Source organism: Trifolium pratense, linkage group LG4 (assembly GCF_020283565.1).
Source record: "Trifolium pratense cultivar HEN17-A07 linkage group LG4, ARS_RC_1.1, whole genome shotgun sequence".
NCBI classification, from domain to species: Eukaryota; Viridiplantae; Streptophyta; class Magnoliopsida; order Fabales; family Fabaceae; genus Trifolium; species Trifolium pratense.
This window is the reverse complement of record NC_060062.1, coordinates 50,827,917-50,899,802: the sequence shown is the minus strand read 5'-3', so window position 1 is coordinate 50,899,802 and position 71,886 is coordinate 50,827,917. Positions and strand designations below refer to the sequence as shown.

Sequence of the window (71,886 nt, the reverse complement as noted above, 5' to 3'; positions counted from 1 at the left end):
AAGTTATGATAATCAGGAAATCAGGACAAGTTAGTTACCTAGGGAGGGAAATTATGGGCAGGATAACAATCAAGATAATTAAGTTAAGTTAAGAAAGTCAATCAATCATGGTAGTTACGTATGTACCCAGGGGCGTCTCCGGCTTTTAGGAGGCCCTGTGCAAAATATAAAAGTGGCCCCTTAATATAAAAAATTTAATTTTTTTTTTAAAAAAAACCTGTCATTTAAATTGCGTATAATATAAAAAAAATCATTTTTATTCTTGTAAACATATAGATTATCAATATTAAACCAATTGCATCAAATCAAACGGGATAAGAAATACAAAATAATTATCTTTGTATATAACGTCAAAAAGAAACCTCATAATCTAAATTTAAATTTTATGGAAAGATTAAAATGGACTAAAACTATATTTACGAGTATAGATAATTAATCTATTGATACTCATATGATATTATATGAACATTAACAATATATAACTATTAGTTTAAGGCCTAAAAATTAATCTATTAATAAATATCTGATATTTTATAGGTATAAATAATATATAAGTAATATTATAGAACCTCAAAATTTTGAGCTGAGGCCCGATGCCGTCGCACACCTTGCACATGTGTGCAAGCCGCCCCTGATGTACCACGTTATGGGATTTGAGGAATCCAATCATGTTACGATTGTGAGCTTCATGCCGTGTCGATGCGTATAATCATCGACGACGGATATGTCAGGCCTCTGAGACTGGCTCACCTCAGAGTGTCTTAGTTATGTTAAAATGAACAAGATAAATAATCTGTGTTACACTTTTATATTATTATGTTTATGAAATCATGTTATGAAATTATGCTAGAGACTGACAATCAGGATCAAAGAACTTTTAGTTCATCAGTTGCCCCCGATGTAGACACCAATACAACTGGGTAGTAGGAATCCACTGAGACGAAGTGACTGTTCTCATCCCCTACTTATTTGTTTTCAGATAAACAGGTTGATCGAGATATCATGGTCTGCAAGCATGGAGTTCAGATACTTGGATTATGCTAGTTGAGCTGACGTCATGTTATCTTATATTTTGTATAAGATTTAGTTTCTTTATGCTAGTTGAGCTGACGTCATGTTATTAATCTCTTGGATTTTGTAATCCTATTTATGTATTCGGACGATACCAAATGAAATCTTAATGATTCCCGATTCAGTTATGTACACTCTTGTTGATATTCTAGATAAATTGACATGAGGTGTTATAAATACTCTTCTCAAAAGATAACTAGCGAGTGTTAAAGGGAGCAAAATTTTGAAAAAATTACAGTTTGCTACTTAACTAGTGAATTTGGAGGGCGCAAAATCTAAGAAAAACACAGTTTGTTATTTAAGTAGTGAACTGTATTTTCACTAGTGAACCTAATTATAAAATTTAATATTTTTGTCCTCGTCCCCCTTCCTTTACCCCTTATGAAAATATTTTTATAAGGTTCGTTAGTTAAAGTGCGAATTCAGCTCATTATTTAAGTAGCGAACTTATTTTTCCATATTTTAATACCTTCAACACTCGCTAACTATACTACGAGAGAGAATGGGACACGGAAAGAAACATGTAGTCCATTGAATTGAATTGGGTGAAATTGGCCCACTTGGAAACTCTAAGCCCATCGTAGGCCACTATAAAAGCGGGTCCATTGTCGAATTTTCCGATTTTGTTTGTTATTATGATTCAAGTTTTTTCATTTTCTGCATAGTTTCTTCTTCTACTTCAGTAGGTTTGTTTCTCCGCTCTCTACCTCATTTCAGGTTTAATTCCGCTTCGATTTTTCCCTCATTATCCATCCTCTAACGTTCACGGCACATTCACTGATCCTTCAGGTTAATTTGTTGCTTCTTTTCAATTTCATTGTACATTATAGGATAATCGATTTTTTATTTTATTTTATCAGTATAGGATAATCGATTAAAACTATGTAGTAAATATCATTTTCATTTATTTTTGTTGTGTTAAATAATAATGTGGATTCAATAAGTTTTTAATCCAAAAAATATAACAGATGTTGATTTTTATTCCCTAATATTAAAAATGGTAGAAATTTTATTTTTATCTCTAATGACCAATTTTATGTGACAAAAAATAAAACAGAAAATTTTAAACTAATTTTAAAATTCATAAAGAAGAACTTATTATTATTTTTTTATAATAGTGAAGAACTTATTTAACCCTAATAATTTCACATTTTGAAATATTGCGCTGAAGATATGAAGTTAGACTAGACTAGACTAATAATGAGGTTTATATTAGCGTTTTAATTGCAACTTGTTTTAAGGAATTTTCTACTTCACATTTCTTGGACGAATGTAAAAGGCAAAGCTAGTATGACCGGTTTTTAAATAGCGGTAACCACACTGACCCACACACGAACACACCACACCGACATTGGATATGACTGGAGAAAACCGAAAAATTGAATAGTGCTTCTTATGCAAATTTCGGACCATAAATAGTCACAATATATGTTTTATTCAATGAACAATGAAACTATAAAGTTTTTTTCTACTTGTATTCAAAACCGGAAGGAGTAGTTTTTAAAGTTTTACTCATATCAAGTTTAACTCCTACAAGTGCAATTGTCACAGAAACAATTGCGCCCTGCATAGGTAGCTTGGTTGGTGAACTAATGGATACTATATAAAATAATTGAATAATATAAAATATTCCAACAATAAAAGCATAAGATGGGTTGGAAAAATGAGAAGGGAGAGCACTTGGAGTGGGCATTTCAGACAACAGAGACATTTATTGAATTAATTTATAATCGTGTCGAAAAGAAGCAAATGGAAAAGTCAAGCTTTAAGATAGAAATTTGGGAAGATATAAACAATGAATTGAAAAATATCACAGGATTTAATTTTGGCGTCGATAAGCGGAAGCAAAAGTGTAATCGTCTACGTGATGAATTTTCAGGATATTGTTGTGAACCAAAATACAATTCGGTAAGTTTAATTGATATTAATATATTATAGTCATTGTAATGTTATTTTAGTGATTATTATTTACTTACTATTGAATTTTTTCACTTACCATTACCAGAAAGGAAAGCTTCCCACGAAATTTATTGAATATGGATTGAAGCATGACTATGATATGGATATGCTTGGTGAAATATTCAATAAATTAGGCCAGCTGTTGATGTGCTGCAGAAAGCAATAGAGGAAGACCATGTTTTAAAAGTTGTTCATATTGATCCTGATCCTATTGAAGTTCATGGAGACTTGCAAGAATTTGACAAAAAGAGGAAAACTGTTGTGTCTTCAAGTGATTACCAATACCAACATAAGGAAGCAAAAAGATCGAAGAAATTCGAAGCAAGTTTAAGCAACTCGACTGAATCAATTAATGGAAAGACAGAGGCTCGGCGAATTCTTTACTTTATATGTTGGACAAGATCAAGACTTTTTCATTTAGGTGGTTGAAAGCAACGAGTAGTACTTTAGCTTTAAACTGCCATAGTTGGTGGTCTAGTCCTATGCTTTGTTTGGGCCTTGTATAATTTCTTTTGGTTTTCTTTTGATTTTGGTTGTAACTTACTTTAGTCTTTCTTGGTACGTCTTGTGCTGAGAAGACTTTTTGGTATATATATATCTCATTTTGGTCTTTTCAAAAAAAAATTAATGGAAAGACAGAAGCATCAAAGTTTAAGGCTGACAGATATAAAGCACAACAAGCTGATAGTCCAGTAACAGATCCTTATTCTATAGAAGCATGCATGGAATTGCTTGATTCCATGGATGACATTCCAAGTAAATTTTATAATAATGCTTTGGTGAAGTTTAAAGATAAGGATTGGCGACTTATGTTTATTAAGATGCCTTTCTTTAGGAGAAAAGATTGGCTTTCATCTCTTTGAGTAGCATTAGTGGATAGTTCAAATGCTTTTGCAACTTAATTGGGAGTTGAAAACAATTTACTCTTGTGTTTACTTGTTTAGTGTTTTCTACTAATTGTCTTATTTTGTGCATATAGTTAGATATTACTCCCTCCATCTCATAAAAAGTATTTTATTAGGATTGTGTGCAGTTCTTAATGAAATGATTAATTGTGTCGATTAATTGTAGTTAGGTGAGTTGAAATACAATTGTTGGATATGCCTTGAAATCTCGGTAACAAGAAGTCAGAAAATCATATTTTTAGGGAGATTCTGCCTGCTCACGCCCAGGCGTGGGAGCTGGCGCCCAGGCGTGCAGAATTGGGATCAAATCTGCCTTCTCACGCCCAGGCGTGGGAGCTCACGCCCAGGCGCAGCGCGTTTTGACAGCATGTGTTGTTTTGCTGTTTTTTTGGGAAAAAATCTTTTCTTGGAGGGTACTCTGACTTGGATTTGTTTTATTTTTAAAACAGATTTGTTACTAGTTTTTTGGCATATATTTTTCTATAAATAGGGATCACTTTATTCATAGAAAAATAAGAGAGTGAAAGGAACAATAAGGATTTGCCACCATCAAAGGCTAGGGTTTTAGAGAGAGAACAAAAGGGTTTTCTTTTGGTATAATTCTAGGGCAAAGGTTTATTGTTTGCTTTGTTCACCTTGGGTAGACTAGGTCAAATTGAGTTTCTTCATCACGGGAAGGAATTCGGGATTTGGGTAGAGTTAGGGTTTGCTAATTCTTGTAACCCAAATTTGGGAATTGCTTGTAAGTGACTTATTTGATTCTAGTGGAACGGAGGGCTGCTCTCTCCCCCAGACTAGGTTATTTTAACCGAACTGGGTAAACAAAGATTTGTGTCTCTTCTCTCTTTTATTTGTTTACTTGCTTTTGGATTATTATTATCATCATCTCTATCTACTCTTTGATATTGGTTGCTTGACTCAATTGCTCCACACATCAAGTTTCGTATTGGTGTGATTTTTATTAACGAATTCACAACAATTGGCGCCCACCGTGGGGCAAGGATCATTCGATAATCAAGTACCATGGGTTCGAAGTTTGATATTGAGAAGTTCACCGGTAGTAACGACTTCGGGTTGTGGAAGGTGAAGATGAGGGCTGTTTTAGTCCATAACAAGTGTGTTGAGGCCTTGAAGGGGGAAGCACGGATGCCGGCGAGTCTCTCCGCCGCGGAGAAGACTGAGTTGAATGATAAAGCAGTTAGTGCTATCATCTTGTGCCTCGGAGACAATGTGTTGAGAGAAGTTGCAAAGGAGACCAACGCTGCGTCTATGTGGGCTAAGCTTGATTCATTGTATATGACCAAGTCGGCGGCACATAAGCAGTTTCTGAAACAAAAGCTCTTCTTTTACCGAATGGTGGAGACGAAATCCATGACGGAACAACTGGCGGAATTTAATAAGATTATTGATGACTTAGCCAACCTTGAGGTGAACCTAGAAGATGAAGATAAAGCACTACATCTACTATGTACGTTACCTAAATCCTATGAAAGTTTCAAGGATACCATGCTCTACGGCAGGGAAAACCCTGTTACCTTGGAGGAAGTTCAATCGGCCTTGAGGTCGAAAGAGCTAACTAAGTCAAACAACTTGAAGGTGGAGAGCGGTGTGGATGCCTTAAACGTTTCAAGTGGTAGAGGTGGAGGTGGAGGTAGGAAGGCTAAGGGAAAGGGCGGTGACAAGTGGAATTGTTTCCATTGTCGGAAGAAAGGTCACTTCAAGAGGGATTGTCCGGAGTTGAAGGACAATAATTCTGCTCATGTTGTTGAAGGCTCATCGGAGTATGAGGGTTATGAGTATGGAGAGGCACTAGTGGTGTATGGTGATGATGCTCGTGACGGTGGAGAGTTAGGGGATTTCGGGGTGGCTGTTTCAGAGGAGTTGGAGAGGTCTTGCTTGTTACAAGGTGTAGATCATGGTGGGTATACTTTGGTGGAAACTCAGTTTGAGGTGGAGTCTTCCAATAGTGGTAGACAGTCAACATTAACCCTTGGCTATCTAATCGGAGATAGGGAGGAGGGTGGTAGTGTTGAACCAAAGGGGGATGACCATGGAGACCTTGTGGGTTATGTTTCAATTGTATCTGAAGAAGTGCAAGACCTTGAGAGAATCTTCAGGGAGGCAATTGAAAGCAACGGTGATCAAACTAGGGAACTTGTAGGACTGCTGGAGGTAGTTGGATGCAAGGGGAGTTTGATGTTGCAGCTTGTGGAACCGCCTAAAATTCCAGGGTGGGTTCGGAGCCAAGCAATACTTCGAGAGGACGGAAGGCATTCCGGGGGTCGAAGGATGGTGAAGCTTGTTGGACTATCTAAAATGCCGGTGATAGTGGGGAACAAGCGTTTCTTCAGGAGGACGGACTTAGCTACTCTGGGGGCTGAAGAGGGTGCGGTGAATCTTGTGGGTGCTACCAAACATCCTATGGTAGTGGGAGGCAAGATCTTCATGAGGGCGGAAGGCATTCCGAGGGATGAAGGTGAGGTACAGCTTGTGGGAAGCAAGTGGAGGATGGTGCCTAGGTCAAGGTTCAAGTGGGACTTGGACTTGGCCGGTGATCTTGAATAGAGGTTCAAGATGGAGAGAGCAGCATGGTGGTTGATGGGATCACCATCGATTTAAAGGCAAGGTGGAGAATTGTTGGATATGCCTTGAAATCTCGGTAACAAGAAGTCAGAAAATCATATTTTTAGGGAGATTCTGCCTGCTCACGCCCAGGCGTGGGAGCTGGCGCCCAGGCGTGCAGAATTGGGATCAAATCTGCCTTCTCACGCCCAGGCGTGGGAGCTCACGCCCAGGCGCAGCGCGTTTTGACAGCATGTGTTGTTTTGCTGTTTTTTTGGGAAAAAATCTTTTCTTGGAGGGTACTCTGACTTGGATTTGTTTTATTTTTAAAACAGATTTGTTACTAGTTTTTTGGCATATATTTTTCTATAAATAGGGATCACTTTATTCATAGAAAAATAAGAGAGTGAAAGGAACAATAAGGATTTGCCACCATCAAAGGCTAGGGTTTTAGAGAGAGAACAAAAGGGTTTTCTTTTGGTATAATTCTAGGGCAAAGGTTTATTGTTTGCTTTGTTCACCTTGGGTAGACTAGGTCAAATTGAGTTTCTTCATCACGGGAAGGAATTCGGGATTTGGGTAGAGTTAGGGTTTGCTAATTCTTGTAACCCAAATTTGGGAATTGCTTGTAAGTGACTTATTTGATTCTAGTGGAACGGAGGGCTGCTCTCTCCCCCAGACTAGGTTATTTTAACCGAACTGGGTAAACAAAGATTTGTGTCTCTTCTCTCTTTTATTTGTTTACTTGCTTTTGGATTATTATTATCATCATCTCTATCTACTCTTTGATATTGGTTGCTTGACTCAATTGCTCCACACATCAAGTTTCGTATTGGTGTGATTTTTATTAACGAATTCACAACAACAATAAATAAGACTTTTGGGCTTTAGCTAAGTCCAATGTCACATCCATCGGCTCGGATTTGGATTCTCTATATTCAAAAGTCTTAAATTCATCTACATTCAATCAAATTTTAACTAAGAAAGAAAAGATGTGACATATTTAAAATGCATTTATGTTTGTTGTAAAGATTAAAATGCCCTCAAATTTTGCCTAAATGTAGGAAATTGTGACTTTAGAGAATCCAAATCTCATCGGCTCAATGCCACATCTATTGTACTATACAAAATGGTACCATACAATATATATTCAAGGAAAAGGTACGCACTTGTGAATCTATTGAATGAATTTCCATTTAGTTGCTTTCTTTTTCTTTATAGTTTTGATTGAGTAAATGAAGATATATTCATTTCTGACAACTAAAATTTTCTGTGCATTGAGAAAAGCAGTGGAGTGAATGAAATATGATAATCTGATGATAAACTTACATTCAATATATTTACAGAAGTTTTTTGAAGGCATGGACGAGATCAATGTTTCTGAACATCTTGTGCTCCATGAGTGCCAGTATAGTAACCCTTTTCAGCAAAGTAATTGGTTTTACAGTTTGAAAAATTTGAATCATGTGCAATTTCATCCAATATTCTTCCTTGCTTAAAGAGCTTAAAAGAATTGGATGTAAGGGATTGCCACCAGTTAGAGGTAGTTTTTAATTTCAGTGACGCTGAAATAATGGCAACAACGTTACAACTGAAGAAGCTGACTTTAGAAAACCTACCTAGGTTGACACATGTATGGAAAAATAATCTTCAAGTGAGTCACAACTTTGAAAATCTGCAACAAGTCGTTGTTAAAAATTGTGAAAATCTTGAATATCTGTTTCCCATGGTCATGGCTGGAAATCTGTTGAAGCTCGAGGAACTTGAGATAGGATCCTGCTATAAGATGCTAGCAATTGTTGGAAAAGAATCTTCTCAAAAGAAAGTGACACAAAAATTTGTGTACCCTTATTTAACCATCCTGACTCTTACTAGTTTGTCAAATCTCACTTGCTTTTACCCTGGATCATTCACTCTGGAATGCCCCGCCTTAAACTCGTTATCAGTGTTCTATTGTCTGAAGTTAAAGCTATTTCAAAGTGAACATCTGGAGGGTGATACTGAAGGCGGTAGTACTTCAATTTACAAACATCCCGTTATTTATTTCGGATCTGAGAGTAAGAAACATAGAATCTGCATTATCAACATTTTCCTTTTATATTTCATCTTCTAATTTTACTGCTCTTTCTTTACAATTGGTTTGTTCACCTCTTACAGGCCATTCCCAGCCTGAAGGTATTGTCACTTGATTGGAAGGATGCTTCGGCATTATGGTTCAGACTATTTACAGAAAACCTCCCATATTTAGATACACTTTTCCTGAATTTGTATGATTTGAACAGTGATAATAAGCAGCCTGGTTTTCTCTTTGAAATACTTGAGAAGACACTTAATGTGAAGAAATTGTATCTATACTATTGCAGTAGACCTGAGGTACTCCTGAATCAAAATCCCAACATTGGTGAAGAGATGATGCTTGGACACTTGGAAGGAAATGTTGTCATTGAACCATATAACAAATCTCAAATTCGTTGGATCAGAGGGATCATTATTTTTAAACACAATTTGTGAGAGGCTGCATGCAACAACTAATTGTTTCCAATTGTCCTGATTTGACAATATTATTAGTCCATCCTATTTCTGCTGTATCTTTCTCCTGTCTAAAAGAATTGGATATTACAGAATGTCATGGATTGAATTATTTATTCACATCTTCACTAGCAATGAAGTTAATGCACCTTCAGAAGATCAAAGTCAAGAATTGTAATACAATGACAAGGATAGTGGAACGAGACAACACTTTAGAAAGACTCAAACTTGAGCAGCTAAGCAAGCTGTATAGTTCTAAGTTCTTTATCTAGCCTGGAATGCTTTTATTCTGGCAGTGAGACTTTGAAGTTACCGTCTCTGGCACAAGTGAACATGTTGGATTGCCCTCAGTTGAAAATTTTCTCTCAAGGATCAATAGATGCGGAATCTATTAATTCAATTAAATTTGACGGTGATTTGATTTCTTACAATGATCTTAACGTGTCGGTAGAAATGAAGTTTCTACAACGGGTAAGGACTTCATCTGAATCAATTCACATGTCGTTTCATCAATTATGGCATGTTCATAATATATTGGTATTTTTATGATAAGCATAACTTGATATTTTGTGATTAACCTTTATATCATTTTTGTTCTAATACAATTTACAAGTTAATCTTGAAAGAAATGTTAGCCATGTACATTGTGTGTGTGTGTGTGTGTGTGTTTTGCTCAAATAAAATTGGACCATGGTTCTGTCTATGTTCTACTTAGTTGACCCTTCCTAGAGCTAGTTCATTAAATTGGTTTTGGTTCATTGCAACCAAACTACCAAAAGAAACATATATGTTTATCTAACCAATCTAAGCAAGTTGTGTCTTCTTGCTAAAATGAACTTTTGTTGTTGTCATTTGACATCAATGGGCCAATTGGTAGGAACTTTTGTGATATGATGACACCAACAAGTACTATAGTGGAATTTGTGCATTAAATCCAAGTCCAGCTCTTGCATTCCTATATATAGTAAGAGCTTCTTCCATTACCTGAGTTTGATCGAGCAAGCAATTCTGCTCTTTTATTTCCAGATGGATGAGTAGAGAAGATCCTAGAATCACCGGTGATTCTTTGGAACTTCTTATAGAGTTTAGGTGCAGCCCGAGGATATAAGTGTAATATAAGTCCAATGTAATCAGCTTCTATTTCCATCCTGAAAATTTGTGAATAAATTGGAGGTAATGTCACATATCCACATACGGGTATTACCATCATTCACCTCTCCATAATCAACATTGAATCACAAAAGACTTAAAATTACACAATTTTTCACTGCAAAGAAGCCATGTCAGAACATGGTTGGTTAGACAGTCAAACGAGATTTTGAATTCTTCCTATGCTTTTAGTTTACTTTATCGTACTGATCGATGAAACTCAAAATTGTATTTTTTTTAAAAAGGATGAATGGTTGGTATAGTACTCCTTCCGTCCTTAAATATAAATGTATGTTTGACCACTGTACGTACGCTAATGTACAATTTTGATCAATAATATCTTTAATTTTTTATTAGTAAAAATTATAAAAAACTTAAAATATTTTGAAAATATTCATTAAAACAAATTAAACAATATCTTATATGCTAATATTTATATTTATATATTATTAAAAAAATACGGTCAAAACAATACAAATGAATAATACATTTTAGTCAAACACTCTTATAAAAAGGGACGAAGGACGTATATGCTAAATATAGGTATGTGTTGATTTAGCTTTGTATGTATATGTATTGTTATACACTATTGATTTTTATTAAGATTCTTCATGAAACATTAATTGCTCTTTATATGCTAAACGTGGGTGAATAATACATCACTTGGATCAACAATAGCATAGGTTCTCTGAGAACTAATCTTATCTTATCTTATTTTACTATAATAATATAAAGGTAGGATGCGGTAACCCTATTTGCCTACATCATCAGTGGTGATGCAAGCATGTATCCATCCAATTGAAACCTTCCATCTATTGTTAATCACACTACAATAAGTAGAGTAAATTGTGGCGGTTAAAAAACGCCGCTAAATGAATTTTGCGGTAGTTCCGTGTACGCTGCAAATATAGGCGATACGAACTTTTTGCGGCGGTCAAAAGCAACAGCTGGAATGACCGCTAGTATTGCTTATTGCTTATTGCCGCAATAAGCAAATGATGACAATATTAATGTACTGTTTTAGTGACGGTTTATAACCGCCGCCAAAATTACCCACATAAAGAAATTACAGCCGTTAAAAACCGCGGCAAGTAAGGAACTTTTTTTTTAAAAAAATCGTACCCCTTTCTTTAGCAGCAGTGATTTTTTTTTTAACGGAATTTTTTTATTTCTTTATTCATAATTGATGACCATCAATTTGAGTTGTCAAAACAAAAAAAATTACCATCAATTTGTAAAATAATATCGACCAAAATAAAATAACAAGCATTTAAAGTAAAAATAAAACATTTAATCTAAAACTAGACATTTACCCGCGCGATGCACGAGTGTTATATAATGTCAAAAAAATATTTTTATGGATGATAAATCAATAACTGGAACAATATATATTATAAATAAAATAGTAACAATAAAATTTATTTAAATATAATATATATATTAAATATGTTTTTTTTAAATATTTCAAAAACTAATTTATCTTTCTCCTACCTGCAAAATAAAATAAATAAATAATGAAGCCCACTAAACTAAACTAATTCAAAATTTGCTTAAACACTAAGGGAACACACATCTTATAGAGAAAAAAATTGAGAAAAAAGATAAAAAACAAATTGGAAGAAAAGAAAGAAAGAAATAAACCAATGATGTGATTAATGTAGGTATATGAAGAGTACATGGTGATGATGACAATGATGTATATATAAGAAGAAATGATGTGACATTGTTGAGTGATTTAATTGGACATAATAAATAACATGAATTAGGGTTTGGTAGTGGGATCACTTTTCAAAAATTATATATATGATATGATATGATGATGATGATGATGATATATGTTCATACATTAATTTCAAATCAAAATGAACACCAGAGAGTGGAGAACAAAGTCGAGAGCAGTTGCCGAAGATATTTTCCTACTCTATAAATAAAGAAAGAGCTTAGGCTATTCTAGAGGAGCATGGATCCTCTCCATTTCCTAAAAGAAAAGGAAGTTCCAATTACTAAGGTTTTAGTGTATAAATATTTAAATAATGTCAACAATTCTCGAAAAGCGTGCCTTTATATAATTGATTTATTTAAATGTTATAGTAATGGACAACACAATTTCTTTTAGGAAATGGAGAGAATCCGTACTCATTTTAGATAGTTCATTTTCGAGAGAGAAATTAATACACCGCCTAGAACAACAATAGATCTGCACGCTAACACACACAAATAACAACACGAGAATACACTCCTTGACACATGATGTAAATTCTCAATTGATGTATCAATATATAATTCCTGAAATTTACTCTTTCTTGCCTTGCAATTTCCTTTTAGATTCAATTTCATGAGCGCACCATATTTCATATATATGCAATTATGTAATCCTTTTAACTGAGAACCTATGAAGGATCTAATTCAAGTCCTAGGTTTTCTGTTGGATTTATTGTGTTGAAATGCAAAAATAACACTTCGTTGTATTAATGTATAGCACTGCCATCAAATTGGCACGCCTAGTGGGACACCCTCAAGTTAGAAATACTCCATGCGTCTCTAAATATAAGAGTATGTTTGACCACTGCACGTACGCCAATGCACAATTTTGTTCACTAATATATTTAATTGTCTATTAGTAAGAATTAAAAACTTGATATTTTGAAAATACTAATCAAGACAAATCAAAAAATATCTTATATGCTAATATTTATATATTATTAAAAAAATCCAGTCAAAATATTTTTTTTTGTTACATGAGAGAAAAAAAAAGGAAAAACAAAAAGAACAAACACAGGGATTACTCCCTTACAAAGGCTACCCCCTGAGCATCCATGCGAATAGCGCTGGACAAAGGAGAAGGTGGTTCGTCTAATATCACCAGATGTGAGTTATCAGAAGCTCCCATCTTGGCCAGCAAGTCGGCACACGTATTCCCTTCTCGAAGAATGTGGTTAATTATAATAGTAACAATCCAACTCTACTCAACAGTTGGCGAATTTTAATATTCTCATTCGCATAATGATTATATGTCGAGACACCATTATTAATCATAGACACCGCTAACAGGGAGTCAGAGTAGTAAACTATTTTACTGAACCAATTGTTTCAACATATCTCAAGGCCATGAAGAACCGCAATTATCTCCGCATAAAGAACACTAGGCTGCAACGCAATACCATAAAATCCTGACAAATAGGAGCCGCAATTATATTATTTTTAAAATACTCATCAAAACAAATGAAAACAAGATCTTATATAATAACATTTATATATTATTAACAAAATATGGTCAAAGCAAGATAAATAAATAATGTATTTAGTCAAAGTGAGTCTTATAAAATGGGACAGAGGGTGTACATAGCCTATCTAGAACACAAAAAAGACCATTAATTTGGAATAGCTTTCTAGGGCTGGAAATAAGTCGAGCTGAGTCGAACTCGTCTGAGCTCAACTCGACTCGATAGGAATTGGTTAAGCTCAAAACTCAGCTCAAGTTTGACACGAACTATTTTTTCAGCTCGAGTTCGCTCGTTTAAAGTTCACGAATAGTTCGTTTCGGCTCATTAGGTTCAACTCGCTAAGTCAAATCACATAATTTTAAAGTCAATTTTCATGCCAAAAATTTCATAATTGAATCTTTAACCTTTTAAACTATTTTTTTAAAAAAGAAAAAGCAAATATTAAATTAAAATAAAAGTAATCCCAAGTGCATAATGAAAAGTGTTGAGAAAAAACGTTTAAAGGAGTAATTGTTTTTTGGGAAAAAGGAGAGTGGGTAATAGCCGTATACAGGGAACTGAAAAGTTCATTGACGTGTACGATTAAAAAGATTTGGAAAATTATATATCCGAGCTTGTTCATGAGGCAAACAAACCGAACTATATATAGTTTATGTTTAACTCATTTATTTAACGAACTTAATTTTTAATTCAAGTTCAATTCATTTGGTTCATGAACCAAGCTTATAAGTCAATTATCGAATTGAACTTCAAACTATTCACGAGTTGGTTCTAGTCATTGTCAGCCCTAGCTTTCTCATCCGGTTAACAAGACCATTAATTTGGACCGGCTATGTATTTTCCATAATGTTATTTCCTAGAACACAAACCATGATAATCAATGTGTCTTTTAACTATATCAGTCGTTTGGCGGTTGTTGACTTGCACCAACTATGATCACTAGGAATTACGTGCTCTATAACATATTAACATTGTTTAGAAATTTTGTTCCACACACTCAAGAAATTAATGTACGTAATTGATGATCAGCTGCAACTTGGATATTCATGTGTTTGTTTTTACATGAAATGCGTCCACTTGCTTGCTTATACCCATTTACTTCATTGAATGTGCCCAGTTGCCTTACCAAGTTGTGTTTTTTTTTTTTTTTTTGACAAAATACCAAGTTGTTGTTTGGCAAGTTTTACTATTGTTTAAAATTCAACACTCCGGTAGTTTTTTTGTTTATAATAGAATTCAAGACCTCATACATACTATTAAATTCCTCACCATTAAACTAAATCTATTTCATTGGATATCGGAAGTCTGTAGAAAAAAATTAATATTATTTTATATTTTTATATTATTAATTTATTTTAAAATTTAAATAAATTTTAACCACGGGTATCAATATTCAACCAGATTCCAAAGTATCTAAGAATTTACTATTTATTTACTCACACTGGAGGAAAAAATTGTGGGTATTTCAAGTGTGAGTTGAGTCATACTACATAAAGGTCGATCCTGACTTTTTAGAGGTCGTGTTTAAATATTAAAAATGATTTATTTCATATAATATCAGAATAAGCTATACTCTTTTCTAGGAAGCCCAGTAAATTAAAGAACCAAATAAGTCATACGACTATTTTCTAGGAAACCCATATATAAGTCTTGTAATATTCACATACTTTGCATATTAAAACAAACTTGAACACTGATTCATTACAATACAAACACAAAATAATGTTAACAATGGATCATCAACATACATTGCAATTGAATAATTCAACAACACCTTCAATAATATTCACATGTAGTGTTTGCAAGGAGCAAGGAAGTAATGATCGTAGTTTCATCTGCGAAAACAGAAATTGCGATCACATCATCCATATAGAATGTTCAAAACTTGATGAACATGCTATTCATCCATTTTTTAAAAATTCCATTTTTAAGTTGTGTGAGAAAGCATCGGATGGAGGATTCTGTGACGCTTGCGGAAAAGATCTGTTAGGTGTTTTGTATTGGTGTTCCAAAACGAACTATGCTCTGCATCCATGTTGTTTACATCTGCCAGATACTATTTTATCCGACGAGGGAGAAAAGATGTTAAAATTGTGTCATCAAGTTCCATCAGATTGTGTTGTATGTAATAAAAGGCATGTAGCGAGGAACCAATTTGAAGGGTGGTCCTATTTATATGATTACTCTGGTACAATGGCATGTTTTCACGTGTCGTGTTTCAAGGATACCATTAATAATAATAATGAGGAACCTAAGTCCAAAGGAAGAACTCGTTCTGTCATGAAATTTACCGGTAAGTTAGCATTGGGTATAGTTCAAGCTAGCATTGGGGATTTTAGTTCTATTTTCACCATTGGGGAAGCTGTCATCAAAGCAATTTCAAGTGATGAGTTCTAATTATGTATGTAATATATTCTTTCAAACAACTCGTTTCTACTGGTTGATATTTAAATAAATCTCATTATATAATGTGAATTTCACAGCATTTAGTGAGATCTATATGAGTTTCAATCAATCAAACATTATTTTCAAGAAAAAAATAAAGTGTGTTAGAAATTTATTTTTATGCATTTCTCTTTTCCCAATACACACAAATAACTACTGTATAATAATATATGTATTGTTGTATGTGTATCAATTGTAATCATATTTTTTTGGTGTGTTTTTGAAATTTGAATAATGATTGTATTGTATTGTATTTGAGTGTCTCTTGTAATTCCAATTCTTATTCTTATGAATATTACAATAATATAATCTGCTTGAGATATTGTAATTCTATTGATAATCTCTTTGACATTCAATATTAGTCATTGTTTCGGTGAAACTTAATTTGAATTCTAAAAGAAACAATTTTTCTATAAAAATTTATATATCTTAATTTAACTGAACTCCAAATCATCAAAACTATTTTTCTTAAAATCAATAGATTGTTTTGGGATATACCTGTTCAAAAAAGATAGATTGTTTAGAATATAAGCTTTTAACCGAAAAAAATAAAGTCGTGGTTGCGATGCACTACTTTGCTAAAAAAAACTTATAAGTCGCTAATTATCAAGCACAACGCTTTGCACACCTAACCATTTAAGAAAATCACACCTTATGGGACAAATCACATACAAAGAAAAGATGTGATCAGTTTCATAAGAACCACAACTCATAACACAAAGTTGTGCATCAATATTCAGAATACCTTTTTTAAAAAGATTATCATGAGTTGGAATTAGATTCGCCAAGAAACACCACAAAAACACTCACACCTCATTTTATTTCAAACCGAAGCAGTGGAATTCAACTCAAGTTCCACATCCTCTCTCTTCTCCCGCATTAAAGATTGATAAACACCCTTGACCAAAAAACATTTGAAAGTTGGGACCTTGAAAGCCACTTATCAAGCACATCATACCACATTAATTATTTAAAAGACCCCAACAACACCCTTCCAACAACTCCTCCCACACAAACAATGAACGCCTGCAACTCCACCCTCCACCACCACATCCCAACCCCTCTGACACATCTCATACACCGTCACACCCTGCTCCGTAAAAAAGACCAGCTAACCTAGAAAATCGCTCATGCAATGAATCCCCTTCCTCCAATTATAAGGATCATCCCAAAATGTGTAATCTCCATTTTCAATCTGACGAAAAAGGTAATTCTGAAACGAACCGTCAATCCCATGACCATTTTTTAAAAGATAAGATATCCTTCCACCATATTCTGAGGCCTTATCTCCACCCTCACCAACAACACCACTACTTACTCCATACTTATGTTCTAGAACGTGACGCCAAAAATCACCTCATTTGTCCTCAACCAACAACACTATTTATCTAACAATGCTATATTATTAGATAAATAATGTTGGAGAGGTTAAATGGTGTGATTACATATTATTTTATATTTAAACTTGATTAATTGTGAGAATGTGTCCAAATATATTTTATTTGAGTTTGTGTCTATATTAGAATCCCTCAAACTAGAGAGTGAGAGTTAGAGAATGATGAAGATGACAAAGCCGTTGTCACTATACACAACAATAATGTTGTGTGTTGCGACTTGCGAGTCCTCCAGGGGCGGCATTCGCTTGGCAGTTAGCATGTCGTGCATCAATTATGGTTGTGGCACTAAAAATGTGGATGTGAGTTCCCTATGAAACTGTGAACCAAAATTCTTGAGAAAATCTATTTTCTACGCCAAATCGCAGGAAAACAACAAGTTTCCAGTAGTGTATTTAGATCTCTAACAGAAATTAAAATGTACGTAATTGATGAACTGCAAGTTGGATATTGATGTGTGTTTGTTAGTTCATTGAATGCGCCTACCAAGTTGTTGTTTGACAAGTTGTCCGATTGTTTAAAATAATTAGCTTCTTTTTTTTACTAAAAAATAATTTTTTTTGACAAATTTACTAAAAAATAATTAGTTATTATATTTGTCAAAAAAATAATACTGATTTTTTAACTAAAAATAAAGAATATTCATTAATGATTCAAATCGATAGAGTACATCGATACAAGACAAATTCAAAGTCGCTAAAAACAAAAATAAAAAATCTACAAACCATCTCATAACATTAACGTTAATAGCATAAACGGAAAATTATATAAGCCTACAAGTATGACTATATTGAAGTGTTCGGAATATTCATGCCTCCAGATCTGTAGCGTTGATGACATCAAATTCGTCATCTATTGGATCTGCGCTAGATCGAAATTAATCTTTCAACCTAAAACAAATGAACATTGCACAAAGATGAGAGACAACAAAATACACCATACAAGCATAGGAAATCAAAATAAACAAATACGTAAAAATCACACTTATTTATTATAATTAATAAGAAAGAAAAAATAATTTTGATGGTTGATTTCAGGTTAAAATTAATCTTAAATCACCTTTCTTTAATAGACTAAGAATAACAAGAAAGTGGTGACGGCCAAAGTTAATTAAAAGGGAAGAAAAAGAAAGAGAAAGTGGTGACGGCCAACTTTATAGCATATATGTACTTAATTATTTATAAAAAATAATTAGTTATTATTGAATGATTTGAACACTCTCATAGTTGACGTACATAGCCTAGAACACAAACAAGACCATTAATTTGGAATGGCTATGCATTTTCCTTAATGTTATTGCCTAGAACTAGAACACAAGACCATGCACAAACAGTACGTCAGCACATTGTACCCAAAAAAATAATACGTCAGCACTATTACAACATTATCCGAAATGGACGCAGTTACTCACCTAATCATCCGATCTAGATTGATGGACAAAATGATTTTTAATTAATTTGATTATATAGAATTTTACTGGAATGTATTTATGTTACAAAATGAGCTAGAAATTAGGAGTAAATTCCTATATCATAGAGCTCTAAATGAGGAGAAATAATAACAAACATACTGCTGCACAATCCCTTAATCTATGGAGATAAAATCTCAACAATTTTAACCTTCTGATTTATAATCAACGGCTCAAATTAACTATTTCGTGAAAACTGTATTATTTTCTATGGCAGTGAATCTCAATCCCAACATTATCTACCAACCATGCATGCACCTACATGGTGATACACATATAACCAAAAAAATGTCATAGTTGTATAGCATTTCTTAGAAATAATAACCTGAAAAATATGCCATACATAGTTGTATAGCATTTCTTGGAAACCCGTAAGCCATGTCTTATTGACACTACTTTTTACATATAAATAGAAATTATTCATAAAGTATGTTAATACAATAAATAGCTAGCATATATAACATATACACTCTTAGCTAAATCTTGAACACTTGTTACAATATTTGACAAAAAGTTACAAGACACAACAATGGGTCATGAACACACATTACAACTGATTGGTTCATTCACATGCAGTGGTTGCAAAAAGCCTGGTTTGGGAAGTCGTTACATATGTACAAACACATATTGTCATAACGTCTTCCATAAAGAATGTACAAAATGCCTTCATTCAAAAGAAAAAGAAGAGAGAATGAGTTCTTTCATGAAATATACCATGAAAGGGTTGCACGTAACATCGCTAGTGGGGCATATAACATTGGTAGCCTTAGGGGATATTACTTCTCTTGGTGAAGCTGTTAAAGACCTCAAAGAAATATTTTGTGATGATGAGTGACTTAATCTTTCATACACTTTCTTTAATTTTCATAAAACTCGTTTCTACTTATTAATATTTAAAGGTTTAAATGATGTTTTGATCCCTGTAAGTTGGCGTTTTTTTGGTTTTAGTCTCTATATCTTTTTTTAGCAATTCATCCCTGTATGTTAAAATCTTTTGGTTTTAGTCCCTAAAGCTAAAATTCACAGGAAACCTGCAGATTTTTCTTTGAATTTTTCGGTGGATTTAAAATCAACATGTTTCCTGCAGATTTTTCTACGGATTTTAGCTTTATGGACAAAAAACAAAAACACGTCAACTTACAGGGATAAATTGCTAAAAAAAATATACAAGAACTAAAACCAAAAAAACGTCAACTTACGAGGACTAAAAAATTATTTAAGCCATATTTAAATGAATCTCATCATATAATGTGAGAATTTTACATTATTTAGTGAGATGTATATGAATTTCAATCAATAGAATATTATTTTTCTAAAAAACTAATAAAGTGTGTTGAAGGTTCATTTTTATAAATTTCTTTCTCCCCCGGTACACACAAAATAACTATAATATATGTTATTTCCCGTTTGTATTGTTGTATGTGTATCAATTGTAGTTTTTTTTTTTTTTTTTTTAAATTTGAATATTGATTGTATATTGTACTGAATATTATAATTTCAATTCTTATGAATATTATGATAATATATCCTGCTTGAGATATTGTAATTCTATGATAGTCTCTGACATTTAATATTTTGATAATATATCTTAGTGATTCTTTCACCTAAAAACTGTATAAACTAGTTGATTTCAATAGTTATAGCTTAAGAGAATAATAGATAGAAGGCTTAAATGCAGTTTTACCCCCCCTATTTTGAAAAATGCGGAATTTTACCCCCCCTATTTTAAAATGCGGAATTTTACCCCCCCTATTTTATAATTTGTTGGATTTTGCCCCCCCACCAAAATTTTGCACAAAATCTGCTTCTGAGCCTCAAGTTCAAAGCTACGCACAGAACTCAATTTGGATCAATAATTCACCAAACTGGTACCGAAACGACCGCAATCGAGTTAGTTTTCCACAGAATCAAACTCCACTGAATTTGGAGTTACAGAGAGAGATTAATTACTGTTTTAGTGAAGGTCTGTTCAAATTAATTATCGTATGAAACTACTACTGGTATTCTCGTCATTCCTCTCATCCTGTAGCTCATTTTTTAATACTATTTACATGTATGGAAATCTAACGAAATTACCCTTGTTGGCATTTCAATTTCATCGAATTTGGAGTTACGATGTGTTCGGTAGACGATGTTGAATTTGAAGATCACAAGTAGATTTCTGCAGAATTAATAATTGGACAGACCTTCACTAAAACGGTAATTAATCTCTCTCTATAACTCCAAATTTAGTGGGGTTTGATTCTGTGGAAAGCTAACTCAATTACGGTCATTTCGGTAGCCATTTGGTGAATTATGGATCCAAATTGAGTTGTATGCGAAGCTTTGAAGTTGTGACTCGAAAGCAGATTTTTTGCAGAATTTTGGGGACACACCTTCACTAAAACGGTAATTAATCTCTCTTTGTAACTCCAAATTCAGTGGGGTTTGATTATGTGGAAAGATAACTCGATTACGGTCATTTCGGTAGCCGTTTGGTGAATTATGGATCCAAATTGAGTTGTATGCGAAGCTTTGAAGTTGTGACTCGAAAGCAAATTTTTTGCAGAATTTTGGGGGACATACCTTCACTAAAACGGTAATTAATCTCTCTTTGTAACTCCAAATTCAGTGGGGTTTGATTATGTGGAAAGATAACTCGATTACGGTCATTTCGGTATCCTTTTGGTAAATTATTGATCAAAATTAAGTTGTGTACGAAGCTTTAAAGTTGTGACTCGAAAGCAGAATTTTAGGGGGGGCAAAATCCAACAAATTATAAAACAGGGGGGGTAAAAGTCCGCGTTTTAAAACAGGGGGGGTAAAATTCCGATTTAATCAAAACAGGGGGGGCAAAACTGCATTTAAGCCTAGATAGAATATGAGAATAATTGTATGAGGTTTAGTAAAATTGATCAAGCTACATATATACATGACAAATTTTATTAAATTAATTATTAACTCTATTAAAATTATGGTAAATATTAACATATATTCTGCTCTATGGTCAAGTGAAACATGCATTTTTCACAAAAGTATGTTTTATATTAGAGGTTTGCTAATTTACACCCACCTAAAAACCTTAAGGTGTAAATTAGCAATGCACACATTTTCTATTTGTACTAAAATACCCTTCATCTTTAATATTTAAAAGTTATGAATTGATGGTTAGTTTTGTAACTTTGATTAAACTATGTACACTCACTTGCTAATTTACACTCACTTGTAAAAACTAAGGTAATTCACCCGGTTGTTAATTGTTGTGTTTTTGTGATTTCCTAGGTTGTTTATCTAGGTTGCATATATATATAATTAATTGTGGGTGTAAATTAGCAAATGAGTACACAAAATTTAATAACATTTATCTAACTAACCCTCAATTTTCAAGTGTGAAATAACTAAGTCAAATAATTTTTTTGTCTAAAGTGAAAGTGTGCGCATTGCTAATTTACACCCACATATTTATGTTTTTAAGTGGGTGTAAATTAGCAAACCCCTTTATATTATACAGTATCATCTTAATTTGCTACTAATCGTGGGGCAAAATGGTAGAACAATAGAATAAAGAAAAAGAATAAACCAAAGAAGATCCTTTGTTAATGAATTTATAGTAATGTTTGTTGTTTGAATAATATTAAAATAATCAATCAGTGGGTATCCTTTGTTTAAGACATTCAACAAAACACCATGTCCTATTAAATAAAGGCAAATGCTAAATAGTGCTCCCGGGGCACTCTTTAAACCCTTAAATAGTAAGTTTTTTATAAAAATTTTATGGAAATGCGTAAAGTCAACGCATTGGAAATTAGAGTGTTTAATTTTTAGAATGCTTAAAGTGTGCCCCGGAGGCACTCGTTAGGAAGACCCTTAAATAAATTCTAACAAATTTTATTCGTTTGGCTATTGAGAAAGTACACTAGAAGGGCATTAGACTTCCAACGCTGACTTCCCCTTTTATTTAATAATAATTTATTTTCATACCAAAATATATAAATAATGCACCCATAATCTCATACGATCATATAATTCGTATATCTGTGGGCTAGTGACAAGGGAACAATTCCAACAATCAGAAACCAACAATTGAGGGAAGCATCCAATTGAGTTGGTTTGACCAAAGCCACTAATTAAACAAAGGACACAAACAACACATGGTTTCTATGCCATGGTTAGTTATTAAAGAATGAATATATGCTTTTGGAACATATTACTAATGGCTGGCTATGTGTATATATACTAGAAGGATCAATAAACTCTTTTCATCAAAGCAATAATAGCATTTGCAAACACAAAAACTCTCATTGTAAACTATCTTCCATTTAACATCAAGTAGAAAAGAAAGATGAGTGTAGAAATTTTAGATGGTGCCACCATTGTCCATTTCCTTGAAGATGAAGAAGCATTTAATAGCTCCATAGGAAATCGGTTTGCTCAACTCGACACAAACAATGATGGTCTTCTCTCCTATGAAGAGTTGTTGAAAGAGCTCCAGGGGCTCAGGGTTTTCGAAACACACTTTGGTATTGATGTGGAGTCAGACCCGGGTGAGCTTGCTCGTGTTTATCAATCCTTGTTTGTTCAATTCGATCACAACTTGAATGGCGCAGTTGATCTAGAAGAGTTCAAGAAGGAAACCAAGCAAATGATGCTTGCAATGGCAGATGGAATGGGTTTCTTGCCAATTCAAATGGTCTTGGAAGAAGACAGCATCTTGAAATTAGCTGTTGAAAGAGAGTACAATAATGTGGCAGCTTAAGTGCTATTCTGAAATGATCATGCTTACAAAGATTTAACTAATTTTGAAGTATTTTAATATTTTGTTTGTTGTTATTACTGTTAACATTAAAACACCTTAAACTGTTTTGTTATGAATACCAAATGTATGCATGAAATGAAATAAACAATTGAGCTTTTACATCTCTGTCAGAAAAGGATCTGTATTGTGTTTTTTAAGTATAAGTATGGTTGAAGAAATTGACCCAACAACTAAAGCTTATAATCATAAAAGTCAGGTGAATCCAAAATTTCATCTCCAGAAGAAAATTATACATTTCATACCAAGTGATATTAATTTGTTCACAAAATCACATATTACCTACAGGTCATCCATGGTTTATCCATAGACAAACTTGCTACGATACGCCCTATGTTACAAGATCATATACATCTCACGAGTTTGAATGAATGAGAGGATGTTTTCACCAAACAGCTCAACCAGTGATGTCAGGATACGTCCTGAATTCAGTTCATCCTTCCAAACCTGGGCTAGGACTGCTGAGATATTAAAACCCTGAGTATCACCCCCACTACTTATAACTTCACCGTCGGTAGTGATCTGATTTTTCATCTGTCCAGAAGATGATGGTGAACCAATTTTTGAATCAACTGAAGCTTGAGTTCCTGTCTCCTCTTTCTTATGAGATGGTGAGGAATTCGCCAGATCCACACTAACCTCTCCATCAGTAGCTGTTTTCTTCAAAGGGGGCTGCTGGTCCAATTCCATAGGGCTTGCCTTTCGTTTGTCTTGATGATCAATCATGAAAAATGAGTCAGTATACGAACTAATAATAATCATTATAAAGGACTTGTAATAATTTCAAGTAGATGATGGCTATGGCACTATCTGCACTTTTATATCATCACAAATTAAATCCGAATATTATGTGCAATGTTTTCAAAGAATCGTATAATTAAATATATATATATTCAAGAGAAACAGTGTCGAGATCGTTGATTTTCGGATAAAATCAATCAGTCCAGGCTATATACAGTAACTATTGAAAGCCTATCAAGAAATTAGACGAAAGTTTTGTCAATCACTAGCTTACAACTATTACATTGACACTTTAAATTTACAAGTCACTGTCCAACAATAAGTTAGGAAACTCACAATTTGAACTGTAATTCGACAAGCCATGATTGTGTGAAACTTGACTCTTGCTTTTGGTTCAAAAGCTTCATTCATTTTAGTGAGATTCCAATATTTTAGCATGTAGGTTCCTTTCTTTTGTAGGTATTATACTCCATTAAATAAATTAACTATGCAAAAAGGGTTCTCCCTCAATGAACTGGTTTAAAAGTTACAATACCTAGACATGTACAATTGACCAGCTTTTTGTCAGGCAATGAGGAAAATACTTACGAGGTGGAGAAGTAAGAACACTTGCACTGGTCTTCCAGACAGAATGAGGGGCAGGAGATGGAAAAGCTGGGAACATCTTTAGTGGAAGGTATATACATTGACCTGCAGCACGCCGAATAAAACATTACATACAATCATCAGACCACTAATTATACTGATATAGTAATGTTTTATTAGTTGTAACAAATATTTAATAACATATCGTACCAGCAAGGCTCCATAGACACGCCAAGCTTCATGCCTTTTCACTTCAATTTTTCTGTGTCTCAAGAAGCATCTCTGGTTCAAGAAGACGTATATATGCTTCAAAATGACTTCAAAACCTTGGATATAAGAATGGATACTGACTTAAATCAAACAACCCATTGGAAGTTAAAATAAATTTGAACTAGCGAGTATATATTGGTCACTCAACATCTTATAGACAAATTGCATTGCAGGGCAATATTCAAACATATAATAAACAAATAAACTGGTTTATTGATTTTTCTCTTTCATAATATTAATCCTACTTTTGGTGTTTCACTAATTCCATAATTGCCAAGAGCATGGAGAGGCACAATACCACATTAGAGCCCAGTGCTCCTAACCCCTGACAAATATGATGATCACCCAATTTTTTCCTGTTCAATCATTATGGTGATATCCAAACTAACTCATAATTTCTCTTTTTTATACAATATTAATTACATTTTTTAATTTGTTTAGTATAATCAAAACGGCTTATATTTTGGTAAGGAGAGAATATATAACATTGAAGAAGGAAGACAAGAGAAATTCATTCATTCTATTAAAATATCAAAACAAGTACAATTCTTAGGAAATTTAATTTTAAAGAAAATAGTATATAAGGACTACACAAATCCATTACAAAAAACATATATATTTTATTGATAATCAAAGAAATTTAATAAACTAAACCAAACTAGAGAAGTGAGAAGATAATAGTAATTATCCAGAACCCACTTGGGTTGGTCGAGTGGTATTGGCTTGGGTTCTTGGAGTATGCTCCTCTCAAGGTCTCGGGTTCGATTCCCAGTTGTGCCAAATTTGGTGGGCTAAGTCCATACAGAGCAAAAAAAAACTCTGGCTTTAAATGGGGCCCCCGCAAGTGGGCGGTGGGATTGGTCCTAAGGCCGGATACCAAGTTTAAAAAAAAAAAAAAATAGTAATTATCCAGAAAATTAGACTATTTATTGCATCAAACTGAGCTTCTTTCTATTTTTGGCAAAGCAAATAAAGTGAAATTGATGTTATTATTTAGCTTTCTTTGGCAAAGCAAATGAAGTGAAAACTGATGCTACGGCAGTGGCTATGAATCCAAATAGAAGAAGACTAGCTGAGGCATTAGCCTTTCCAAAAAATGAGATTAAGGGAAGATCAAATATTTCATCAGAGAGTCTTTGAAGATCTTCTGAAGCACCAAATCCAGCAGCTGAACCGGAAAGTAAAAAGTATGATATTATCTGTCCAAAAAAAAATATAGTTAAAAATGTCAATTCATTGAGATAAAACACACATAGTATTTAATTAGTATCTATCTACACCATAAAAATGTACCTTATCACCATAAAAATCAAACTTATAGCCTCCGTCACCATTTAATACACGATTTCCTGTTGCCACGGTAAAAATCGAAAGTGCCATTTGCAGAAGAGTGTAAACAAACCCAATTACTATTGTGGAGATCATGTATCTACATTTTCAAAATTGTAGACTCTTAATATAGAAGATAGAAGTTAGTTAGTTGTTAGAAATTAGTTATAGTTTGTTAATTAGTTTGTTAATTAGTACGTACTCCCTCCGGTCTTGTTTACAAGCAAAAATCAACAACAAAAGTTGGCCCAAAATATAAGTAAAAGTTAACAATATCAGCTTTAATTAATGCTACTCTTCCAAAAACACCCTTATTAATTATTCTACTTTTTAACATTATTGTAGAGTTTCAATACAAATTTAATATATTATAAGGTTATTTTAGGAATTTCATTAAAAACATCACATAAAATTAAGTAAAAAAAGTCATTCCTTAATAAGTGTACAAAAGACAATTTTTGCTTAAAATAGAGGCCGGAGAGAGTAGTTAGTTTGTTAAGAATTACTAATATTATTTAAATATTAAACTTTGATAATTATATTGTCTATTTATTTTAAGAAATTGAGAGCATCTCTACTCGTTAAAACAAGTAAAAGATAAATATCAATTTAAAATCCGTTTCAAAACAAATGCCACTTTAGTAAAAAATTAATTTTATTTACATTTGCCAATATAAAATTAGTATTATTTTACATCCAATTGTATTCTCTAATTAATTGAAGGTACATAATACCAATTAGAAATAAAATTAGTTTAGTAAAATTTTTAAAAGACATTTATTTATTTATTTATTGAAATGGAGGGAGTATATTGTATAAAATCAGGAATCTCTGATTTAAAAAAAAATTAAAGTCATACCAATTTGATTATGTACCCACGGGCACTCTTTAAGCATACTATTTTCCGATAATTAATTGGAGAACTAAAAACTAAACACTCACCGATAAGCATGGATATCTTGGAACTTAATTTTAATTTTAGGTTGGTCGCGATGGTCATAAATATCATCATCATCATCTAGAGTTTCCTTTGTTATGACAATGAGTATGAGAGCAATGAGAAGGAACAGAGAAGTTAACACCCTCATAAGTAAAAGTACAGTTGTTGAAACTGTTGAGTTTGATGGTTTGCTAGTTGTGGTTGTAGTTGTAGCTGGAGTAGTATTTGTGGTGTTATTCTCCATCTCAAAACCTTCTAATTCTTAAATATTCTAAAATCAGAAACTCCGTTTCTTAATTTTTACAAATGTGTTGTATAGTTGTTTGTGGCCTTTTATATAGCATGAAATTGATAAATTTAGTTAATCAAAATAAGTACATTGTCAATTGACCAAGTAGAGACATAGAATGATTTGTCTAATAAAGTAGTACTATTAATTAACCAAAAATACATTGTCAATTGGATTCTCGTGAAATTTAGTCGATAAAGATATCATATTATATATATACATAGTTAAGAGCTGAGATTTAAATCTCGAACACTCCACTTATTCACTTTTAAGATAAAATTTCATAATAATTATTTTTTGGGTACTAATTTCATAATAATAATTTAATACCATAAGAATTATCTTTTTTCTGTAATTTTTTCAAATGATTCTTATACTAAGTAGTGATTTCTATGAAAGCTCACATTTTGATAATAAAGTTCACATTTTTTTGTATTCCATTTGATATCATTTTTTTTTTAAAAAAAAAAATTACATAGATCGGCCTGCAGTTCCAAGAATCTTGCAATTAGTAAGTATTGTTGTTGACGGATAACAAAAACTTCCATTTGATTATTTTTATTTTTATTTTACTTTTATCTAGATTGGCCTGCAGTTTCAAGAATTTTGGAATATTGTCATTGACGGATTTAACATTCTTTTACAGATTTTATTTTGTTTATAATCATCTGATTCCTAAGGAAATGAGATTCTAGTAATCGAGTTTGGTCGCGCAATAAGTAAAGTATTGCAAAAAAAGTATTTCACCTAGAAATTGAACTTGAATTCTTCGAAACAATTTGTACTTGGTGAAGCACATTAATCACTTAAGTTCAATAATCTACTTCTTTTACGGGATTTTTGCTTATAAGAAAAAATAGAACAATTTTCAAGGCAGCCGTCATGTTGTTTATAAAATTATATATTAACACCAATGTTTGTTGTATTGATTTCTATATGATTTGTGAGCAGATGATTTCAAAGGAGCTTTATGACTCTTTATAGAAAGTGGTGGATATATGGTTGTTATATGTTATTTTTCGAGATAATTATAAGTAAAATATATTATAGTTAGAATATTTAAAAATAAAATAATTATTAAACATTACAAAACAAAATTAAAAAAAATGTATTAATAGTTTGATTAAAGAAAACATTAAAATAGAGTAATCAAGAGAGGAGAGTGTAACTTTTAACTTAAGTAGAATGTAAATTCAATAATCTTTGAAGAAATTAGGAGAGTCTCAATTTTTTAGGAGTTAATTATGTGCAGCTCAACAAGTTCAACAAAGACAAAATTTGTGTTCGCGTAACTCTCAACTTGGTAAAATTATAAATGCAATGTTGATGCATCTTTGTTGACATCAATGAGGTGGATATAGGTATGTGTTTCGCAATGATCTCTCTCACACACACATATATATATATATATATATATATATATATATACACGGCCCTGAATCCATCAAGGATCACTGTTAGACCATTCAAAGAAAATGACATTGTGTTACTACTATTGGCAGGGGATGAAAAGATTGATAATCTGCAATTTTATGGAAAAAAGATTTGATTTTCATAAAAAAATTGAATGAGTGAATAGCAAATTTGCCTCCCAAAATTGTAGCGACCTTTCATTTATTTCTTGAATTTTTTGAATTGAAAATTGATGTTATTTAGCTTTCTTTGGTAAAGCAAATGAGGTGAAAATTGCTGCCATGGCTGTGGCTATGAATCCAAATAAAAGAAGACTAGCTGAGGCATTAGCCTGTCTGAAGAATGAGTTTAAGGGATGTTCTAGTTCTTCTTTGTAGAATCTATCAAGATCTTTTGAGGCACCAAATCCAGCAGCTGAACCAGAAAGTAAAAGATATGATATTATCTGTCCAAGAAAAAATAAGAAATCAAATGTAGCTAGAAATGACAACAATATATTGAGGCAAAATCACTTCTTTTTTTTTGTAAAACAAAAGTATCCTCCACGCACAGCTGTAGAGACTAATCCGCTTGAGGTAACTGAAATTCATTTAAGGGTTGATTTATTCCAACAAATGCTTCTCCATACGCACCGTCCAAGGATCAAACTCAAAACCAAATGGTGATAAGGAAAAAAACACACTTATTAAGAAAAAATAAAAATGATAATTTGAAATATATTTTTGTGTGTTTTTCTTGGAATAAGTTGCATGACAAAATGTAAAAATAATTTTTATTGATGGTTGTTTATTGAGAAGAGAGGAGAGAAAAAAAATTAAATGCAATTTGCATTTAATTTTATGAGAATAAAGAAAAAACATTCTTGAAAATAATTTTTTTTCTTATACATTGAGACAAAAAAAAAAGTAGTTTTTTCCCTTATAATATAGGACGGAGGGAGTAGTTGACTATGCATAAAAAATATCATACTCTAACATTCATTACTTAAGAGAAAACACGGATTGTACCAGTATTCTCTCTCTTCGTTTTCATCATCAAAGAACATTAATTACTCGATGCTTCTCTGATACGCGTATCAGAAAAGTATCTGACATGTATCAGTCGTTTTCTTTTAAAAGAATAATATTAATTGTCCGATACTTATTCGATACGAGTATCGGAACATATATCAATATCAAATACGTGTCGGGCACGATATTTCAACATTTTTGAAATATTAGAGCTTCATAGATAGAAATTAAACTCATCAAAATATAAAAAATATTACTTATTATATATGGAATGTATAGATGTACCTTATCACCATAAAAATCAAACTTATAGCCTCCATCACCATTTAATACACGATTTCCCGATACAAGAGTACAAACTGAGAGTACCATCTTTTATATTATAAGTTTGTATACACAAGCAAACCCTAAACCCTAATTTGTTTTCTCTGTTTTCCCTCCATTTTATTTTGCAATTTTTATTAAAAAATAATACAATTTTGTCTTGACTAGGATTTGAACCCGCAACCTTTCGATGCAAGGCAATATTTTCAACCACTATGGCAAATACATAAATTGTGATTAAAATTATGTGCAATAATTGATAAGCACCATCAATTTTAAAAGTATATCATATCAAAATTATTGTTGACTATATTATTCATCACGAAATATTTTTATTTCTTTCCTCATCAATGATTTTTTTTCTACCGGATCATAAATTTAGAGAATAATTATCACGTGAGATTTGGAAAGTTATTATCAAACTCAATTCTGCTAAATCAATTTTTTGCAGTACAACCAAACACAACCATAGTCATGTCACTAATCACATTCATTATTTTGATTTTAACATTGCAGATTTAATATTAACCGATGATCAATTGATACAATATGCACTAACAGATATTGAGATGCCTGGAGCAGACACATCATTAGTTCCTGATATACAAAATAGTTTAATACACGACGAATTAAATTATAACAAATAATCATTAGCTGAAGAACATGTTAGATTGATGTCAACTATGACTTCAGAGCAACGTAAAGTATATGACATAATCATGACAAGAGTTAACGAAAACAAACCTGGTGTGTTTTTTCTTTATGGTTATGGCGGTACATGGAAGACATTTATCTGGAGGGCCATGTCAGCCGCATTACGCTCAAAAGGTGAGATAGTTTTAACAGTTGCCTCAAGTGGGATCGCTGCATTGCTTATACCTAGCGGTAGAACATCACATTCAAGGTTTTGTATTCCTCTAAATGTTGATGAGTTTTCAACATGTACCATAGTTCCTAAAAGCCCTTTGGCGCTATTAATACAAAAAGCAAAGCTCATTATATGGATGAAGCACCAATGATGCACAAACACTGTTTTGAAGTTGTTGATCGAACTTTAAAAGATATTCTCAAGTCTGTTGATGAAAAAAATAAACACATTCCTTTCGATGGAAAAATAATTGTTTTTGGCGGAGATTTTAGACAAATTCTACCAATAATACCTAAAGGTACAAGGCCAGAAGTTGTTCATGCTACTATTAATTCTTGTGAAGTTTTAACATTGAGTAAAAACATGAGGCTTCTCGGTGGTGCTTCGAGTGCAGACGTTGAACAAAGATGAATTTTCTGAATGGGTTTTGGGTGTTGCCGATGGAGAAATTGGAGATGACAACGACGATGATTTAGAACTTGACATTCCATCAGAATTATTGATTCCAAATTCAGGTGATCTTCTTGCTTCTATCGTTGAATGCACATATCCCCAACTTTTACAAAACATGAACGATATAACGTATTTCCAAAATAGAGCTATACTAGCTCCTAAAAATTCAATAGTCGACACAATAAATGATTATATGTTGGATTTAATTACTGGTGAAGAAAAAACATATTTGAGTTATGATACTCCACTCACACAAAATGTAGACAGTCAAACAGTGGATGATGTTCATACTCCTGAATTTTTGAACACTATTTATACGTCGGGACTTCTAAATCACAAGTTGAGACTTAAAGTTGGAGTTTCAGTTATGCTATTAAGGAATTTGAATAAAAAATTAGGATTATGCAATGGAACAAGGCTTAATATTACGAGATTGGGAAAACGTGCTCTTGAAGGAAAAAATATTTCAGGAAGTAATATTGGTGATCAGGTTTTCATACCTAGATTTTCTCTGACACCATCTGACGTGAGAATTCCTTTTAAATTTCAACGAAGACAATTTACAATAATGATTTCTTTTGTGATGACTATTAATAAGAGTCAAGGACAATCTTTAAATCATGTTGGGATATATCTTCCGTCGCCAATGTTTTCACATGGTCAGTTGTATGTTGCAATTTCAAGAGTTACTTCTAGAAAAGGATTAAAAATATTGATCATCGATGACGACGGTGAAGATACGACTAAGACTTCGAATGTGGTCTATAAGGAAGTCTTCCGTAATATAACGTAATTTTCTTTGTATGAATATTTATCCAAAATTATTGTTGAACTATCGTTTAATGTTACTCAAGTTTTTTCATATACCTTACATTATTGGAATTATCATATCTTATTTAATCGTTATATATCTTACAACTAATCAGACCCGTGCACCGCACGGGGCGATGTTCTAGTTTGTATAAAATTGTATACAAACCCAATTGCTATTGTCCAGATCATGTATCTACATTTTCAAAATCGTAGATTGTTAATATAGAAAAAAGAACAAAACTACTATATCTTATCTGATTCTATATTAATTATTTGATCCAATAATTTTGTTTCTTTTTTTTTAAAGGGCTTTGTTTCTTCTTTTATAACTGATGATGTAGATATATAAATACAATGCTCACCGAAAAGCATGGACGTCTTTGAGCTTAATTTCAAATTCGTCATAATCTGGATCTTCATTTGCCGTTGTTGAGACAATGAGTATGAGAGCAATGAGAAGAAACACAAAAGTCAACACCCTCAAAAGTAAAATGACAGTTCTTGAAACTATTGAGCTTGAGGGTTGGCTAGTTGTGGTTTAAGTAGTATTATTATTTGTGTTATTCTCCATCTCAATTAAGTTTTCCAAAATTCTAACATAAAAACTTTGTTTCTTTGTACAAATGTGATGGTTTGTGGCCTTTTATAGCATGGGATAAATTGGTAAATTTAATTAACATAGGAGGCTCGCATGCATGTGCGAGGTGTGCGACGGCATAGGGCCTCAAAATTTTGAGGGCCTCAACTCAAAATTTTGAGGTCCTATAATATTACTTATATATTATTTATACCTATAAAATATCAGATGTATATTAATAGATTAATTTTTAGGCCCTAAAATAATAGTTATATATTGTTAATGTTCATAAATATCATGAGTATCAATATATTAGTTATCTATACTCGTAAATATAGTTCTAGTCCATTTTAATCTTTGCATAAAATTTAATCTTAGATTATGATGTTCCTTTTTGACGTTATATTCAAAGATAATTATTTTGTATTTCTTGTTCCATTTAATTTAATGTAAGATTTAATATTGATAATTTATATGTTTACAAGAATTTTTTTTTTATATTATATGCAATTTAAATCAATAATTTTTTTTATTTTTTTTATTAAGGGACCACTTTTATATTTTGCACAAAGCCTCCTAAAACTCGGAGACGCCCCTGTTAATTAAGCAGACAAGATAAGTACAATGTCAACTGGCCAAGTAGATACATAGAATGATTAGCCTAATAAAATATTATTCCATTTGTCCCTAATTAAGTGTTATTTAAAATTATTTCACATAAAATAAAAAATAATAAAAATAAATGAATAAGTAGATTATATATGGTAAGGTAGATACTAGTTTTGTTATTCTAATAAGGTGCATTGACTTTATCTATTTTTTTTTGTCGATTTTTTAAGTACGTGATTATGTAAGACCCTTGCAACCCTTTATAGAAAGTCGGTAGAATGCTCTTGCAATGATGCTAGGATGGAAAGAAAATATTTTGTTTCGAATGAACAAGATGTTGAGGAATTGGACTTTTATTTCTAGGTAACGAAGTAAACAATGAAATATCAAATTAATTGAATGGTCTAATGATATTTCTTAGTTTACAGATCCTCTAAAAAATGATTAATAAAAAAAGGAATATCCTCAAATTTATAAAAAAAAAAAATTGTTTATATATCATATCATTTGATCTTTTAGGTCAAGACGTCACTTCAACGATTATACCACTTATAAAATTGCTAAATTGCTACTTATAAACTAACTTATTTATTTAGTTGACCATTACTCTTTCATTTTTTTTTAAGCAAGGTTGACCATTACTCTATAGATATGTGAATAATTGATATGTGAATTTTAGAGATCTTATCTATTCAATTTGTATCTGTGGTTTTGACAATTGATTGTAGGTATGTCTACCTCAACAAGAAGACGTAATTATCGTATACTGTTGCGTTAAAAACACACTTAGAGCAAGTGTACTCTAGCGCAGAAGTAGTATAAAAAATTATCGTATCAACAGGGATTAATTAACAATTACCAAACTATTTAAGATTATTTATTATATAGACTAATCGATGATTTCATTTGTTTATGATAACTAAATAACTGAATAGAAAATACGAACGAACACAAACAAAAGTAAAAGTTGTGATTCAAAATAGAGAGGTCTAGGGTCATGGTTTCACTCGCAATCATTGATTCCCTATGTTTAGTTCCACTTGAATTCCTTTATTTTAACTCAATTACCAATCCCTTTACTAAAACTATTAACCCGTTTGGTCATTCGTGATTAATATTCTTTTTCCTAAATTAACCCCTTGTTTGGTCATGCAAAGAGTTGAAATTCAAGAAAAGCATAAAGCACAAAAAGGTTGAATGATTGAAAGACTAAGATTAAGGTTTGGTCATGCAATAATCTAAGTCTCATTTATCCTATAGGTCCACTGATTAACTGCAGTACGGTCGCTGATCAAACAATTGATTATAAACATTCATAGATTGATCATTCCTAATCATGTGATAAAATCAATAGGATAACATTAATTGAACAAAATATCGAAATTCAAATTAAAAACTAGAACATATAAGCTAAGACATAGCAAAAGAAATTTTAATTGCAAGATTCACCATAAACCTTAAAAAAGATTTAATTATACATAGTCAAGAACGTAAAAATAAGATTCATGAGAATAAGAGTAGAGAATAACCCTAACTAATACTTCAATGTTCCTGCTCTGTTGTGGGTTATCCCTCTCTGTGCAGCGTCCCCCTTCAATTGAAACCAAGAAGCTCTCTTTATAGCTTCCGTCGCCGACTCTGTTGTTTTCTTAAGTTTTAAGACTTTCCATTGCTTCACCGTCTCAGCCACTTGTGTTTGAGTTGTCAGACATTTTCAACTTGGAATCTCTTTTGTGTTGTGATGCTAGCCGCCCCTGCCACTTGATCTCAAGCTTCAGCTTTTCTCATGACAAAGCACACAAGTTCCTTTAATTTAATTTGGGCCATCGTGACTTTCTTTCACATTTGGGCTTATTTGCCTAAAATCTCACAAAATGATGAGAAGTATATAATTTAATAATAATAATAATAATAATAATAATAATAATAATAATAATAATAATATATAATGTATATCATATTATTTTAAGTGATTCAAAAATTAGATTTGCATCTTTTTATCTTTTCTTCTCTTTTGTATAATATAGAGCAAATCAAGTGAGTTACTTATATAATAATAAATAACTACTCTAAATTAACACAAAAAATATCTACATATAATACACTAAATCAGAGTTTATCATATACAACCTCAACCTCAACTTCAACCTCAACCTCCCACTCAACCTCCACCTCAGGATCAACCCCCTCAACCACCCCCTCCACTTCAACCCCAACATCAACAACCTCAACCTCTCACTCAACCTCCACCTTGAGATCAACCCCCTTAACTTCAACCCCAACATCAACAACCTCAATCTCTCCCTCAACTTCATCATTTACAAGTGCGAGACTTAATCCCAAACGAAGTGGGATTTAAGATGCTAACAAATTGGAATGTTGAAAGGCAGGCAGTGGGAGAGTCAGTTGGATTATTAGCAGGATATTTGGGCTTTCTTGCGAGTAATGATGATTTATTTCCTATCATGTATCCAAAATGGCCTAAAGTTCCTACAACAAAGAAAGATTTGGTTTATGAGAAAAACATAGAGGTATAAACTGAAATGTGTTAAGTTTAGTAACATTCTTATATTTTAGTTATACTTAAGTTAAGTTTAGTAACATTCTTTAAATTTGTTTGCGTTCAAGGCAAAATTTGTTGTCAATGATCAAGATCATCAAAAGTATATTTATTCAAGTTTGGGGAAAAAGTGGAAGGAGTACCGGTCTTTTTTATTCAACAAATATTATGATTGGTCTCTTAGTGTTGAACAAAACATAGAGAATTTCCCGGGTGAAGTTACAAAAGATCATTGGGAAATGTATTTGGAATATAGATTGCATCCAGACACTATGGTAATATCAATAATTTGAATTATTTTATACTTTGTTCTTAAGTTTAGTTTTTTGATTTATTGATCGTTGTCTAATATAGAGGAAAGCAGATCAAAATGCGAAGAACCGCCAAAAGCAATGTATTCCCCACACGTTAGGCCGAAAGTCATTGGCAAGAACAAGGGATGATATGGTATACAATTAAATTATTACATTGTATCATTATTAGAAAATTATTACATTGTATAGTTAATTTAATTATATGGTGCAATAATTTAGGAAAGACGAGATGGACAGTCCTACAGCAAAGGGGACATGTATGAAGTCTCTCACAAGAAGCGGAACGGGGCATATGTTAATGATGAGGCTCGAAAAAAAATGTAAGAAATTTCCTGTTAATGATGTGAAATCTGCTAGCAGTGTCTGTTATGAGAAGCAGTAAACTAATGAATAATTAGCACTTGTTGCATGAGTCACACTGTGAAAGCACTTATAATTAGCACTTGTTTTCATTTGGCAGTTTTATGATGATTAACTCATTCTCACTTGATCAAATATTTAGAGATTTTAGTGATGTTAAGATTCATATGACAGTGTTTGTTATATGAAATATAAGAGAAGAAGTTTACTCTGTTTTTCCTTTGTATTAATATTATTTGCAGGAAGAGTTACAAAAATAAATTCGTGCATCGAATTCGGTGAATCAATCTTTTGTGAAAGTGTTTGGGAAAGAGCATAATGGGTATGTTCGAGGAGTAGGACTTGGTGTAACACTATCTCAGATTTTTGGACATAGTTCTCGTCATTCAACATCAGTTGCGGATGCACAAATAGCCAAGATGCAAAGAGAAATTGATGCGCTAACTACACAAGTTGCTGAAGTTGAAGCGCTAAAAACAAAAGTTGCTGAATTTGATCAGTTGAAAGAACAATTTGCTTTTATTATGGCTAATATGAAAGGAAACCATGTAAGACAATCTCCCTATGTATTTATTATATAATATTGTTTAACTCTAAATTTGTTTAGCACCTGAGTCAACTATCCATGAACCAAAAGCTGAACTGTTAAAAGAGTAAGAAGCTTAGTTGTACCTGAAGCAACATGACCACTCACTGTATTAACTTTGCTTAAAGTAATAGCATTGTTAGAAGTACTTGCATTTGAAGCTTGCACGAGATTGAGTAAATGGTTATACTGGTCCTTAGTGAAGCCAAAAGCATCATTGCTACTATTGCCTTTAACACTCTTTGTATCATCAATATCTTCCCTCTCTTCGAAAGATTCAAGTGATGCATTGTTTGCAGTAGTAGAACGTCCATAGTGAGGAGGAAAACCATGTTTCCTATAACAATTTTCAACTACATGATTAGTTTTACCACAATAAGAACATTCATTGTTCTTTGCACTGAAACTGTTCGACCTATTGCCTCCTTGAGCAAAGGAAGAGTGACTTGAACCACGTCCACGCCCTTGGCCTCTGCGTGAGTCACTAGCATTAACACGCACTTTGGATTCATCCAAATGAGTCGAATTATTCTGCCTTTCATATTGAATAACCAATCAAAAAATCTTGTTAATAGTTGGTAAAGGATTCATAAGCAATATTTGAGCGCTCACAGGATCAAATTGCTCATTCAAACCTGTGGGAAAATGAATTGAACGCGTCACTTCGTGCTGATTCTTGGCATTGCAAACTCCAGATTCACATATGCACCTCATAGGGCATGAACAAACAGGTGTAGGAAAGTAGGTCTCAAGCTCTTCCCATAAAGACTTAAGTGCAGTGAAAAACTCAGAAACAGAGATTCTTGCTTAAGCGAAAAAAATTTCACATTGAAGTTCAGAGATACGAATGTAATAACCATGAGAACCTTTCTTTGAGTTCGTTCCAAACATCCAAAGCATTTTCATGAAAAATAACGCTTTGAGCAATTGAATCTTCAACTGAATTGAGGATCCAAGAATGGATCAAGTTGTTACAACGATTCCAAGCTTTGAAATTGGGATCAAACTCAGTAGGAACTTCAATAGAACCGTCAACAAACTCGAATTTGTTATTACCTCCAAGTGCTCGTCGCATAGATCGAGCCCACCTTGATAATTGGAATGCGTAAGAATAGACTTCACTGAGATACTGTCAGGACCATCAGAAGGATGCACATAGTAAATGTCACCAGGATTATTGGACGGATCGGAGTAAAGCACGATGGTAGAACCACCAGCGGTGTTGCTATGACCACCACGAGCCATGACAAAGAGAAAGCGATGCGCAACAGAGCTCAGAAGAGCTCTGATACCATCATGAAGTTATGGATGGTAAAGAGAAATAAACTCAACATTGTGAGGAAAAGAGAGAATAAAGAAAGCTTAACTTTGATTATTGAATGAATGAATGAATAACAGAATCCTAACAAACTATGCCAGCTAGGCATAAGGAAGAACTAATCTACCTAAAGCACACTGTAGGTACAATGCACCAGTCACTTCTTGCACAAGTAACTTCATCGGTAACTAAGTGTTCAACAACTTCAACTTATCAAAATCATAGTCAACTTAGACCAACTATTTTTGCAAAAATTACACTTTAAACCTTTAACATCAAATCACGCCATTAGTGTAATTTCGTCAAACTTTGTGAATTTACATATACACCTTTTAAATTATGTAATGTACCTCAAATTCGACAGCATTGGTTTAGTAAGAGAAAAACAACATTTTTGACCTAGTGCATCTGCAAATGCATTAGGAAAGTAGAGGTTACGTAATGGCAAGCAATATTACCCCTTTAGTTGCTTATAGCTCATGAATTTACCATGAGGGTCACCTTCCACGTTATCATAGTAGAAAACTAGAAATCCTTCAAATTGTATTTGTACGTAGCGTCTGTGAAATAATTGTATTAAATTTAATTTTTATCCATTATTTTCATTTGCTAGAATTTACCATTTATTTCCTTCCCCTCTTCTCGTCACTCTCAAAAGCCCCTATACATTAATATTAGGGTAAATAGGGTTTTACCCCCCTACAAAATGGGAGAATTTTGCATTACCCCCCTGCAAAATTTTTTTTTGTGATTACCCCCCTGCAATATAAAGATTCATTCAATTACCCCCTAATTCGTCAACTAGACATGAAATCTTTTTTTTTAATGATGTGGCATGCATATGTGGATTTACTTAGAATTTTTATTTATTTTTATTATTATAATTATTCCAAATCACTGTTATTTAAAATATAAAAAAAAAAATAAAAAAATCTTCATCTCAAATCCCACAATTTTTTTTCCCAAAAAACAATCTTCATATCAAATCTCAGGAAGCAACTTTCATCTCAAATCCCTAAATAAAAAAAAAATAAAATCATCATCTCCACAATTCCATCAATTCAAACTCTTCCTCCACCTCCTCCATAACCACCACCACCACCAACAACAACCCTAACATAATCAACTCCTTCATCCCTCTCCTTCCTGGTCTCTACCTCTCACGTGTTCATTCCTTTGATCTTGGTGAAGGATATGGGTTGGGTTAGCAATTACAAGTTCAAGAAAAATAACAACAACACATGTTCTCCAAACATCGTTAATTCTGATTTAATTTTAATTTTTTGGAAAATCAACAAACAACAAAATTCAGATCTGAAAATCGGCGGAAATTAGTGAGAGTGATGCTGCAAGGAAGAGAGATGCAATTGGTGGGAAAGAGAGATGGACGACGACGGTGGTGGTGGCTGGTGGTGGAGAATGAACTGTGAGATTTTATGTTTTGAGAAACTTATGAGTTTTTTATGGTTTTGGATTTATGGGTTTGAGATTGAATTGATGAGATGAAATTTAAGATTGAAGATGAAGTTTGTTGTTGTTGTTTTGATTTTTATTAATGTAGATAATTATATTGTAAAACTGTCAAGCAGTTATCTTTAGGAAACTGTCAATATGCAGTTATTTTTATTCATAGAAGATATATATATGAGCACTTGCTCCTCCTGTAAATAACAATCAATTTGCTTTTTTTGATTAAGAATGAAAAGTCCTTTCAGTTTATCTCATTCTCTCAACATTAACATGGTATCAGAGCATTAAAGCTCTGGTAGCCATTGTTCTTCCTGCTTCTTCTTCTCTAATAAAATTCCTGCGATATATCTTCCTTCAATTATGGCTACCGCAAATTATTCTGATTTCTCAACAAATTCCGCAAACCCTTACTATTTGCATCCAAACGAAAATCCGGCTCTGATTCTTGTCTCTCCGCCTCTGGATCACAAGAACTATCATACATGGGCGAGATCCATGAACATTGCATTGATTTCGAAGAACAAGGATAAGTTCATCGATGGTAGTTTCCCCAAACCTTCGATCACCGATCCTCTCTATGGTCCATGGATTCGCTGCAACACTATGGTTTTGGCTTGGATTCATCGATCTATCTCTGATTCTATTGCGCGCTCGGTTTTATGGATCGATACGGCTGCCGGAGTTTGGAAAAATCTCAAAATTAGGTTTTCGCAAGGAGACATTTTTCGTATTTCTGATATTCAGGAAGAACTTTATAAATTTCGTCAAGGTACTCTTGATATTTCTGATTACTTTACTCAATTGAAGGTTTTATGGGATGAATTGGAAAATTATAGACCCATTCCTCACTGTAAGTGTTCAATTGCCTGTACTTGTGGAGCAATTGATTCAATCAACATTTATCGTCAACAAGATTATGTCATTAGATTTCTTAAGGGATTAAATGACAGGTTTTCTCATACCAAATCTCAAATAATGTTGATGAATCCTTTACCTGACATAGATACTGTTTTCTCTATGTTAATTCAACAAGAGAGGGAAATTGGGAATTCTATGATTGATTCCATTGTCAATGATGCTCCTGATAGGAATTCTTCTAATGTTCTTTTGGCCAATTCTTATTATGGTAAATACAATTCCAAAGGTAAAGGCCAAAATTCTGGTTCAAAAGGCGGTAATCGTTTTTGTACATATTGCAAAGGCACAAATCACATAGTTGAAAATTGTTGGATTAAACATGGTTATCCTATTGGCTATAAGGGTAAAGGAAAGAATTTGTCTCAATCAACACAAGTAAACAGTGTTGCAGCACCCAATGCCGTGGTTCCTAAGTCTTCTCTACAGTTAGATTCTACTACATCATCTACAAAACCACTTTTTGGCTTCACTCAAGAGCAATATCATGGCATCCTTGGTCTTTTCCAACAATTACAATCTCAACCTTCACCTTCTTCTAACTCTGTTTCAACCTCCCCTCTTGTATTCAATTCCCAGTCTCTCATTAATTTCCTGGAAATCAAAGAAGCAGACCACTGTTTCAAGGTCATCAACTGAAGCAGAATATAGGGCACTAGCTTCTCTTACTTGTGAAATTCAATGGTTACAATACTTATTTCAAGATTTCAAGATGAAATTCTCAAATCCTGCATCAGTTTTCTGTGATAGCAGGTCTGCCATTTATTTGGCTCACAATCCCGCTTTTCATGAAAGAAGTAAGCATATTGAGATAGATTGTCATGTTATTAGAGAGAAGATCCAATCACAGTTGATCCACTTACTGCCTATACCAAGCAATTCTCAAATAGCTGACATGTTCACCAAGCCTTTGCATTTTCCAGCTTTCTTTGATTTGTTGTCCAAGTTGAATCTATGTTCAATCCATAGTCCAACTTGAGGGGAGATATTAATGTAGATAATTATATTGTAAAACTGTCAAGCAGTTATCTTTAGGAAACTGTCAATATGCAGTTATTTTTATTCATAGAAGATATATATATGAGCACTTGCTCCTCCTGTAAATAACAATCAATTTGCTTTTTTTGATTAAGAATGAAAAGTCCTTTCAGTTTATCTCATTCTCTCAACATTAACAATTTTTTTTTTTAATTGAATGAAAGAATGAGTTGTTGTTGTTTGTTCTTCCCATGAGAGTGGTGAAGATTGTTGATGTTTCTTGCTGTTTGTTTTTCCCCTTTTTTGTTTTTTATTTTTTTTAAATGACATAGCTCAATATGTGGCAAAATAAAAATTAAATAAATAAAAACAGTAAAAAAAAAAGCCATGTGTAAAAAAAAAAAACCACGTATGGTTGCCATGTCAGCAAAATTAAGATTCCAAATCCATGTTGTCAATTCAGGGGGTAAAACAAAGAATCTTAATATTACGAGGGGGGAATCACAACTTTTTATTTTACAGGGGGGTAATGCAAAATTCTCCTATTTTGCAGGGGGATAAAACCCTATTTACCCTTAATATTATTATTCTGCACAACAAAAATGTAAAAATTAGTTAACTAAATAATCTATGAATTTAATTTTTTCAACCGTTAGCGTAAAATATTATGGACATCTCAACAAGATAGATACCTCCAAAAGTCATCATTATCTACCATACTCTCATAATAATATATATAGAAAAATAAGCATGTATATGTGGACATTTATGAGTGTCAATTAGAGGTGTATAAATTAACCGATGAATGAACCGACTATCAACACGGAAATATGTTCAAGCACCATCAACAAACTGCAACAAATGGCAACAAGCAGTAACGACTCTTTCGAATCAAAATAAAACTTGACAATAGTTGTATACATACCAACATCATTTTTTTTTTGATAAGCAATAGTTGTATATAAATATAAGGGAGTACTAGGAATACTTCAACCCTTACAATAGAGATTTATATACTTTCTAAATAAGCTAAATGATTAGTACACCAATCGAAAAAAGCATGACATAAGTTTTTTCCGCTCCTACTAATGAACCAAAACCAAGAATAAAGCTTGATATATTTGCCAACAGATTGCATAGATTAATTGAAGCTCCTCTAAAAATAACATAATGTAGTTGCACACCAAATAAGTTGTCTCACTTTCTTTAACCTGCTATGCTTTAGAAAATCACCAAATGCTACAAAATGAGTCCATCCAACATTGCTCAGAATAGTATCGGTTCCCAACCAATGGTATATTTCATTCTAAACTCTACAAGCTAAAATCCATATTGATGACACCACCATGAGTCTATACAGAAACTTAAAATCTATTTGTATACCATAATATAACCTTATGATAATCTATTTTTTGTTTAATTAATTGTGGGGGAGAGCAGGGTACTTTTCAATATCAAGACGTATTATAAAAGAGTATAGAATAGAGCCACAATATATGTGATTCCCAATCTTAATCCCAGCGGTCAATGATAATTTGGGATCATAATAGTGTGAAGTTGGTTTTCCTTCCAAATCCACAGTGATAATTCCTCCATTCTTTGCCACATTCAGACTTGATACATGTTTTGTGATAAGTGCCAAAACCTTCCTAATGAAGGGGTATTTAAGTAATATATCCAGTTCAGGAGAAGAAGCCTGCCAAATCCACAAGCAAAAACATTAGCATTAATATTAGAAAAATGCCTTGAGGCGGTAGTTAAAAAATTAAATATATTAAATAAGTTTTGAAATTAATATGAAATATTTGAGTTTTTGTTAGCAACTAATGTGTTACGAGTTGATGATTTAAAAATACTATTTATGACTTTTTTTCAAATGTATTTTATATTGTGTTGGATATATGGTGTTAAAATTTTGTGTACAAATATAAGTTGAGATATCTTTAATAAATAGTAAAAAAAAAAAAATGAAAAGAGACTTGAATTATACCGTGGCTATTCCTATCAAATATTGTCCTTGTCCATCATAATGAATGTTATCAGGCATGCCAGGGAGGTCACAAAACTTTTCAATGCTTCCTTTTTTTGGACCCTCTATGTAATATTTCTTGCAATTCATCCTGCAAAACATTAGTTCATATATACAATGAAATACTATCCAACAACATTCAGAAGTATGCATAAAATGACACATCCCTTAATTTGATGGAAATAATTATTTGAGAAGATGTTTTCTATTTCATTTTTAAAATTAATATGAAATTTTGCTTTTTAGTTTTATTTTATTTAATTTTCAAGAATTAATTGTATAGTAAAATAAACTATTTTTAGTGTTTTCTATCTAAATCTTTGAAAACATAAAATGGCTTGAAAAGCAGGGGCTGCAACACCCCCCCCCCCCCCCCCCCCCCCCGCATATATTAATATGTATAACTTTTAATGTATATGAGTTGCTAATGACACATCTTAATTTACTCACTCTTGTTTTAGGTGTTTCTAAATAAATATATTGTGATTTTATCTTATAATTTTGAGTAAAATATATTTTTTGTCTTTATAAAATTAAAAGTTTTTAAGTTTTGTCCTTCAAAAATTTTACTTTTAGTCCATATTAGTATTTAATAGCAATTATTTTGAGGACTAAAAGTATCAATTTTTTGTAAAAATATTTGAAAATAGGGACTATTCTTACCAAAATACAAGATTTTAAAGGATATTTTCAGTTAAAATTTAATAGGACTAAACATAAAAACTCGTTATTTTATAAGGACAAAAAAATATTCAACTCTATTATTTATTATTAAAAAAAGAAATTCGGCCCCCCGTGTGATTGATTTCTGTATCCGTCCCTACTTGAAAATAAGATTACAATTTTGTAATTTAAAATGGAAAAAAAATAAAATAAAGAGTTAAGTGTCATTTTGGTCCCTACAAAAAAAGCATAATACCTACTTTAGTTCATGAGGAAAAAGAAGAAGTAACATGTAGCCCCTTAAAGTTAAGTGTGCTTTGTCAATCTTGTACACAATTGTAAAAAAGCAAAAAAATTATGAAGCATATTATTTTAAAGTTTTACTAGTTCAAATATTATTTTTAGTGGTAAATTTTTTTCGAAAAATATGTTCAATATTTTTTCGCAAGGGCAGAAATAGAATTTCAAGAGGAAGAAAAGAAACGTGGAGGAAGATAATTCCCACTATTGTTTGTTTAATATTGTTGAAGTGAGACAAAGTTGACATGGCACTCTACCTGTGTCCAAATATATTTAAAATGAATGTAAAAGACATTTAAGTCCCTATAACAAAAATATTTGGAGACCGTTGTTTTAAAATCTTGGGTTAAATATGCAAAAGATCCCTGCACTTACGAGTCATTTGAGTTTTAGTTCCTGCATTTTAAAAACATTTCATTTTGCCACTGCACTCTCATTTTACTTTAAAAATGGTCCCACAGGCCTTTTTTTTGTTGAAATGACACATTTTTGCTAATCTGTCACTGTTGACTGAACTTTAGAGTTGATGACTCATTTAATTTTTCAGTAAATCGATCAAAATACCCTTAAATAAGTAATTTTTTAAAAGTAAAATAAAATTGACACATCATAAAAAAATGTGCCACTTCAACAAAAAAATGGGTCCGGGGACCATTTTTAAAGTAAAATGAAAGTGCAGTGGCAAAATGAAAGGATTTTAAAATACAGGGACTAAAATTCAAATGACCCGTAAGTGCAGGGACCTTTTGCATATTTAAGCCTAAAATCTTTTTAAATATCTAAATAAAAAATTTCATCTTTTTTCCTCCTTTAAAATATAGTGCATTATTTTTATAGAAACTAAAAATAAAATTTGTGATATTTATATTTATATGGATTAAAATCTTATTTACTCCTTTTTTTTTATCATAACTAAGTTCTAGATTTTGAGGGGGTCAAAAATTAAAAAATTCTCAAAGAAAAAGCAAGCTATAAACAACTTACAAGACAGTTTCACAAAACACCACAAAATGTTGATCTGGTGAGACTGCAACGCCATTAGGAAAATAGAGGTCACTGGCTAATAGTGTTGTCTTTTTTGTTGTTGGATTATAGCTCAAAAACCTACCATTAGGGTTCCCTTCCATTATATCTAGGAGAGAATCCTTGACTGAGTATTTATGTGAAGCATCAGTGAAATAAATAGTGCCATCATGTGCTATATCAACACCATCTGTTAATTTGAATTTTAAGCCATCAATCTCAGTTGCAAGTACCTCAATTTCTTTTTCACTTGTTACTCTTAACAGTCCCTGCATATATCATTATAATTCATTAGACAAGTGGTCACAAATATGTAATTGCGGTTGCGGTTGCGGTTGCGGATGCGGTTGCGGTTGCAGTTGTTGCGAATGCGGTCATTGTGGTTGCTGCACGTGCAATGCGGTTGTTGCGGCGTGAAATCATTTTGAAATTTCGCAAGCTATATAAAATCAAACTACTATGTAACTACATTATTTATCCACCATTGCATAGTCTTAGTTTATTCTATAAACAATAATTTGAATGTATTTAAAATACACGGTTGAGAGATTGTTAAAAGTAAGATTTTTAATTAATTTGACACAAATTAGGATTTGAAGATCATAAATTTTACTTTTTGGTGAGAAAATTTGAAGGAACATCGCCGAAAACAACTGATGCGGCTTCCGATGCGGTTGTGATGCGACTTCCGATGCGGCCGTACACGTGAATTAAGATCACACCGCAATTGCGGTGACTACCGCATCAGCAATACTGCGGCCGCAATTGCGGATGCGGACCACAATTTAAAACCTTGATGTCATATATATTTTTTAATAAACAAATAGTTATTTGATTAAATAAAAATGATAAAATAGTAAGGTTTGATCAAGCGGTGAGAGATTTTGGTAGTATACTAGAAGTCGTAGGTTGGATCATTAACTCCATTGTAAGCAACAAAAAAAGTGATAAAATAGTAAATTAAAGTTTACATGAAGAGTAATAAATTTGAAAGGAAAAAATTACTCAAAAACTTGGTATTCTTGCTCTATGTAGTCATAAATTATTGTTATTTTTATCATAGTTATTATTTGATTAAAGTATTCTACCAAAAAAAAGATACTTGTTAGTAATCCCCATGAGTTTAACTCACTTGATAACTGATGTTATGCAGGAGCCAGACCGAGATTCAAATCTTAAACACGACACTTATTCACCTTAAGGGTGAAATTTATAATCACTAAACTGTACCTGACAAAAAAACACTCCTTAGTACTAGTTTTCGTAGGCATAAATTATTGTTATTTTTATCATAGTTATTATTTGATTAGAGATATTTTTTTAGTAGTCCTCATAAGTTTAGCTCAGGTGGTAAATAACGTTATTATGTAGGGGTCAGATTGAGATTCGAATCTTAGACACCACATTTATTCACCTTAAGTTTGAAAAATTTATAGCCACTTCACTATACCAGACAAAAAAAAAATACTCCTTAATACTAGTTCTCTAAACAAAAAGGACTTTTCTTAATTTTGATTGGTGAATACACATTCAAAATGAACATGTGGTGTTGAAATTTACAGACGGCACGTAACATGTATTGTTGTTTCTTGGTGGTCGTAGTTTTTTTAGTCTTTTGTTTGCTTGGTTATTGTATCATTTTCCTTCATTTGAGTATAAATTACTCATACTCAAGGGAAGTCTTAGAAGAAGACAGTGCAACTCCTTATAAAAAAAAAAAGATTAACAAGTATCTCACGTAGCAGGACGGACCCAGCCATAAATTCTAGTGGGGTTAAAAAATTTAGGCATTATAAATTTTTTTCATCCCAATAATAATTTAGTTAAACAATAAATAATATGTGAAATTACTACTAAGACAACATGTATATCAAAAAAAAAACAACAAACCGGAAAATATTTATTCAAAAAAATAAACCAACAAACTATATCTAAAAAGCCACAAAATTTCTATTCAAAAAAAAAAGAACTACTAATTTATTGAATATATGTTAAATCATGTATATCACTTGTTTAATTCAATCAGCTTATATCTTATTAATTTTTATTCTAATTTTATCCGTATTTAATTTTTATTCCAATTTTACCGTATTATCTTACTTGAAAAATTAAATATTAATTAAATTTTTTTTAATGTTATGTCATATTTATATGCTAGTTTAATTGCTAATTTTACCCAATTCTATAAATTCAATTAGTGGTCCACTATATTTTGACAAAAAAGTCAAAGTTGATGATTATAAAATTAAACTATATAACTTAAAATAATAATTTATGTATAACCAAAAACTTGAAATCATTAATAATAGACTATGAACTAATATTTGCACTATTATTGGACCAGACGGAAATACAAGCTGTCTTGTAGCATGCATGGGTTCGACGTATTCTTTTGCTTGAATTCGACTAGATCCCTTCCCGCCTAGTAGTTTTCACAGGTAGGCTACCGGGGAAACTCGGTGGAGCCGTGGTTCTTTGTCTCTTTGCACTTAAACTAATATGTATACGAGAGACTTACAATTATCAATAATAAACCCTAAACTAATATTTACATTAATATTTGTACGAATATGTATAAAAAAAAAAACATAAAATTATTTATAAAATTTTTATTTTTTATTTTTAGAAAAATTTGAACTGGGTTGATGTCACTATGGCCATACCAAGCCTTGAACAGGTCTGTCCATGTCACGTAGCCTTTCAAAAAAAGACAGGTATCTCACTGTTTTTTTTTTTTTTTAAACAGCTAATATAATTTTATTTTTTTTAATTATGTACAAGAAGTACATAATAGGCAAGAAGCATTACAACAAGAGGATTACCCTCAAACACACCAAAACGCTAGGCAAAAAGCCCCACAATACAGCAGATAGAAGCAGAACATCTCAGACCCACACAAAATGGAGAAAAAACAAAAAAACAAAACATAGGCACAGCAGAACAGCTAATATAGTTATTAGTATTATTGTTTTTTGTCGTGCACTACACGAAAATAAGCACTTTGCGATAGTCAAAATTGCAGTTTGCAACGGTTGAAAGCGTTACAATCCGTTGATGGTTTGTGTGTGGCAAGTGAACTTTGCAACAGTTTTAAATACCTTATTTATATGTTAAGAATTTTTTAAAAATTAATAAGTCAAATGACTTCATAATATCAAATTATCATAAAAAACAAAATTAAGTTCAACCAAAGACTATTTAATTTAAATTATTTGTTGATTATAGAAAAGGTCTCGATTATCACCAAAAAAAAAAAGGTCTCGATCCAATCCCGTAAGCATAATTTAATTTATAATAGTAATATTATATGTATTATGCAGGACCAAAGTTCAAACTTTGATACTCCCACTTATATATCTTAAAAATAAAATTTTAGCCCCCAAGACTATTTGACAAAAATATCTGAATCCAAAACTAATTCAATTTTATTGATTTCAGGAACACCTCTCCAATTGAGTGAGCTTCTTTTTAATTAAACTTACTACAGATATGTTTTGTTTTTAGTTTTTTTTTTCTTCATAAGTTCCTTCAATAATCTTTATCCGAGCTGCTTAGGAGACATGGATATCTCTTAGTACTCTGGCAGAAGTCTAACCATTTCTGCTACCTTCAATTTTAATTTATTTTCATGCTAAACAGTGTCTCCGGAGCATTTAGTCAAGCATACCAAAAATATAAAATTTAATATTGAATGTACAATTTTCAATATAGAATTTTTTTTATTTATATGTTTTTTTTTAATATGTTTAAATAGTATATCGAGGTCGTTATTTAACATTTTCCTTTTTTTTAATTGAATGCTATCTCTGACCTTTTTTTTTTTGTTAATCAATTTAACAATAGACAATTTTTTTTGGTTAGAAGAATGAAATGATTTTCACGCTTTCCATTTTCAGTAAATTTTATATATTTCCAATCCAATATTTATATCAAAAGCAGTTACCTTCTTTGCCCCCAAAAAAAAACAGTTACCTTATCCGCATCAGCAACTATGAGATCACCATTCCCATCAAAAGCTAGCCCAAGGGGCCTTCCACCGGTGTTGATCCAATTCTCAACAACCGAGTCAGCCACCGATTCATTCACCGTGACACGTTTAATCCACCCATCTTCACAACTAGTATAAACTACACCCATAACAGCGTCATATACAAAATCTTCAGGTCCCAAAACTTGTCCCTTTGCAACTTCTTCAGATCCTAATCGCATGTGATTGTTACGTAAAGGAGCTGTTAAAGGAGATGATCGGTTTAGTTCGTTGACCGGCAGATGAACCGGTTCGAAAGGGTCGAGCCGGTAGAGAACCGCTGCTGCAACAATAACCGGGAGAATTATTGCCAAAGGTGTGAAAAGCGGCCATGTTCTTGAGTTTGAGTTTGACCCGGACATCTCGGAATTGGTGGTAAGGTTTAAGTGGTTTTGTTTCAAGATAGAGTTGATATTGTAGTTATAAATATTGTGAGGTTTTTAGTGGTGACGATTTGTTTCAAGGTTAATGGATTTAGACAGATCTTTGTTGATAACTGTAACGTACGTTGTTTTATTGTAATGTTTGTTTTGACGAAATGTAATGTTGTTTGTTTGATGATAACGATGTAAACTAAGTTGCATGTGGTACAAGTAATACTGCCCTTCGGTCATATAAGTAATCATTTTTAGATTCATTCAAAAATTAATGTATCTAGTTATCTAGTTAATAATATAGATCAGATATATTACAATAAATCTAAAAAGTAATTTTATTTTTTTATAATAGTGATCGGAGGGAGTACTTTTTAAATGTCGTTTTGAAATAGTAACACCAAATTAACGAAGTATATTTTTGCATTTATTTTATTATACCATCGTTTCCGATCACTTTGTACTAATCATATTATACCATCATTTTAATCCACCAATAAATTTCTATTTTTTGCACACATTTTCTCTTTACATTAAATTTGATACGGTATGTACCAAATTTTTTTTAATATCTACATTTCTCTCGTAACAAACTTTTTTTTTTCCAAATATATTGCATTAATTAGTTTTATTACAAAAATAAGAGTAATTAACAAAGAATATAATTGACAAATGATACTCTTAAAATATCAAAATGACAGTTAAATAAAAACACAAAATTTGCAGTTAAACGACACTTAAAAAGGACACTAGTTAAGTGGCGCTTAATGACACTAGTTAAAAATGCAAAATAATAAATTTTCGAATTAAAAAAATAAATAATTGAATGCAACTCTTTTTTACTATTTTTTAAGTCCAAATCTCTATATTCAGGCCTACCAGCACACATGTGCAGGGTGTGCGACGGCCTCGGGTCTCAATATTTCGAGAGCCTCAAATCAAAATTTTGAGGTTCTATAATATTAGTTATATTATTTATATTCATAAAATATCAAACGTGTATTAGTAGATTAAACTTTAGGCCTAAAATAATAGTTATATATTGTTAATGTTCATAAAATATCATATGAGAGTATCAATAGATTAATTATTTATACTCGTAAATATAGTTATAGTGCATTTTAATCTTTGCATAAAATTTAATCTTAAATTAGGATGTCACTTTTTGAGACGTTATATATAAAGATAATTATTTTTTATGTATTTTGTATTTTTTTATTAGGGTCCATTTGTAATATTCAAACAGAACCTCCAAATAGTCAGGACCGACCTTGTCTATATTTATTAATTTACTTAATAAATAATTTTTTTTAACAGGAATTCTTAATAAATAGTTAAATTGCCTTTAAAAACTCTTAGTGAAGAGAAAAATTAATATGAAATCTAGACTATCTAATCTATATGAGCTAGAAAGTTGATTGTTCTCGTTAAGTTCAAAACACCCTTACTTAATTTGTTGTCATGTGTCCCAAATGAGGATAATTGATGTCCAAAAAATTGATAACTGAACTAAAAGTACACATAATTTGTCAAGTAACCAAGCCATCTAAGTCATATTTCATCTCGTGAGTGCAAATGTTACTTTGTTGAAAGACATAGTTGCATTTTAACCAAGCCACAAGTCACTTAGTTACTTTTGAAAACAAATACATGTGACAATGTCCTTTATTCTGCAAGTTGTCATGAGTTATCTTTTGGAGGCAAACTATGATATTCAAATTTCAAAAGTAAAAAATAAAATTTATATTTTACACGGGATAAATTCTAACTGATATGAATTTTAACTATCATATACGGCACTAATTATCGCCTATAAAAAATTTAAAATAATTATACAAGTTCTTACTAATAAAAATTTCAAAAAAAAACCTATTTTACACGGGGTAAATTCTAACTTATATATAATATTTTTTTTGGTACAAACTGATATATAAATTTTAACTATCATATACGAGATAAATTATCACTGGTAAAATATTCAAAATAATTATCATATGTGAGATAAGTTCTTACTAATAAAATTTTTAAAAAAACTATTTTACATGGGATAAATTCTAACTGATATATAAATATGTTCTAATTTAAACTGATAAATTCTAACTGATATATAAATATGTTCTAACTATTTTACATGGAGAGGATCAATTTATTTTCTTTTTCTTTCTCTAATTTAAACGATTCGTCTCAAACAAACTCATTAACCACTATAATTCAATATTTTAGTTTAACCATGCTTCTCTTGAAAATCATTTTCTTGTTCACTCGACCATGTAGATAATCTGGATGGAGTCTAATAAAATAGAACCACTTTGAAGTTACCTATGAAATGCGGCGTTTTGGTTTACCTTCTAACTAAGGCTACAGGTATTATAATAACGGTCTTATTAACATGTGCCCTAAGGGCACATGTTAAGATATACCAAAATAGAAATTCAACATTTAATGATATAAAAAATTTAATGCTTCAAAAGTCAAAATGCACAAATTAGCATTTAATAATTTCTATTTTTGCTTCCTTAATATGTGCCTTAAGGGCACAAGTTAACATTCTCCTAATAAAAATAGGAAAATGCTAACTAGTGCCCCCGGGGCACTAGTTAAGGATACTAATTATAGTAAAATTACATTGAAACTTGTGTAGTCAATGTTTGTAAAGTATAAAAAGTGTCATTTTCAATGCAAAAATTACTTTTTTTGTATCCTTAACTAGTGCCCGGGGGCACTAGTTAGCATGACCCATAAAAATAATTGTTTTAAAATAACTTTTTATATTAATAAACAATGCATTAAATATTATTTTACCAAAAAAACAATATATATTTCTTTTATGCTTAACAAATGTTTAGCATGACTTTTTTAAAAGTAAAAACAGCTCAATCTTCTCTCTAAACTCTCTTATGCATTCAATAAATTTATTCATTTATAATTAGGCGAGGTTTTAGGTCATTTTTTTTCATCCACAATCAATCATTTTTACCCTTTTTTTTATCTAAATAAACGTTATTCACATAAATTTGAACTTTTTTCCCCTATGATTTCATCTTTTAAGTTTGTGTTTGTTTCATTCGAATTGAAAAATTACCAATAATACAAATTCAGAAGTATATATACATATCTCAAATAAATGATTTATATATTATAACGACTATCACTAAATTCAATTTTCTCCCGATCTCACAAATATCTTATCAATATGGCAAGATATTTCATCACCTAATATATATATATATATATATATATATATATATATATATATATATATATATATATATATATATATATATATATATTAACTCCGGTTGTTAAGATTTCATATCAAACAAATCTCCAAAACTAATTTAGTTTTTATTTTTATAAGCTTTAATTTGTTGACCATTATTTTTCATGACTTAAATAAATATTCAAAACCAATATTTATATGAAAAACGTTACCTTCTCCGCGTCAGCAACTATGAGATCACCACTCCCATCAAAAGCGAGCCCAAGGGGCCTTCCACCGGTGTTGACCCAATTCTCAACAACCGAGTCAGCCACCGATTCATTCACGGTGACACGTTTAATCCACCCATCTTCACAACTAGTATAAACTACACCCATAACAGCGTCATATACAAAATCTTCAGGTCCCAAAACTTGTCCCTTTGCAACTTCTTCAGATCCTAATTGCATGTGATCGTTACGTAAAGGAGCTGTTAAAGGAGATGATCGGTTTAGTTCGTTGACCGGCAGATGAACCGGTTCGAAAGGATCGAGCCGATAGAGAACCGCTGCTGCAACAATAACCGGGAGAATTATTGCCAAAGGTGTGAAAAACCATGTCTTAGTTTGAGTTGTTGTTGTGTTTGTGTTTGACATCTTGGAACTATGGTAAGGTTTTAGTGGTGATGGTTTGTTTCAGAGTAGTTGATATTTGTGATATATAATACTACAAAACGTTGATTTCATTGTAATGTTTGCTTCATGATAATGATGTAATAATAAATTAAGTAAAACAAATGGTATATGGACACGTAATGAAACACGTCCTGGTTTTTTCTAAAGATAATTTGGGTATTAATTAATACTATTTACCCGGCAACAAATAAGAATAACTTATACTAAGTTATTTCTAATATAACCAATTAAATCATTTTTTTTAAGAACCCAATTAAATCATTACAATCGATTAAATTATTACAAGTCATTAATATATTAAAGATAAACACTCCGGTACACATATTATGTGGATATGTACCGATACACGACTTAGTGGGATAATTGTGATTGATCCACAAAGAGTATTTAATATAGAAAAATTAATAAATTATATTTGTAAATAAATCAGAATCATCCACCTCAACAAATGTATCAGTACATATCTACATAATATGTGTACAAAAGAATTAATGAGTTGTAATTATTTAATTGTTTGTGTCTAATATTAATGCTTAGGTGAGGATCACCTAAAAATTTCTGAAATTTAAATTAATTATAAATTTTTGTGTATATTACATGCAAATTTAATAATATGATTTGTTCTAATTGATTGATTATCGGATAAACACTTCAATTATTAACGTAGTCATCACCATACATACATACTAATAAGCTGTTGTGTTGGATCTGTAGAATGGAAATAAATTGAAAATAAAAAGTTTGTCAAAAAGAAAAATTGAAAAAAAAAAAGATCCAAACTCTACCCATTGATCATAATATAATGTAATTATTGGGATATCGTACAACTAATGAATAATGAAGAACTATATAGTCGAGTTGGATGTGGAATACTGTATAATATTATTAAGAATAGATTATAATATGCCATTAGAAAAAGGATTTAATTGATATGCACCGACGGTGTAAAATAATTTTGCACAATGGTTCAATAAACAATCATTATTTACACTGTCAACCAATACCAACCATGTTTTCCGCCATATCACCCCACTCCACCCCACTTTCTTGATATGACATGGCAAAATAATGGTTGTTTATTGGACAATTGTGCAAAACTATTTTACACCGTCGATGCATATCAATTAAACTCTTAGAAAAAAGATTATAATATTGAAAATACTGGCTTGATTATTATTTTTGTAGTTTGAATCAAACTTGAATCAGTCAGACTACACTTCAAGTAGTTTGATTTGGGTATTGGGTTCATTCTAAATTCATAAACTCACAAATCGAATACATTAAAATAATAATTTAAATGAACGCATTTTTGTTCCCACAATACATTAAAATAATACTCTAGTTTAGATGTGCAATTTTGTCCCCTAGTAATTATAACACTCTAGTTTTTTTTTTTTTTTTTTTTTTTATAGACAATCTTTCTTATATATATATATATATATATATATATATATATATATATATATTATAATTATTATAATAATTACATGTTGAGAAATACAATCCAATGACTTGGTGAAAACAATCAATAACTTGTTAGTTACTTACTTAGTAAGTTAGTTATTAGTTTGATTGTTGTAACTACCTTAATTTGTTAGATGGTTAGTAACTAACTTGAATTAGTTACTCTAATCATGGTTACTTTTTAACCAAGTATCACACTACAATTTGTATCTCTATAAATTATATTTCTAAGATCAATAATAATCAATCCTCATTGATTTCCCTCTCTCTCTCACTTTCTTCTCCACTCTAACAAGTGGTATCAGTTAGCCTTTTAGGTTTGATCCGATTCCCTTTTCACATAGAATTCAACCATTCCTTCCTCCCTTGATTCATTGTTACTGCAAGATGAATAATAACAATAGTTTCCCTGCAAATCTTCCAATTCTTGATGGCACGAATTGGGACCAATGGTGTGTGAAGATGAATGTAATCTTCAGCTATCAAGATGTTGAAGATCTCATCACCACTGGTTATGAGCCCCTTGCAGTCAATGCAACACAGGATCAGCAAACTGCTTTCAAAGAAGTCAAGAAGAAAGACAGTAATGCCTTGTTCTTGATCCATCAATGCGTGGATTCATCAAATTTTGAGAAGATTGCTGGAGCAAAAACTGCAAAAGCTGCTTGGGATATACTCAGTAATGCTCATGGTGGAGGAGATAAAGTCAAGAAGGTGAAACTTCAATCTCTTCGAAGGCAATATGAATTGCTGGGTATGTTGGATAAAGAATTCATTGGTGAGTATTTTACAAGATTGCAAACTCTGGTCAATTCAATGAAAAACTATGGTGAAGTAATCTCTGATGTACAAATCATTGAAAAAGTGCTTAGAACCTTGAACCCTGAATATGATCACATAGTGGTAGCAATTGAGGAATCAAAAGATCTATCTACAATGTCAGTAAATGAGTTACAAAGTTCACTTGAGGCACATGAACAGAGGTTGCAAGAAAGGAAAGAAAAGAAAGACAACAAAGCTACTCAAGATCAGGCTTTGTATGCAAAAAATGGAGGTCAATGGAATAAGAATGGAAAGGGAAAGAATAAATGGAATAAGCATAAGGGAAAGGCTGAGTTCAGTAATGATCACAATGGTGATCAAGATCAACCTGAATCTTCAAAGAAAGACAGTTTCATCAAGGGCAAGAATGGTGGAAAGAAGAGTGACAAAAGCAAGATTGAATGCTACAACTGTGAAAAGTGGGGTCACTATGCTTCTGAGTGTAGAAGCAAGGGAAAGAAGAAGCAAGAGAATGAGGCAAATCATGCAAGACACAATGATTCAGACTCAGGTGGTGTTTTGATGATGGTGACTTCAAACTCAGAAAATGATACCTCAAAGCTATGGTATCTTGACACTGGATGCTCAAATCACATGACAGGTCATAGAGATTGGTTATTGGAATTTGATGAAAATTTCAAAAGCAAAGTGAAGTTTGCAGATGACAGCACTATATCAGTAGAAGGCAAAGGCAAAGTGATGGTTCAAAGGAAGAATGGTAATCACACTTTTGTCACTGATGTGCTGTATGTACCATCTACGAAGCACAACCTGTTGAGTCTTGGACAGTTACTTGAGAAAGGGTTCAATTACTCCACAAAAGATCATAGCATTGAAGTATTTGACCCTAAGAACAAGTTGATTCTGAAAGCTCCATTGTCAAAGAATAGAACATTCAAAGTAAATCTTCAAGCTTCTGCATTTTAGTGTTTTTCAAGTTTGATCACTTAAGATGAGAAATGGCTGTGGCATTACAGGTATGGACATTTGAACTTCAAAATTTTGAATCACTTGTGTAATAAGAAGATGGTTGTAGGGTTACCACTGATTCACACACCAGACAAGTTGTGTGAAGGTTGCTTTGTAAGCAAGCAACCCAGGAATTCATTCAAGAGTTCAGTGTACTCTAGGTCAAAACAACCACTTGATGTAGTCCATTCTAATGTGTGTGGACCAATTGAAGTTCCAACTCTAGGAGGTAGCAGATATTTTATGACTTGTGTTTATGAATTCACCAGAAAAGTCTGGATTTATTTGTTGAAAGAAAAGAGTGAAGTATTTTCAATGTTCAAGAATTTATGTGTACTAGCTGAAAGACAAAGTGAAAATAAGCTAAAGGTACTTAGAACTGATGGAGGTGAAGAGTACAATTCTAAGGAATTTCAAACTTACTGTACTCAGAAAGGTATCATTCATGAGGTGACATCTCCCTACACACCTCAACATAATAGTTTAGCAGAAAGAAGGAATAGAACTCTACTCAATATGGCTAGATGTATGTTGAAGGGTAAAGGTTTACCAAAGTGCTATTGGGGTGAAGCTGTCAACACTACAGCATATGTGTTGAACAGGTGTCCTACAAAGATATTGAAGGATAACACACTAGAGGAATTATGGATAGGTCACAAACCAAGTATGAAACAATTGAGAATCTTTTGTTCACTGTGTTACAGACATATTCCAGATGAGAAAAGAAGAAAGCTAGATGATAAAAGTGAAAAGCTGATTCTCATTGGATATGATGCTACAGGTGCCTACAGAATGTATAATCCCAACAATAAGAAAGTTGTGATTAGTAGAGATGTGACTGTTGATGAAAAATCACAATGGAAATGGAGCTCAGAAGCAAACAAACAAGTCACAATGCAACTGGAAGATGGAGTGAATGATGCTGCAATCACACATCAACTAGTAGATAATCAAAATCAAGGCACACATCATGAAGAAGATATGCATACATCAAGTGATGATGATGATGATAGAATTCAATTATCATCAGTGCCTGCTCAAGCTCCAAGGAGATCAACTAGAAATAAATTTCCCTCTGTCAGGCTTAATGATCATGAAATCACCTCAGATAGTGTAGTGAATGAAGATGGTGACTTGGTACATTTAACATTCATGGCAGATGCTGAGCCAATTAACTGGAAAGAAGCTGTAGCAAGTTCAAAGTGGAATGCAACAATGAAAGAAGAACTCCATTCAATTGAAAAGAATCACACATGGAAACTAGTTGAGCTACCTCCACAAAAAAAAAGCTATTAGTGTGAAATGGGTGTTCAAATTGAAAAAGGATCCAGATGGTAAGATAGTGAAACACAAGGCAAGGCTGGTTGCAAGAGGATTTCTTCAGCAAGAAGGAATTGATTACACTGAGGTGTATGCACCAGTAGCAAGAATGGAAACTATCAGGTTAGTGATTGCAATAGCCAGTTCATACAATTGGTCACTATACCATATGGATGTAAAATCTGCTTTTCTCAATGGTCCATTGAAAGAAGAGGTTTATGTACTGCAACCACCTGGATTTGAAATTGCATCAGAAAAGAACAAAGTGTATAAGCTTAACAAAGCTTTATATGGCCTTAAACAAGCTCCAAGTGCTTGGAATAAAAGGAGTGATGAATTTCTGCAAAAGGAAGGTTTTGTGAAGTGCATTGTTGAATTTGGTGTATACATGAAGGGAAGTGATATCTCAGATGCTATTGTCATTTGCCTGTATGTAGATGATTTGCTGATTACAGGTCACAGCACAACTAGCATTGAGAAATTCAAGGGGAGATTGAAAAGTGAGTTTGAAATGAGTGACTTGGGCAAACTCAATTACTTCCTTGGATTAGAATTTCACTATGCTTCAAATGGTATTGTATTGCATCGGAGAAAATACATTGAAGATGTATTGAAGAGATTTCAAATGGAGAATTGCAAAGCAGCTGAAACTCCAATGGATGCAAATTTGAAATTGTCAAAAAATGAAGATGAACAAGCAGTTGATGCTACTTTGTTCAAGCAGGTAGTTGGCAGCTTGAGGTTCATTTGCAATACAAGACCAGACATTAACTATGCAGTGGGCTCAGTGAGTAGGTTCATGAGTTAGCCTAAAACTTTTCACTTGATTGCAGCAAAAAGGATCCTAAGATACTTGAAGGGTACACAGGATTATGGTCTAGCTTTTCCAACAAGCCACAGTGAAACTCAAATTGAACTTGAAGGTTTTTCAGACTCTGACTGGTGTGGAGACAAAGATGATAGAAGGAGCACATCAGGTTACTGGTTCAGGTTCATAAATTCACCTATCTCATGGTCTTCAAAGAAGCAGAACATAGTGACATTATCTAGTTGTGAGGCTGAGTATGTATCAGCAGCACAAGCAGCTTGTCAAGTAGTTTGGCTTGAATCCTTACTAGAAGAATTGAAGATTAACTATGTGAAGCCTATGAGATTGAATGTTGACAATAAATCTGCAATCAGCTTGGCAAAGAACCCCATTGCACATGGAAGGTCAAAGCACATTGAAACCAAGTATCACTTTCTAAAAGACCAAGTCAGCAAAGGCAAATTGAATGTGATGCATTGTAGAACAGAAATTCAAATTGCAGACATCATGGCCAAGCCACTAAAGGCTGATAGATTCAAAGAATTAAGGAAAATGGTAGGCATTACCATGATTGCAGACAAGACATTGGATTGAGGAGGTGTGTTGAGAAATACAATCCAATGACTTGGTGAAAACAATCAACAACTTTTTAGTTACTTGCTTAGCAAGTTAGTTATTAGTTTGATTGTTGTAACTACCTTAGTTTGTTAGATGGTTAGTAACTAACTTGAATTAGTTACTCTATTCATGGTTACTTGTTAACCAAGTATCACACTACAATTTGTATCTCTATAAATTGTATTTCTAAGATCAATAATAATCAATCCTCATTGATGAAACTATTCCCCCTCTCTCACTCTCTTCTCCACTCTAACAAACAAAAGGTAGACGGGCAACAAGTTGTGCCGCTAAATCTTTTTGGATAGAAAAACTCAATTTTTGAAAACCTGCATTCATCAACCTATGCGACACAACATTACTATGCATGACCTTTTGAACTTTGTTTAAAAGGTTTACAGCCTCCGGTGCTAGAAAGCCAAGTGTCAAATGCAAACGGTATAAAAACGTGTTGATTGTCAGAACATGTTTTCTCATGTTTGGTCATTTTGCTTGAAGCCGCTTTAAGGGTTGTCTGTCCTACAATAAAATCTCCAACCCCTTGTCCGACAAGTGGAGAAACTCTAGTCAAATTCACACAAGCATGTTTCCTGCCTACTCGTCCAAACAACAGAACATCCACCAGGCAAAGTGTCAATCTCCCTTCTCGTGGGTCAGTCAAAAAGTTCACATATGTCTCTAATGTGACAATCTTTTAACACGTGTGATTGTAATTTGACATAAAGAATGAAATAAAATTAATAAATTGATTAAAAAAGGATAAAATACATTAGAAAAATCACGTGCACATGCATCCAAACCAATGTTTTAAGAACCGGACCGGCCGGTTCGACCGGGAACCGGACACAGCAGCGATCCGGATGAGTGCTAAGAACCGGTAGTCTGCAGAACCGGAAAAAAACCGTTTGGAACCGTTCTGAACCGCCCTGAACCGCTCAAACCGTCGAACCGGGGGCGGTTTTAAAAAACCGGCCGGTTCGGAATCTAGCATAAAAAATAAAAAAAAAAAACATTTTTTCCCCTATTTTTTTGTTTCTTTTCACGCTCTTTTTTGTCATTTTTTTTCCTTTTATCCATCGATTAAGATTTGCCTTTGTCTTTTACTGTAATTAATTAACAGAGTTGTAAACAGATCCAGACATAGAAATACAGAGACTAGAAGGATTCAATTTTCTTTTCCTTTGCTTTTATACAAATAAAAGTAACTGATTTGTTTAAAAAAGTAAAAGAAAAGAGAGAGATTTGCTTGAAGAAGAGAAAGAAAAGAGAGAAAAAGAACAAGATTGAGCTTGAAGAAGAGATATAAGAAAGGATGTGCCAATAAAAAATAAGAAAGAAAAAGAAAGTAAAAATCTCACGTGATTGAGAAGAGAAAGATGAACAGTGACGGCTGATTACATTACATTTGCATATTGTTTGTATTGTACTAAGACTAGATTAGATATTTATATTTAGGGTTTAGTAAATGGGCTTGGGTCAAGTATGTTCTTTTTTCACTAATAAATTGGGCTTATTGTTGAGCTAAGTATTATTCTTTTTATTTTATTTAATATTTATTTATTTATTACTTTCTTAAGTTGTGTTTTGTTAGTTTGTTATAGAGAAAAAAAAATTCTATTCTATTTTTTTATTATAGTAAAATTATATGAACGGTTCAATATAAACGGTTCAATAACGGTTGAACCGGTCCGACCGATTGAACCTTGAACCGATGGTCAAAACGGTTCGACTTCCGGTCCGGTTCTTAATACATTGGTAATGCCATTGAAATTGGGTTTTATCTGTGGTATAAGGTAGAATATGATCAAAATGAGTGACATTTCTGGATATAAAAATTTCCTTAGACTCAAGATCATAAAGAACTGTGCCTTTGACACCATGCTTGTAGCCTAAGAAAACACATTTTCTGCCTCTTGGAGACAATTTTGTTCTATGAATAGTTAAAGTAGATGCATATGCAAGGGAGCCAAAAACTTTTAAATCATGTAAGTTTGGTAAGTCATTATGCAGCATCTCATATGGTGATTTGTTTTGAAGGACAGGAGTAGTAATTCTATTGATAATGAAAGTAGCATGTAATACTGCATAAGACCAAAAATGTTTTGGCAAATTTGATTGATACAAAAGGGCTCGAGCAATATTCAAAATATGCTGATGCTTCCTCTCCACTCTACCATTCTGTTGTGGAGATTCCACACAGCTTGTTTGATGCAAAATACCATTTGAAGAAAAAAATTCATTCATTGAAAATTCTGGTCCATTATCAGACCTTATGATTTTGACTTGATGACTATGTTGTGTTTGTATCATTTTGACTAAATTAATTACATGTTGCCTTGTTTCAGCTTTAGATTTCAGTAAAGTAATCCAAGTGAACCTGCTATAATCATCTACAGCAGTAAGAAAATAAGAGTGACCATGAATAGATTTTATTGAAATTGGACCCCAAATATCAAAGTGTATTACATCATAAGCAGAATTTGCTTTATTAAAGCTACTATTATAGGGAAGTTTCTTAAACCTAGCAAAATGACAAATGTCACAGATTCAATTATAATCATCAGTTACATAAGGAAATTTATTTCTTAAGCTCACTAGTCTACTATGGGAGGGGTGTCCAAGTCTGAAATGCCAGAGAGCAGATTTAGGTATAGAGGTGTGGTTAGAACCATCAATGGAAGCCACATGAGCTACTTTATCTGTAAGATTGAGGTGATACAATCCATCATGTTCATCAGCAGAACCAATCATCTTCAAACACTTCTTGTCCTGGATTTCACAATGTGCACCATAAAAGTTAACAATGTAATTTGATGAACTACACAATTTAGACACAGCAAGCAAGTTTATAGAAAAATCTGGTACACAAAGAACATCAGTGATAGCAAATTTTGGAGAGAAATTGACAGTGCCTGAGTATTTTGCAATTGCAGAGTTACCATTAGGTAATTTGATACTAATAGGTTTGATTTCAATATATGACTGAAACCAATTCAAGGAATTACATATGTGGTGACTAGCACCTGAATCAATTATCCAAGTACTAAGAACACATGCATTATGAGAGGAGAGATTAATACCTTTATGAATCACTGATGTATGTTCAGTGTTCATGGAAGAACCAACCTGATTGGAGCTTGCAGAAACAGAATTTGGTGCAAGGTTTGAATGCTGAAGAAGTGACATTAGTTTATCATACTGTTCTTGAGAGATGGATGGAGGAGTAGCTGCATTGGAATCATGATTGCCTCCCTCAACTGCAGCACTGTGAGCTGATGAAGATTTCTTCATATGTGGTGGCGCACCATTCTTTTTGAAGCAATTCTCAACAACATGATTATCTTTACCACAATATGAACAGGATCGAGTGGAAGGTTTGGAACTGGAAGCAAACTTTCCATTCTTAGCAGCATTAACTAGAATCTTTAAATCATCAAGCTCAGATGAATTACCTTGGCGTTCATGTTGAATTACCAAAGAAAACACTTTGTTGATGGGAGGAAGAGGATCCATAATCAAGATCTGTGACTTGACTGTGGAAAAACGATCATTCAAACCAGAAATGAATCTAACCGTCTGAAGCAAGGTGTGATTGCGTCTTGCAGTACGCATCGCTTCGCAAGAACAACGATGGTGACAGGTACAAGTAGGAATTGGAAGATACAACTCCAATTCCTCCCAAAGAGTCTTGAGATCCGAGTAAAAATCAGTAACTGAGCGAGTTTCTTGCCTCAAAGCACAGATTTCTTGCTGCAGCTCTGAAATGCGAACTAAATCTCCTTGAGAAAAACATTCGCGCAGATCATTCCAAATATCTCTTGCATTTTCCATGAACACCACCGATTGAGCAATGGAAGGTGAAACAAAATTCAAGATCCATGAGGAAATCAATTGATTGCAACGATGCCAAGCACGATAAGCAGGATCAAAATCATCGTCTGGCATTGCAATAGCACCGGTAACAAAATCAAATTTCATCTTCGCGCCAAGTGCGCGCTTCATTGATCGAGACCATGAGTGGTAATTGGAACCGGTGAGAAGAGGAGTGACAACAACGGAGGTAGGACCGTCGCCGGGATGAACATAGTAAGGAGAAGAGTTGTCAAGAACGGGATCCGGTGGAGGACGAACCATTGAAAACGAAGAAGAAACGAAAGAGAAGAGTTAGTTACGGCGGAAGCGAAACGGTTACGGTGGAGAGAGAAAGCGGTTACGGTGGATCGGTAAGGCGGTTGATACCATTTTACAATCTAATGAAAAGAGAGAATTGAAAGTAAAATTGCTTTCATTATGAATTGAATAGCTACAATGTACAACTAATGATCTATATATACATGTATGGAGTTCTATGCTAAGCTAAACTACTCTAGCTACACAGTAACTTGTTCTACAAGTTAACTACAATTATCTTATATTAGCTTGCATTATGTTGCATTATGCTGATCATAATTATCACTTAACAGTTATCTTATAAATAGATAGGCTTATCTTATAAATAGATAGGCTAGGTCCCTTTGCCATCACGACGTTGTCAAGCTAGCAATAAGCTGAACGCTCATTTGTTGTCTTCCCCATCAAAGACCTCAAAGACCGGAGCATGTGATTAGGCAGAGGAAGACCTTGTCTAGTACATCGATGTTTTCGATATTGGTGTGATTCCGATAACGATGGTTTGTGATTATGATTATCAAGTAAGTGTGTTCTAATTTCATATAATATATCGATCTCTAAATTGTTAATTATTACATGTAGTATCAGAGCTTTTTATTATATGATTTAGAACCCTAATTTTAATTGTCAATCGCTATAGCCAATCATATTTGATTGTTGAGAATGTTTGTCGGCTGTATTTGTTATGTATTCGTCAAATTGAAGCGATTGCCTTACAATATATGATTTGAACCCTATTTTGGTTGAATATAAAATGGCGTCTAAATAATAATTTAATTTGAGGTATTTGTTGTTTCTGTTTGATTCCGTGTGATTAATACCTTTATATATCAAGATTTCCAAATTGACCCTTGTACTCATATGTGAGATATTGTGAGTGATCTATGTTTAATGGATTTAATCTGTATAAATTTGAGTGGTAGAAATACTATTGAAACCATGTATTCAGATTTGGATCTATTTGTTTAAAAGGTATGAATCCTGTTACGTGATTGCATTCAGACTATGAACTTAATTAAACTATTTTGTTTTGGTTGCCAATTTTGGTTATGGATTTCATTATTCAGACTTGGTTCTTTGCCAATAGCTTTTCAGTTAATGCGTGATGCACTTTACTAGCTACCTTCGGTTTATTGGTTCGTGTTTTATTCGGATCAAGGTTTAAAGGAATTGTGCATTTATTTGATTTTGTTAAAATCGTGTATTCTATTTTGATTGGTTTTCTAAGCTTGTTATTGAATTTATGCATACAAGCTGCTGGTTCCGGTATGAGCTTTGACCGGTTTTATTTGGTTAAGCAAATTTGAAGATGTTTTCCTTATAATTTTGTCACCTTTAATGCACCAGATATTTGAACCATATGGTTTTGTTGAAACAATGAATTTTAATTTGTGGTTACACTCTCAAGGTTTACTTATTTAATTTTGCGATCACTGTTGGCTTGGAGATTGAGAAAAATAGATTTTGTCTTAATTTGTTTTTCGGCTATTGCTTTTAGATTGGGTTTTGATCTCAATTTTGTGATCGTAAGTTTTCTGATCTTCCAATTTTGTGATTGTAACTTTGGGAGATATAAGAGAGCCTTACATGTTTAATCATTGAGAAAAATAATTTTTAACCGAATTTGGTTTTTTTTTTGTTTTTTCTGTTTTTCGGCTCTTTAATTTTCATGAGGTAATTTTTCCTTCGTATTGTGCAGTTTACTGATATGTACATACTTTGTTTTAGTATTTTATATACAATTGTTATACACAATACCATAAATTCTTATACCATGTAGGTTCTAGTTGAATCAAATTTGGATCAGATTAAATATGCCATGAACATAGCTTGTAGCTTTATGTAAAAATAAGTTAGTCTTTTGAGCAAGGCAATTGTAAATTAACATCCTTGCACCATACCTTATTATTTGTTTAAATATTTGATGGAAAATAGTTGAATATTTGTTTAAATAGTTTAACACTTTTGGATTGGTAAATTCAACTATAATTCTCTATCAAGTGGGAGAGTTTTACATGTCAACTATTTATAAATGTTTATAGAGACTTATATTGAGGAGTCCTATGTTATTTATAAAAGTTCGGGACTATCTGCTTTATATCTTCAATAATATTATTCCGCTGCATAAATTATTTATTTATTATAATGAGTTGATTGTTTCACAGTAATGATCTCTTATCAATTGACTGTTTGATAGTAATGATCTCTCTCCCCAACTAAAGACATATAGTTATATGTGAAAACTTTTAATTATTGATTCCTATGCAAGAGATTTCGTGCGTTGGTGTAGGCCGTTACCACCAAAGTGGGACCGCTTATATTGATTGATGAGATTTTCTTTGTAGCTTGAGGAATGTTTTAATTGTGACATGTGATTTTCTGCCCAAAGGTGATGATTATATGTTATAATTAAAAAATAATAATAATTTAAGATGAAGTTATTTGAGGATGTATTGATCAGAGGAATTTGTCTGACTAAAGGTGACAAATTTCAAAGTTCAATGTATACTCATTGATTAACTCATCTGAGGTTTTGACTAAGGATTTGACCTTAGTTTGTACATTCTGCCCAAATGTGATTGTACTATTATATTGGCCTCTTATGATAATACTACAAAATGGATTTCTCCACTCATAATTATGTTTCCATTGAAATGTTGAACATCTTAAAAATTATAAGAAATGGAAGCAAGTATCAGAGTTTTCTTTAAAAATTGTGAAGGAACGTTTGGATAAGTGGGAGTTTTAATATACCACTTGATTAGTGGGAGATAACTTATATTCTTTTGATATGCTTGATTAGTGGGAGTTTGAATTTTATATTAACTCCTTTTATAAATTTGAAATTATTTGAAATATAAAAATATTTGAGCTCAGTGTTGTTGGGATCACTATGCCGGTGATCAACACTATTTTGGAGCTGAGGCATTATATAAATAAATATTATAGCTCAGTGTTGTTGGGATCACTATGCCGGTGATCAACACTATTTTGGAGCTGAGGCATTATGTGAAAACATAAATAAATAAGCTCAGTGTTGTCGGGATCACTTAGCCGGTGATCAACACTATTTTGGAGCTGAGGCATTATGGTATCTTAAGAACCATGTAATTTCTCTGGCTTTGATGCATTTGAGAGAAATTATGTCTAAAATATTGGAGCTCGATGTTGATTAGATCATTATACTGCAGTAGTCAACATCATTTGAGAGCTTGGACTTGTGGTATCTTATGGACCATTGAATTTCTCTGGCTTTAATGTATTTGAGAGAAATTGAGGACTGACGAAGAAAATGATAGTATGGTTGAGATCACAAACATATCATTCTCTCGCTACACTCTACACAGATGACTAGTCGACGGAGTTTGGTGGTATTTGTAACCATGGAAGGTGTTGTATCGATAATGATATAATTACCGCTATTATTCGATATCATTTAACTTTTGTTGGACGGAGTCTTAATTAGATGTTGCATCTTGGGATCATTGTGGCCACGTTAATAAATATGTTATCAATCCGAGAGTCATTTTCAAAGTGTTTTCTTTAAATTAAATATACACAATTGATTTTGCCCAAGTGGGAGAATGTTAGAATATTTTCTAATATTTTGTGGGCTGCAATCAATTGTGAGTTTTGGTTTTAATAAAAACGGGTTGATGTTGTTGTGATCCATTTGATGATGCTTAAGCCCGATAATTGTGATTAGTAATAATGGGATTTAACATTAATTCTGATTTGTGTAGAAACAAAGTGTAGGCCCAACTCTAGAGTCCATGATGGGTGGTACTAGAGTTGTTATCTTATAAATAGATAGGCTAGGTCCCCTTTGCCATCACGACGTTGTCAAGCTAGCAATAAGCTGAACGCTCATTTGTTGTCTTCCCTATCAAAGACCTCAAAGACCGGAGCATGTGATTAGGCAGAGGAAGACCTTGTCTAGTACATCGATGTTTTCGATATTGGTGCGATTCCGGTAACGATGGTGTGTGATTATGATTATCAAGTAAGTGTGTTCTAATTTCATATAATATATCGATCTCTAAATTGTTAATTATTACATTTGAGGCTTCTAACTTCTCAAATTATGGAAACAATAGCAATAATCCATATGTTTCAATAAAATATTATAACATGCTAGAGTCAAGTTCAGAATGGAAGCAAAAAATGATTAAAACTCACTCACAAAAGTGCCAAAATTTTGTATATGGATCAAAAGCTTGAAATCAATCCTCCAACAACGCCACACATTATCATATACTCGCTCCGGTCCTAATTATAAGAAAATGTTCACTTTTTACATACATTCAAAGTTTGATATATCTAAATTATAATATAGACTCGATACATCAAACTTTTAATGTGTGTAAGTGCCCGTTTGACCCTCCTTATTTTTTACTTCTCTACTTCTTTTAAGGAGAAGTAGGGCCAAACACAATTTTGATAAAATTATTAAAATAAGAAGTGTCTTTTTTTTAATCTAAAAAACACAATATAAATGACTTAAAAAAAAGAATTTATTTTCATAAAAAAAAAAAGAATTTATGATAATCATCTATTTTAAGTTGTTGTTATTATTATTATTATTATTATTATTATTATTATTATTGTTTTTTTTTTAAGTTTGTTATATTATTAGGATAATTATCTTTTAAATTTAGATGATCATGAATTCATGATAAGTTAGTTATTAATCTATTTTACCAAACAGATTTAACTTAAAATGATAATTAAGTTGAAAAAAATAATAAATATCAAACAATTTTAACTTTATGTTCAACTTTATTCTTAAAGTAACTTTTAAGGCTAAAATAAGAGGGTCAAACAAGCACTAAAAAGTGAACATTTTCTTATAATTAGGACTGAAGGGAGTATATAATAACTATATGCTTTATTTTTAAGATATAAATTAAATATTTTTGAAATTATAATCTAACCTTTGAGGAACTTCCACTAATATGATGGTTTTATCATATTCAAAATTGATAAACTTATAGGTTAACATATTAATTCATGTAACACTAATTTTTTTTTCTTCTTTCTAATCAATGGTAATTAAGATTTTTGACCTCAATATATGTACCTCATGGTAGATTTTATACACCATTCATCTTCTAAAAATAGTTAATTCAGCGTGCAATTGTCTATTGAAAGTAAAGCGCAAATGAGAAACATAAAGATATGAAGGATTCGGAAAACATATTCTTAAGTTTTTTTTCAAAGTAAAAAAAATTCAGAAAACACGTTCCGAAATATTTATTCAAGGGCAAAATTCATTGTTCATGACGAGGGAAGTGCGGGATATTGTTTCACATCTAGACGTAGTAAAAAGGGATAAGAAAGGGAGCCACAATATATATAATTATCAACCTTGATCCCACTTGAAATCAATGATAATTGAGGATCATAATAGTGATCTCTCAGCTTTCCTGCCAAATCCACAACTAGAACTCCTCCATTCTTTTCTAGATTTGGTCTTCTATAATATTTTGTAACCATTGCTGCAATTTTCCGAAGGAAAGGATATTTAAGTAATAGACACCATTGAGGAGTTACATGCTGCAATTAAACCACAAAAAAACATATATCAGAATACAAGACTAACAACCTTGACATTGTGTTTTGCTAATTTACTTTGAAGAATTGATGTTTTGTCGATAGTATCAACAAATTATCAGACATTTAAATTTCCACCGTTGTGCAGCGCATTTTATTAGGACGTCTCAAATAATTTGGAGTCTTGTTCTAATTTTAAAAATTGGTCTCTAGTAAAAGGACAAAAAAAAAAGTTGAGAGAGGGAGAGGGGGCAGGGGATGTGGATTGGGCCTTAAAATTACTGTGAATAGATGGAGCATTAAAAGTAGGAAGTTTTCTCTCCGACCCCACATTTCTTTTATACCCTCCAAAAATTTCATTTTGTCCGTTGCGGTTTGAAAAAATTTGGCCAACTTATTTCGGTTTCTACGAACCGAAATTTTTAAACATGGAAAAAAAATTCGGTTTATATGAACCGAAATAACATAAATTTATCCCCAAAAAAGAAAAAAGATTTATGTGAAAATTCGTGTAGAGCTACCTGTGGTAAATTTAGCATATCTCTCTGAATATAAGTCGTATGCTAATGATTTTTAATCTAGTGTAAAGAAGACAAAATTTAATACAAGATTGACACCGGAATTGTTAAATTTCATTTAGTATGGTATGAGAAAATCTACCAACAAGTTTGAGAAAAGTTTCAGCAAAATGTTGTAGAGATACCTGTGGTAAAGTTATCATAGCTCTCTGAATATAAGTTGTATGCTAATGATTTTTAATCTAGTGTAAAGAAGACAAAATTTACTATAGGATTGACACCGGAATTGTTAAATTTCATTAAGTATAGTATGAGAAACTCTACCTACAAGTTTGAGAAAAGTTTCTGCTCTATTTCTGTATCAGTACCCATTATTTGGTCAAACTGAACCAATTGGATAGTTAACCCTCAAAACAAAAATTATATTTGTATTCTTGACGCCCTAAGCTTTCCAACGAGTGGTCGTTTACTCAAATCGGACATCGTTTAGTATTTCAAATAAATTGTGGAAGTTGAGGGTCTCATGCAGAATTTATGCAGGAAATTTAGAAAAAAAATTGGAACACAATATTTCGGTTTATATTAACCGAAATTTTTTAGCATGACAAAAAAATTTGGTTAGTATAAACCGCAGTACCCCAAAGACAAAAATGGTAATTCAAGAGGTAGAAAAGAAATGTGAGGGATCAGGAAAAAAAACTTCTAAAAGTAGTCCGCATCTATACATACATGTGAAAGATTGAGTTCAAATACAAAATATGGATTGCTCTTGCACATTGTCTGCCCTTAGTTTTATTGATGTAGATATCTATTGAAACTACAAAGTGTAGATTTAACAAAATCATGGCTACTCACCGCTATAATCACTAGTGGAAAAAACGCTTTTTAAGTCGGTTAAAATTGACTTTTTAAGTCGGTTCCGCGTCTGACTTAAGAAAAGCCGACATAAGAAGTATTGACGTCTTAAGTCGGATTTGGAAACTGACTTAAAAAATACTTCTTAGGTCTGTTAGAATCCACCTCTTAAGTCGTATTTGACCTGACTTAAAAAGTACTTCTTAGGTCTGTTAGAATCCACTTCTTAAGTCAGATAAGTACCTGACTTAAAAAGTAC

General features: G+C 32.4%; 8 protein-coding genes and 1 long non-coding RNA gene across 10 annotated transcripts in view; 5 read left to right on the top strand and 4 right to left on the bottom strand.

The window, feature by feature from the left end:
- Nucleotides 1-1,203, top strand: part of LOC123882439 — a 1,988-nt gene extending 785 nt beyond the window's left edge. Inside the window, exon 3 of the long non-coding RNA XR_006799809.1 lies at nucleotides 980-1,203. This is a non-coding gene — a long non-coding RNA (uncharacterized LOC123882439). The remainder of the gene's footprint in view (nucleotides 1-979) is intronic.
- Nucleotides 1,204-2,582: 1,379 nt separating this feature from the next.
- LOC123882438 lies at nucleotides 2,583-3,439 on the top strand. The gene is made up of 2 exons (XM_045931298.1): nucleotides 2,583-2,979; nucleotides 3,077-3,439. The coding sequence occupies exons 1-2, from the start codon at nucleotides 2,722-2,724 to the stop codon at nucleotides 3,194-3,196; spliced, it is 378 nt and encodes a 125-aa protein (XP_045787254.1). The 5' UTR covers nucleotides 2,583-2,721; the 3' UTR covers nucleotides 3,197-3,439.
- Nucleotides 3,440-22,943: 19,504 nt separating this feature from the next.
- On the top strand, nucleotides 22,944-23,598 carry LOC123882437. The gene has a single exon (XM_045931297.1). It carries the CDS (start codon nucleotides 23,028-23,030, stop codon nucleotides 23,439-23,441), a length of 414 nt encoding a protein of 137 aa, XP_045787253.1. The 5' UTR covers nucleotides 22,944-23,027; the 3' UTR covers nucleotides 23,442-23,598.
- Nucleotides 23,599-23,709: 111 nt separating this feature from the next.
- On the bottom strand, nucleotides 23,710-24,959 carry LOC123882436 (transcription initiation factor TFIID subunit 6-like). Its single transcript, XM_045931296.1, has 2 exons — nucleotides 24,828-24,959; nucleotides 23,710-24,208 (listed from the first exon to the last, which is right to left on the bottom strand). The coding sequence occupies exons 1-2, from the start codon at nucleotides 24,901-24,903 to the stop codon at nucleotides 23,835-23,837; spliced, it is 450 nt and encodes a 149-aa protein (XP_045787252.1). The 5' UTR covers nucleotides 24,904-24,959; the 3' UTR covers nucleotides 23,710-23,834.
- Nucleotides 24,960-26,083: 1,124 nt separating this feature from the next.
- On the bottom strand, nucleotides 26,084-27,607 carry LOC123922860 (CASP-like protein 4D1). Its single transcript, XM_045975534.1, has 3 exons — nucleotides 27,366-27,607; nucleotides 26,388-26,523; nucleotides 26,084-26,293 (listed from the first exon to the last, which is right to left on the bottom strand). The coding sequence occupies exons 1-3, from the start codon at nucleotides 27,605-27,607 to the stop codon at nucleotides 26,084-26,086; spliced, it is 588 nt and encodes a 195-aa protein (XP_045831490.1).
- Nucleotides 27,608-29,300: 1,693 nt separating this feature from the next.
- LOC123922859 (CASP-like protein 4D1) lies at nucleotides 29,301-35,057 on the bottom strand. The gene is made up of 5 exons (XM_045975533.1): nucleotides 35,002-35,057; nucleotides 32,896-33,060; nucleotides 32,696-32,726; nucleotides 30,361-30,447; nucleotides 29,301-29,510 (listed from the first exon to the last, which is right to left on the bottom strand). Exons 1-5 carry the CDS (start codon nucleotides 35,055-35,057, stop codon nucleotides 29,301-29,303), a joined length of 549 nt encoding a protein of 182 aa, XP_045831489.1.
- An 860-nt stretch (nucleotides 35,058-35,917) lies between these two features.
- On the top strand, nucleotides 35,918-37,693 carry LOC123882435. Its single transcript, XM_045931295.1, has 5 exons — nucleotides 35,918-36,250; nucleotides 36,348-36,554; nucleotides 36,634-36,726; nucleotides 36,813-36,913; nucleotides 37,196-37,693. Exons 1-5 carry the CDS (start codon nucleotides 36,080-36,082, stop codon nucleotides 37,233-37,235), a joined length of 612 nt encoding a protein of 203 aa, XP_045787251.1. The 5' UTR covers nucleotides 35,918-36,079; the 3' UTR covers nucleotides 37,236-37,693.
- A 5,389-nt stretch (nucleotides 37,694-43,082) lies between these two features.
- On the bottom strand, nucleotides 43,083-54,560 carry LOC123882434 (protein STRICTOSIDINE SYNTHASE-LIKE 7-like). 2 transcript variants are annotated; one of them, XM_045931293.1, is made up of 4 exons: nucleotides 54,069-54,560; nucleotides 46,197-46,504; nucleotides 44,211-44,340; nucleotides 43,083-43,916 (listed from the first exon to the last, which is right to left on the bottom strand). In XM_045931293.1, the coding sequence occupies exons 1-4, from the start codon at nucleotides 54,489-54,491 to the stop codon at nucleotides 43,641-43,643; spliced, it is 1,137 nt and encodes a 378-aa protein (XP_045787249.1). In that variant the 5' UTR covers nucleotides 54,492-54,560; the 3' UTR covers nucleotides 43,083-43,640. The 2 variants fall into 2 exon arrangements, with proteins under 2 accessions (XP_045787249.1, XP_045787250.1); XM_045931294.1 differs by lacking the exon at nucleotides 54,069-54,560 and adding an exon at nucleotides 50,208-50,847.
- A 1,821-nt stretch (nucleotides 54,561-56,381) lies between these two features.
- Nucleotides 56,382-57,743, top strand: LOC123922858. Its single transcript, XM_045975531.1, has one exon. The coding sequence runs from the start codon at nucleotides 56,382-56,384 to the stop codon at nucleotides 57,741-57,743; it is 1,362 nt and encodes a 453-aa protein (XP_045831487.1).
- Nucleotides 57,744-71,886: the final 14,143 nt, after the last annotated feature.

Coding starts and splice junctions, on each gene's coding strand:
- LOC123922860 (XM_045975534.1), bottom strand. CDS start 27,607: ATGGAGAATAACACCACAAATACTACTCCAGCTACAACTACAACCACA. Junction 26,524..27,365: donor CAAGATATCCATGCTTATCG/GTGAGTGTTTAG, acceptor TTGAAAATGTAG/ATACATGATCTCCACAATAG. Junction 26,294..26,387: donor TTGATTTTTATGGTGATAAG/GTACATTTTTAT, acceptor TTTTTTGGACAG/ATAATATCATACTTTTTACT.
- LOC123922859 (XM_045975533.1), bottom strand. CDS start 35,057: ATGATTAGGAATGATCAATCTATGAATGTTTATAATCAATTGTTTGAT. Junction 32,727..32,895: donor AAAGACGTCCATGCTTTTCG/GTGAGCATTGTA, acceptor TTGAAAATGTAG/ATACATGATCTGGACAATAG. Junction 29,511..30,360: donor TTGATTTTTATGGTGATAAG/GTACATCTATAC, acceptor TTTCTTGGACAG/ATAATATCATATCTTTTACT.
- LOC123922858 (XM_045975531.1), top strand. CDS start 56,382: ATGAATAATAACAATAGTTTCCCTGCAAATCTTCCAATTCTTGATGGC.
- LOC123882437 (XM_045931297.1), top strand. CDS start 23,028: ATGAGTGTAGAAATTTTAGATGGTGCCACCATTGTCCATTTCCTTGAA.
- LOC123882436 (XM_045931296.1), bottom strand. CDS start 24,903: ATGTTCCCAGCTTTTCCATCTCCTGCCCCTCATTCTGTCTGGAAGACC. Junction 24,209..24,827: donor TGTTCTTACTTCTCCACCTC/GTAAGTATTTTC, acceptor TTGATCATCAAG/ACAAACGAAAGGCAAGCCCT.
- LOC123882438 (XM_045931298.1), top strand. CDS start 2,722: ATGGGTTGGAAAAATGAGAAGGGAGAGCACTTGGAGTGGGCATTTCAG. Junction 2,980..3,076: donor GTGAACCAAAATACAATTCG/GTAAGTTTAATT, acceptor TACCATTACCAG/AAAGGAAAGCTTCCCACGAA.
- LOC123882435 (XM_045931295.1), top strand. CDS start 36,080: ATGCTAACAAATTGGAATGTTGAAAGGCAGGCAGTGGGAGAGTCAGTT. Junction 36,727..36,812: donor CAAGAACAAGGGATGATATG/GTATACAATTAA, acceptor GCAATAATTTAG/GAAAGACGAGATGGACAGTC. Junction 36,914..37,195: donor GATGAGGCTCGAAAAAAAAT/GTAAGAAATTTC, acceptor TATTATTTGCAG/GAAGAGTTACAAAAATAAAT.
- LOC123882434 (XM_045931293.1), bottom strand. CDS start 54,491: ATGTCAAACACAAACACAACAACAACTCAAACTAAGACATGGTTTTTC. Junction 44,341..46,196: donor GTGTTTTGTGAAACTGTCTT/GTAAGTTGTTTA, acceptor AATGTTTTGCAG/GATGAATTGCAAGAAATATT. Junction 43,917..44,210: donor ATTTGATAGGAATAGCCACG/GTATAATTCAAG, acceptor TGGATTTGGCAG/GCTTCTTCTCCTGAACTGGA.